The sequence below is a fragment of the Bufo gargarizans genome, chromosome 8 (assembly GCF_014858855.1).
Source record: "Bufo gargarizans isolate SCDJY-AF-19 chromosome 8, ASM1485885v1, whole genome shotgun sequence".
NCBI lineage: Eukaryota > Metazoa > Chordata > Amphibia > Anura > Bufonidae > Bufo > Bufo gargarizans.
The window spans coordinates 29,580,123-29,651,046 of NC_058087.1; the positions used below are offsets into that span (position 1 = coordinate 29,580,123).

Below are 70,924 nucleotides of genomic sequence, written 5' to 3' on the forward strand. Positions count from 1 at the left end.
TTACACAAAAGCACTTTAAAGGGGGGAGGGGGGGTGGTTCAGTCAGGTCTCCACAGGATGTCTTCTGTGCAGGTTCTGCATCGCTGTCCTCTCCTCTGTACAGGTATGGACGTGTATACCCCAAGGAGACCTGATCATTTATGTAACTGCTGCTCAGATGTGACTCAAATTTCTTATGTTACAGGTTTCAACATTTTTCAAAATCTCTGCTAGTTGTTAAGGAATATGGGACATTCATGTTTACATCTAGAGGCTGAGAACCAGACCTGGCCTTGTACTTCTGACAGCGTAGACTTTGTTACAGTTGGATCTGATCTAGACAATACCATGTGATACATGAAGGACACAAGTGTTGTGTCAGGGCTGGTTCACACAGTTTTTGATGCTGTTTTTCGCACCAAAAATGCCTCTAAACAGCCTCCCATTTATTTAAAAAAAGAAGCATCATGCTATGTTGGTGCGGAATCTGCACTGATTCTCCCTTTGAAATGAATGGAAAGCTGGAAAAAAACTAAACGCTCTGTATGTGTTTGTTTTCTTCGCATTCTGCCGCCAACTAGAAGCTGAAAATCCAGATCTGAATTGATGTAAACACCGAACATTTGTTAAAGAAAAAAAAAACATGCGGGTCCTGTGTAAAATTTTGGAGGCTGATTTCAAAATCCGTTGTGTGAACATACCCAGTAGCAACCATCATAAGGGTATCAGTGCATGTAAAATGTGTCTGCCTGGAGTCCAGAATGATACATTGTAACAAGTTATCAGGGCCTCGGACAGATTTTTGCTGTTGTTCTGGTTAACTCGCATTGTGCACAGTAGATACCATTTTAACACCCTTAGGCCTCTTTCACACTTGCGTTGTCCGGATCCGGCGTGTACTCCACTTGCTGGAATTACACGCCGGATCCGGAAAAACGCAAGTGTACTGAAAGCATTTGAAGACGGATCCGTCTTCAAAATGCTTTCAGTGTTACTATGGCAGCCAGGACGCTATTAAAGTCCTGGTTGCCATAGTAGGAGCGGTATACTTACAGTCCGTGCGGCTCCCGGGGCGCTCCAGAATGACGTCAGAGCGCCTCATGTGCATGGATGATGTGCCATGCGATCACGTGATCCATACGCTTGGGGCGCCCTGATGTCACTCTGGAGCGCCCCGGGAGCCGCAAGGACGGTAAGTATACTGCTCCCCGCTACACTTTACCATGGCTGCCAGGACTTTAGCGTCCCGGCAGCCATGATAACCACTCTAAAAAAGCTAAACGTCGTATCCGGCAATGCGCCGAAACGACGTTTAGCTTAAGGCCGGATCCGGATCAATGCCTTTTCAATGGGCATTAATTCCGGATCTGGCCTTGCGGCAAGTCTTCAGGATTTTTGGCCGGAGCAAAAAGCGCAGCATGCTGCAGGTATTTTCTCCGGCCAAAAAAAGTTCCGTTCCAGAACTGAAGACATCCTGAACGGATTTCTCTCCATTCAGAATGCATTAGGATAAAACTGATCAGGATTCTTCCGGCATAGAGCCCCGACGACGGAACTCTATGCCGGAAGAAAAGAACGCAGGTGTGAAAGAGCCCTTAGCTGTGAGAAGTATAAGGTTTGGGACAAGCTTTTCAGCTCTGGATGTAAACCTGAATGTTACCCTTCACTGACTGCATGCTGAAATTTTGAAAAATGAATTGAACGTGCATCCAGCCAAAAATCTTATTGCAAAATTGCATCAATTTGCAGTACGGTTTGGCCCGAGCAGCACACTACCTGCCTTTGTGGGTGCGCCCCAAGGGTGCTATTACGCCACCACAGTTAGACTGGTGGCGTCCACAGGTACACGGTTCTACAGCTATACTTACTATGGTTTTTGCAGTAAGTACAGAGCAATCAAAATGCCACTTACTGCAGCAACTGCAGCTCAGCCCCATGTGTAACGGCACCATCAGGGTACGGCAACAGATGGCACAAACGACAGCAGTTGTCTCAAATCTCATCCACGTGCAGCGGAACGTGTCCGCAGCAGAATTTGCACTTATCTTGCGCTGCAGGTGTTTTTACATCTTCAGCACATCAGTTGTATTGTGGATGTCTCAGTTTGCAGTACAGAGGGTGAATCTGCTGCAAATCCACAACAAAACACACACTATTTGGTGATTTTACCACTGTGACCAAATCGGCAGCAGACCCCCTACATGTGGCCATACCCTTAAAGGGGTTCGTCTCATCTCAAACATTGGCAGCATATTGCAAAGACCGGCACCTATCTCCAGAATAAAGGAGAGGGCATTGAGCAAGCGTGGTCACCCTCCATTCACTGCTATGGGAGATCTGAAATTAGCTGAGCGCTGGTTTGGCTATTTCCAGCAGTCTCATACAGGTGAATGGAGAGATGTACATGTGTAGTGCGCTTTCAACTCAATTCTATGGAGGGCGTGGTGCTTTATTTTCGGGGCCTTTTCCTCCAGGACCCGCTCGTATCTGACATTGGTGGTATATCCTGGTGATATGCCGCTAGTGTTGGAGGCGACACAACACCTTCAAGCTTGAGGGACAACCATTGCACCTCTTTGGAATATTTGCTAATTCCATGTGTCTAATGCCAGACATTTTAGAGCTGTTTATATGGCTACGACAGGGGTCTGCAACCTTCCTCCACTCCAGCTGTTGTGAAACTACACCTCCCAGCATGCTCAAATTCACTTCTATGGGAATTTTAAAAACAGCCAAACAAGTTGTAGTTTCACCACGGCTGGAATGACGCAAGTTGCTGATCTGTGGCCTTCCAGACCAGGTGAACACCACGACCTCCACCATGTGCTCCTGGCCACCTCGAGTTGCCTTACAATCGGAGTGGACAGGAAATCCTGACTTGCTGTGAACTCGTCCAATACAACCCGACTAGTGGATTGCGTTGCTCCCATGTATGGATGACTGCAGGACACTTTTTATGTTGCTTGTCTTAAGTTGATGTCTAGCTAATGCCAACTAGATAGTATAGACCTTGTGTGTGTGTGTGTGTATATATATATATATATATAAAATGCTCTTTATTGAAATACAGGCAATGGAAACGAAAACAGTCATGGTAAAGGCGAGGTCAGTATCTAGAAGGTTACCGTAAGTTCAAATAACTGTATTGTCAAAGAACGTGAAGGCGGCAGGTAGGGGGTTATGTGTCCTGAGAAGGTGAAATTGCTCTGTGTGACTTGGATACATCCCACGCTTCATCCAAGGGCTGGCCGTACACCTCCAGGAGCTGAATGCTCAGCCCCTCCATACACATGCATCCATGGCTCAGTAGAGCGAGGGGAGAAAGATGCTGGCAGATGCCTCCTCATTAGATCATTTGCTGGATAAATTGCAACCTGTGAAGCCACCTTGAAAGAATGTCTGTCTGTTTAGAAAATGTTTTCTCACTTACCTTCTGGGGGTCCTAAATAGAAGCCGGCCTCCCTGTATGCAGAGTAGCAGGTGAGATCACTTCTCAAGTAGTCATGGAGCGTGTCAGCTCATCCTTTTTAACCTCCCAGTCATGACCTTGGATGGACATTCAGAGGGAGCTGTTGTACCCCTCAAGAGGTGTCCCGGAGACTGAACCTCGTTCACCTCAATCTGTGGCCGTACTTAAAGGATATCCCTAGTTATATGCTGCACTGAGCACTTCTAATTTTGTCTATTTTACATCATTGTTGGATAGCTTTGGTCTTCTCATTTACTACTTTTTATACTTGCATGAGGTGAAACATAACATGTTCACGGTATTAACCACTTAAACGGATTTGGACTACTTCTAACCACAAATTATTTCTCACTTCTTTTTTTTTTTATTAAACAAAATTTCGGCTTCCATATGACACAATAAAAACAGAACTTGATCTCACACAGCTGCCCGACTCTTGTGTATTATTTAACTGAATGTTTATTACAGTAAAATATTAAATTACTATAAAACTGCTCCTATGTACAAGAATATAACTGCTATAATACTGCTCCTATGTACAAGAATATAACTACTATGATACTGCTCCTATATACAAGAATACAACTACTATAATACTGCCTCCTATGTACAGGAATATAACTACTATAATGCTGCTCCTATGTACAAGAATATAACTACTATAATACTGCTCCTATGTACAAGAATATAACCACTATAATACTGCTCCTGTGTACAAGAATATAACTACTATAATACTGCGCCTATGTACAAGAATATAACTACTATAATACTGCTCCTGTGTACAAGAATATAACTACTATAATACCGCTCCTATATACAAGAATATAACTACTATAATACCGCTCCTATGTACAAGAATATAACTACTATACTACTGCTCCTATGTACAAGAATATAACTACTATAATACTGCCTCCTATGTACAAGAATATAACTACTATAATACTGCTCCTATGTACAAGAATATACTATAATACTGCTCCTATGTACAAGAATATAACTACTATAATACTGCTCCTATGTACAAGAATATAGCTACTATAATACTGCTCCTATGTACAAGAATATAGCTACTATAATACTGCTCCTATGTACAAGAATATAACTACTATAGTACCGCTCCTATATACAAGAATATAACTACTATAATACTGCTCCTATGTACAAGAATACAACTACTATAATACTGCCTCCTATGTACAGGAATATACTATAATACTGCTCCTATGTACAAGAATATAACTACTATAATACTGCCTCATATGTACAAGAATATAACTACTATAATACTGCCTCATATGTACAAGAATATAACTACTATAATACTGCTCCTATAATATTTATTTTTACTTAATTTTACCAGTGTCATGAAGTACAATATGTGACGAAAAAACAATCTCAGAATGGCCTGGATTAGTCAAAGCGTTTTAAAGTTATCACCACTTAAAGTGACACTGGTCAGATTTGCAAAAAATGGCCTGGTCCTAAGATGAAATAAGGCTGTGTCCTAAAGGGGTTAACCACGGTAAACCCAGAACCACCGGGGCAGGGAGACCTTCCAATACAAAACACGAGAACTCCTTGATGAAAGTCATCTACTCTTAGGGCTCATTCAGACGGCCGTAAGCTGTCAGCAAAAATGCGGATCCGTTTTTTTGCTGGTCCATTCACTTCTATGGTGCCTTTTCTTCCATTGCACAGCTAATCAAAAGAAATGAAACATGTCCTGTACTTGTCAGTGAAAATCAGGACAGGTCCCCATTGAAGTCTATGGGTCAGCAAAAAAACTGAATGCAATCCGTTTTTTTTTTTTTGCGGACATGCTGAACTGTCCGCAAAAAAGCAGATCCGCATTTTTGTGGACCGCATACAGCTGTCTGAATGAGCCCTTAATCTGATATCATGCACCACTCGAGATGAACACTTCTGAGTTAGAGGTGCAGAACCAAAACCTAAGACGGAAATGTTTTTTTCTAATGCACTCGGTGACAACCCGTGCATACGGACAAACTGAGCATCAATCAGGTTCACCCCGGCCCCGCTGTCAATAAACACCTCAATCCCCACAGTTTTTTAATCTAGCGCCACCTCAGCAGTCAGGAGAAATCGGGTACTACCAGTCAAAGACAAATGCACATTTTCTGACTCTCACCCCTACAAGAGGCAGATGGGAATTATATGTCCCTATTTTTTCTTTTTGCTGTTGAGTGTATGGACATACTCTGATCAAATGTCCCTACTGTCCGCAAAAAAATCACACTCCCTTCCTATTACCAGGATGCTTAAAAGCAGATCCAAGAGTATCTCCCCCTAAATGCGTGGGTTTGTCCCCAGACATAAACTCAGGAGTATCTTCACCCAAAGTGTCAGGGGAGGACGATACAACATGTGACAGTACGTCACTACGTCCTGAGAGTGGGGGCCCCTACATCTCTCTCTCTCAGGCGTCTATCAATGGGTATAGCCAGAGACATAGCAGCCTCCAGAGACACTGGGGTTTCATGAAAGGCCAAAGCGTCCTTCAGCCTCTCTGATAACCCTTGACAAAACAGGCTACGGAGGGCAGGATCCTTCCACTCTGTATCTGTAGCCCGCCTCCTAAACTCACAGCAATAAATCTCAGCGGAACAATCACCCTGACGAAGGCCCCGCAGCTTGTTTTCAGCTAGAGAGGTCCCAACGGATCATCATAGATAAGACCCAAAGCTTTGAAATGTTCATCTACTGACCGGAGAGACTGCGATCCGGTAGGCAGAGAAAAAGCCCATGACTGCGCATCCCCCTTAAGCAAGGAAATAACCTCACCGACCGCTGTTTCTCATCCCCAGATGAGTGTGGACGTAGCTTAAAATACAGTTTGCACGCCTCTCTAAACAAAATGAAATTATCACATCCCCCAGAAAAATCTGTCCGGGAGGGCAACTTTAGGCTCCAGACAGGCCTGGTCTCCACCACCAGGACCAACGGCCTGTGATCTCTGCATCTGCGAGACGGTTGTGTGGAGGTCAGTTACCTCCAAAGATAGCCCCTGCAGCTGACCCGCCAGAGGAGCAATAGGATCCATGGCTGCACACAAACAATGACGGTTTTGCCAGTTTATAATGCCACGCTTCAGTGTGGGAGGGAAACTCCACACCGAGCATAGGAGGGAAGGGGGAAGGGGGAACAGGGAATCAGGACTGAGAACTAGGGAAGGAAGATGGACACCTCCTAGAGAAAACCCTAACAAAAATCCTGACTGACTACTAGTATGAACAGACCCCAGAGGTAGGTGAGTTCATACACAGGAATACCTAGAGTCTTATCTAGCCCTATAGGACCCTGGTGCTAATGGCAGGAACAAGACTACCTGTTCCTCCAAAAGGAAGGACGAACAGGAGTCTACTTCAGGCCTAATACAAACAAAAGGAAATGCAACACACAGAACCCAAACAAAATACAAAAGGGAAAAGAAAGACTTAACTTCAAAAGAGCAATGGAAGCACCAGGAACTCAGCCGAGATCCAACCACAATCTATCCAAAAGGTCCAAATAGAAGCTATAAACCGCACAGCATTGTGGGAGAAGATACTATAAATAGAGAAGGTTAAATTACCCTAATAGGGTCCGAAGTCGATTCGCTCATCCCTAATGAGGACCTGTCACCTCTCCTGATATGTCTGTTTTAATAGCTTCATGCATTCCCCATGTAATAACAATTCTGGAGCATCTATGTTGTTTTATTCCTCTATTATTGCTATTAAAAGTTATGAATGAATTGCTAGCAGTCTGCAATAAGGGTACAGAGGGGCGGTAACAAGTTAGGGGTGTCCCCCCCAACTTCGCAAAGTAATAACTTTGGCTTTTTGGACCCAATACATTTCAGTACTGTATAGAGCGCCCGCTCCATACAGTGTTAAAAGTACGTTTTATGTAAATCAACTTTGGATGAAGCATCTGAAGTCGATTCGCTCATCCCTCGTCCTTTTTAAACATGTTCTGCGGATAAATGTCCATTATTATGATTGCTGCCTGTTGCAATGAGAGGATGAGCACTGTCAGGTCTCTGAGCCCTGTCCACCCTGTGCTCATGTCCTTGAAGTCTGTGCAACTTTTATTATTGTCATATATACAGGCCCGGACTGACCCACAGGGGTATCCCCCGGTGGGCCCCTGAGCACGGTGGGCCCCTAGTCTCCCACCCCCTGCCCAAGTGGCACATAACACAGTAGATTTAGTACACTACATACATATATTCAATGTGCAGCACCTCCACCAGCCTGTGTTCATATAAAAAACTTGTTAGGTTATTTATTATATTTGAATGTATCCGTACAGTGGGCCCCCAAAATAAATTTTACTGGTGGTCCCTAGGTACCCCAGTCTGACACTGCATATACAGTACAGACCAAAAGTTTGGACACAGCTTCTCATTCAAAGAGTTTTCTTTATTTTCATGACTATGAAAATTGTAGATTCTCCTTGAAGGCATCAAAACTATGAATTAACACATGTGGAATTATATACATAACAAACAAGTGTGAAACAACTGAAAATATGTCATATTCTAGGTTCTTCAAAGTAGCCACCTTTTGCTTTGATTACTGCTTTGCACACTCTTGGCATTCTCTTGATGAGCTTCCAGAGGTAGTCACCTGAAATGGTCTTCCAACAGTCTTGAAGGAGTTCCCAGAGATGCTTAGCACTTGTTGGCCTTTAGCCCAAACAAGTCTCTTTTGCTTGTTGCCTGTCCTTAGCAGTGGTTTCCTAGCAGATATTCTACCATGAAGGCCCGATTCACACAGTCTCCTCTTAGCAGTTGTTCTAGAGATGTGTCTGCTGCTAGAACTCTGTGTGGCATTGACCTGGTCTCTAATCTGAGCTTCTGTTAACCTGCGATTTCTGAGGCTGGTGACTCGGATGAACTTATCCTCCGCAGCAGAGGTGACTCTTGGTCTTCCTTTCCTGGGGCGGTCCGCATGTGAGCCAGTTTCTTTGTAGTGCTTGATGGTTTTTGTGACTGCACTTGGGAACACTTTTAAAGTTTTCCCAATTTTTCGGACTGACTGACCTTCATTTCTTAAAGTAATGATGGCCACTCGTTTTTCTTTACTTAGCTGCTTTTTTCTTGCCATAATACAAATTCTAACAGTCTATTCAGTAGGACTATCAGCTGTGTATCCACCTGACTTCTCCACAACGCAACTGATGGTCCCAACCCCATTTATAAGGCAAGAAATCCCACTTATTACACCTGACAGGGCACACCTGTGAAGTGAAGACCATTTCAGGTGACTACCTCTTGAAGCTCAGCAAGAGAATGCCAAGAGTGTGCAAAGCAGTAATCAAAGCAAAAGGTGGCTACTTTGAAGAACCTAGAATATGACATATTCTCAGTTGTTTCACACTTTTTTGTTATGTATATAATTCCACATGTGTTAATTCATAGTTTTGATGCCTTCAGTGTGAATCTACAATTTTCATAGTCATGAAAATAAAGAACACTCTTTGAATGAGAAGGTGGTCCAAACTTTTGGTCTGTACTGTATATACAGGGTGCACCTAGCCTTTCTGCTGCCTGAGGCAAAAACTAAAACGGCGCCTCTTGCCGCTGAGGTGATCGCCTCACCTGGCCTCATTGGCGGTGTACCACGTGTGTGTATATATATATATATATATATATATAATGAAGAAAATCCGCAGCACTCCTTGAAGTGTAGAAAAAATGTGTAGTTTTATTCACACATGTCAAATAAGACAACGTTTCGGTTCTCTCACAGAACCTTTTTCAAGTCAAGTGAACATAAAGTGCATAAGTGCTAGTATAAATACATCATCACATTGTAATCAATTAGTCATCAACCAATACAAAATCAGTGCACTCCCATATTTAGGGCATGTTACAATTCATTCCTTCTCTCTCTGTGCCTAGATAGAGACTAATCACAGTGCTTCTCCATTCATGATTCACATTTACTACATACAAGTGCCAAAATTAAAGTGCAAAGTGCAATTTTGGCACTTGTATGTAGTAAATGTGAATCATGAATGGAGAAGCACTGTGATTAGTCTCTATCTAGGCACAGAGAGAGAAGGAATGAATTGTAACATGCCCTAAATATGGGAGTGCACTGATTTTGTATTGGTTGATGACTAATTGATTACAATGTGATGATGTATTTATACTAGCACTTATGCACTTTATGTTCACTTGACTTGAAAAAGGTTCTGTGAGAGAACCGAAACGTTGTCTTATTTGACATGTGTGAATAAAACTACACATTTTTTCTACACTTCAAGGAGTGCTGCGGATTTTCTTCATTGTTTTACGTCTCGAATCGAGGGACCACCGCCGGCACCACACAGCTACGGCTGAGTAAAACGACAGGAGTGCTGCCTGAAACTTCTTTTATGGATCTATATATATATATATATATATATATTATTATTATTATTATTATTTTTGTGACACCACAGAGCAGCAGGCTCTGCTATGTCTGACACTGTGTATTAATGACTCGGCTCACACATCACACGCAGGCAGAACGTGTCTTTCATGTGGCAGGCACCGCAAGCGAACGCTTCCGCCGACTTCATCCTCCATAAACGCGGAGTTAACGGGGAGTACCAACATGGCCGCTCTTCATGCAGAGCACAAAGATGGTCTCCAGATGGCGCCTCGTAAGTCATCGACCACGCCCAATCACATGACCTTGTTCGGATTCCATTGGCTACTGAGCGGCTGGAGCCGGAAATGACGTAGGGCGCTTTTTAAGCTCAAGTTGCGTGGTTGCTAGGAGAGGGGAGGCCGCCAAGCCCGGGATCGGCGGGTGGAGTGCAGAGTGTGAGGTTCCGGGCGGCGCGGGTCCTCGCTGCTCTGTGGTGTCGGTGAGTCATAGACGCGGGGTGACCCGGACAGTACAAGGGCTTTGCGTTCCGGCATTTTTCTTGGGGTCCCTGGGTTATAATGGCGGGGAATTGGGCCGCAGCAGAACCATGTTTCCAGTCATGTGACTGTGCTTACTGCCGCTCACCGCCTGTCATGTATATGTCAGTGCATGCTGGGCCTTGTAGTTGGGCAGCCTGTGTTATAAGGGTGACTTTGGCAGTGCTGACAGTTTTATTTGTTTTGGTGGGAGTTGTAGTACTTGAGGCACTTCAGGAAATGTTGCTGCAGAGGTGGATTCCAAATGACTAAGGGACTACGACTCCCAGCATGTTCAGCCACAATATGTTCTCGCAGCATGTCACACATCTGTTTGGGTTCGGGGCTCGGTGCACTGGGGCCGGTTAGTGCACATCGCAAGGCCGCGGTATTGGGTTGAACGTAGACCTGGGCAGGACTCGGAGCTAGAAGTTTGCTGATGTTGTTGTTGTGTTTTTATTTTTTATTTTATTTTTGTAATTTTGCCTGAATTATGGTGTATGGGGGTCCAGTTCAGTCTAACAGCCAATGCTCCCGTTGCCCCCCTCAGTAGGACTCTGTGCAGTCCGCTCCGCATCCGCAGAAACAAGTCTAATGAATAATCCTTTCGAGGTTCTTTAAACAAGTGTTCCTCCTCCAACTGCTGCAAAACGACAACTCCTAGCATTCAAAGGGTTTCAGGACAGATACGGATGGACCTAACGTTATCAGATGGGTCGCGTCTTGCATCCGCGGCAGAAACCCCTACAGTATACAGAAGGCTCCATCCACCGGCGTATGGCTGTGTGCAGAGCTGCAGTATGGCGGTAAAGCCACTGCGCGTTGTCTGGATTGCTGCGTCCGGTGACTGATCGGCAGGGGAGCCGGGTGTCAGACGGATCTGATATTGATGACCTGTCCCCAAGATAGGACATTGCTATCTGTGTACTAGGAAACCCCCTTGACTGTGCTTTACGCAAGTTTTTAAGGTGTTTTTTTTCTTGCAGTGTTTTTCACAGTAAAAACGCCAGCTCCAGGTGTTAGCGGAAATATGAAACTTGTTGGGACACACAAATAAAACAAATCATTTTTATTTTATTTTATTTTTTTTCTCCTGTTTGTTGTTTTGATCATTAGGTGGCATTTTTTGTCTTTGTGGTTTATTTTCAGAGACGTAGCGTTAGGGGCTCTTGGTATTTTTTGTGTTTTTCAGGCATTTTTCACATCACCTTTTTCTACAGGACGATATGCCAGTGGTGTGCTCCACAAAAACATGATCAAGGCTATGTTTCACACTATTGTTAAAACTGCCGGGACGGTCCGCTGGCGTTCATCGTATCCAGCATAGCCAGAAATGGCTGAAGGTTCTATTGACTATAAAAGAACTGGCAGGGATCCAGTCTGTTTCTGGCACAAGTGCGGAGGTTCCGCCAGGCCCCCCAAAACAAACATGCTGCCATTACAGTCGATGGGCTCTGGCTACACCTTTTTGATTATTCCACTGTTCCAGCACCCACGGCTTCTGTCTCCGCTGAATCGGAAGCGCTGATGTTATCCTTCTTGATCACATGACTACTGCAGCCAATCGCTGATTTATTTTACCCTCTGCTCTCTATTAGAGCAGTGTTTCCCAACCAGTGTGCCTCCAGCTGTTGCAAAACTACCACTCCCAGCATGCCTGGACAGCCTTTGGCTGTGCGGGCATGCTGGGAGTTGTAGTTTTGCAACAGCTGGAGGCACACTGGTTGGGAAACACTGCATTAGAGAATCACTAGGCAGATCTGCCGTTCGGGACTCTAGGAAAGCTGGGTGGACAGATACATCCTCGTCAGATATTATTAATCTTCTAGGAGGCAGTCAGTAAGGCCACGGTCTTACAATATTTGTATTATATCTTTTCTGTATGCGCCAACTTTATCCATAGCTTATATTGAGCGCGACTTATTCCAAAAGTGTACGCCTGGCTGGTATATGTTGGTGTAAAAATTTTTTTGTATAGAAAGGTGTTGTCGGCTCTGCTTTCATGCTTTTTTTTTTTTTTTTTTTTTTTTTTTTTTCCCCCCCAATGTAAATCAGCGAATGGCTTATGGCACACAGTTATTTATGTGGAGGTCGAGCATTTACTCTATACATCGGAAGCATTTCTTGGCGTAACGATGTTCTCAACTGCCCTTCGCCCTCTCCAAATACTCAAGCCTTTTTTTAAGTAAGGACTCAAACAGCGGAAACGCAAAATACGGATACCGGCCGTGTGCATCCTGCACTTTCTTTGGGCTCTATTGTAGACATACCTATTTTTGTCAGCAAAACAGACAAGAACAGGACGCTCAATAATTAGCAGAACAGCCGTACGGATGCGGCCAGCACGCTTATGACATCTGTGTGCTGTCCACATTTTTTATTAAATTTTTTTTTTCTGTCACACCGTGATGGTCTGTACTCTCTCTACAGGGCTGCGTTCTGTTCCCTGGGGCGTCACCCCCCCCCCCCCCCCCCCCCCGGGTGGGTTGTGGTTTTTGGGATCCTGTGAAAAGACCTTTTGTAGGGGATAGAACTGAGCCACCTTGTTCAGGTCGCTCTGGTCACGTTGTGGAGACGCATGTCAGTGTATGTTCTGACACCCTGCGCAAATACAGAACATGAGCCCGTTATCAGCCGTTGTCAGGAACACGGGAGATGGTTGTCAGTGGACACGGCCTATGTCCACATAAGATTATCACAAGGATTGCCTGGAGATCGTGGAGGAAGTAACGGAACCGCATGGTTAATGTCAGCGCAGCGCAGTAGGATTAGTGGAAGGCTTCAAGAGCTTCTCTTCTGGTGCTGCAGTCTGATGGGCTTGTGTTTTTCAATTTAACTCCTTCAGGGCCAGGTCATTTTTCATTTTTTTTTTTTTTTTTTTTTTTTTTTTTTTATGTATTATTTTTTTGGTTATTCCCAGCCTTCCCAGAGTTTGGTTATTCCCAGCCTTGTTTTTTGCAGGACTAGTTATCGTTACTAGCTCATGAGCACGGGCCCTATTTAAATACCGGACTTCCTCTGTAAATTTATGGTGGACGGTCAGTAAGGGGTTAAAGGTGTTGAAGGTATCCAAAAAGTTTTGCCACTGTCCTCTCCCCTGTGTGTGTATTGCTGCGAACAAGGAATACAGTTGTACCTGGATTTTACACCGATGCCGGATCGTATTTTCTTACGGTTATAGGTGGTGTCTGACTCGGTCATAGCCCTAGCAGCTCTTATGAAGGGGATAAAATATCAAAATAGTCGCCCCTTGCTTCCCGCTGCTGTTTGGTTTCCTTGGCTGCAGTGGTGACGCCCTGTATACTGCTGAGACCAATGATTGGCTGTATAGTGACCTCTCCCAACATCACCGTTGTAGCCAGGAAGAGGTTGTCAGCAGCGAGAAGGACCATAGTGCAGCGCTGGAAGCATCAGGGGAGAAAATAGGAGTCTGACTAGTTGTTTTATCACATTTACAGGGGCTGCCCGAGCTTATGGAACGGTCTACCCATGTAACAAGCTGTTTCTAGTAACAACCAGACTATTAGTGAGTGCAGCTCTGGAGTGTACAGGACATGGCTCAGGATTAGTAATGTATGTACACAGTGACTGCACCAGCAGAATAGTGAGTGCAGCTCTTGACTAGTTCAGACTGCTGTAATGTGGCACAGCTGTGAGTCTAGTGGCCAGGACTCACAGGACCAAGCGGCTGTCTTTTGAGGCCTAAGGATGAAGGACTTTAGGAACCAGTTGCACATATCCTGGAGACAAGTGGACTTTGTGTCGCACCAATCTAAAAAATGTAGGTGATTTTACAGTCCCATTGGCAAAGTGTCGTCTGGAATTTCCTCAGCTCTGTTCTATACTGAACCCTCTCCCAACAGTAGTAATAAAGCTGGCTTTTAGGCAAACATTGCAGAATTTGCAGATTTCTGAGGTTCCGGCCAAATTTGACAGCAGTTTGCTCATCTCTCCCTATTCAGAAAACACATTCTAGGCTGAGCCCCATATGTATGTGGGGGGGGGGGGGGAGATAATTGGCAGCTTTGTAAAGTGTACGGTCACCATGGGGCCACAGCCTTGTCGATCTGTATCCATGGAGTAATATGGCTCAGACAATGTCAGGCGCTGTCCCTTTAATGACGCAGTGCTGTATTAGGTCTCATGTTTGGTTAAACGAAACTCTCCGCTTTCCATTCTTTTCGTTTTCCTAATTGGCGCATTGCACGGATTCCTGCGGACATATCTCGGCAGCTCGCTGTGCGCGGGGGCAGGGAGGGCTCCCATTATAAGACTGACACTGGTTCAGCTGGACAGCCTAAGCTATTGTAAAGCTTTAATTCCAGCAAGGATCTGGTTTTGCCACTTCACACCCAGAGCCGTGTTCTGCTGGCGGCCGAGCTGGGTGGTTGCAGGAAGCTGCTGGAATACCAGTGAGGTCGCGTCAGGAGTAACAGCTGGATCTGAGCCGGTCAGCGGCCTGAACGGAACGTGCTGAGTCAGAGGAACGAGCAGCACTTAGTGCAGCGTCTACTGGGCTTATTTTTTTTGGGACGGACAACTTGAGTATTCTATCAATAGACACAGGCTTTATGCATGTGACCGTATTAGTCTAGCAGTTCACAAATCACGGATCCGCTAAATACGGATGAAGTCCATGTGCAGTTCGCGTTTATTTTTCGAGGACCCTTGACCCACATTCTGCGAACATATATCTTTTTTCGGAACGGGCTTACGGATGCAGAAAGCAGATGGATGAGCCATCTGCTTTCCGCGTTCATATCTGTTTTGCAAAAAGAATATGTACTAGGTTGCAAAATGAGGACCATGGACCCAAAAAATGCGGAGATGGCGCAGCCTACGGCCCTATTTTGCAGATCCACAATTGGAGGACTGCAAAAATACATACGGTCGTGTACATGAGGCCTTATCGAGTGTCCATTAGTAGTGTCTGATTGTGCCAATCAGATCAGTTTTTGTGAAATTTCCTGTAGACTATCGTTGAGAGTGGCGTTGTGTGCTCTACCCATCTCCTGGTGGACACACGTTCTCGTGATCATTAGATGTGGATAACGCTTTGTTCAGACATTGCAGTTATAGACTTGCAAAACCGTGAATACAGCCTGGAGACTTTTATTCTAGTAAGGCTACATGCACACGACCATATGTGTTTTGCAGCCTGTCCATGTCACATCCGTGTTGCATCGTGTGTGTTGTGTGGTGTTTTTTTTTTTTTTGTTTTTTTTTGTTTTTTTTTCGGCAAAACTGACACGGACATGCTCTATTTTTTGCGTGGCTACGGAACGGACATACCGATGTGGACAGCACACGATATGAAAGCAAAATACGTTTGTGTGAGTGAGGCCTAAAGCTTATGAATCCACTTCATGCCTTCACCCGCAAGGATTTTTTTAATATTGGATCCGATTTTGAGACGAGCGGGAAAGGGCGACGTGGGATCCCTGAGTGAACGGCAGTCAGACATTTAATCCGCCGAGTAGAAATCCACCCTCATTAATATGTTAGAAGCGGAGGAAAGAATTAATTAGTGTTCTGTTGAGCTGGGCTTTGTGTACTCTCACTAATTTCTGGGATAATTGTCCTCCGGTTTCCATGTTCACAGCCCTGTGACTTCATTACCTATCAGACTGAGCCTCACGTTTCACAGAGCGGCTTTTCTTTGTGCACCTATATCCAGTGTGTGTGTTTCTTACCTCTATTGGATATTCTTATGGAGCAATTTCCCGGTTGCTGTGGACACTTGCTAACTTAACACTTGCGGCAGAGTGAACCAGCAAGCAGTTGATCCGGCAAAAAGTATGCCAACTGATGGTATTTGTAAGACTGATCAGTTAGAAAAATGCATTGAAATGCCGTATCCGTCTTCCCGGTGTCATCCGGAAAAACGGATCCAGCATTCTGGTATTTTGAATGCCGGGCCCAGCACTAATACATTTCTATGAGGGGAAAAAAATGCTGGATCCAGCATTCGGGCAAGTATTTTTTTGGGCCGGAGATAAAACAGTAGCATGCTGCGGTTTTATCTTTTGCCTGATCAGTCAAAAAGACTGAACTGAAGACATCCTGAACGGATTACTCTCCATTCAGAATGCATGGGGATATTCCTGATCAGTTCTTTTTCGGGATAGAGCCCCTAGGACGGAACTCTATGCCGGAAAAGAAAAACGCAAGTGTGAAAGTACCCTAATTTGTCTGTTTCTTGAAAGTCTGTAACCAAGGGGCACATTTACTATAGTGTCGGCATGTTTGGTACCCGAACTTCTTCACAGAAGTTCGGGTTTGGGTTAGGTGTCATGTAGATTGTATTTTCCCTTATAACATGGTTATAAGGGAAAATAATAGCATTCTTAATACAGAATGCATAGTACAATAGGGCTGCAGGGGTTAAAAAAAAAGTAAAATAATTTAACTCGCCTTTAATCTACTTGTTCGCGCAGCCCGGCTTCTCTTCTGTCTTCATCTTTGCTGTGCAGTAGGAAAAGGACCTTTTAATGACGTCACTGCGCTCACCACATGGTCCATCATGATCTTTTACCACAGTGATGGATCATGTGACGGACCATGTGATGAGCGTAGTGATGTCACCACAGATCCTTTTCCTGTGCACAGAAAAAATGAAGACGGAAGAGAAGCCGGGCTGCGCGATCAAGTGGATGAGGTGAGTTAAAAAAATAAAAAATGTAACCCCCTCCAGCCCTATTGTACTATGCATTCTGTATTAAGAATGCTATTATTTTTCCTTATAACCATGTTATAAGGGAAAATAATGATGATCGGGTCCCCATCCCGATCGTCTCCTAGCAACCATGCGTGAAAATCGCACCGCATCCGCACTTGCTTGCAATTTTCACGCAGCCCCATTCACTTCTATGGGGCCTGCGTTGGGTGGAAAACGCACAAAGAGGAGCATGCTGCGATTTTCACGCAACGCACAAGTGACGCGTGAAAATCACCGCTCATCTGCACAGCCCCATAGAAATGAATGGGTCCGGATTCAGTGCGTGTGCAATGCGTTCACTTCACGCATTGCACTCATGCGGAAATCTCACCTGTGTGAGGGTCCTTGCACATGACCGTATGCCCTCTGAGATATACAGTCCGTGAGCTGGTCGTATGTCTCGGCGCAAAATTGATCGTGCGCAGGGGAGCGCACAGCGTCATAGGTTACTGTCCACATCGGGTTGCCTGTGGGACTGTTGTCCCGCACTCAAATGATCTTATGATTACAGGACAATAGTCCCGCGGGCAGCCCGATGCGCACAGCATCATTGTAATCTATGATGCTGTGTGCTCCCATGGGCACGATCAATGCCGCTACCGGACATATGGCCCGCTCACGGACTGTATATCTCGGAGGGCATACGATCGTGGGCAAGGGCCCTAATTCAGAAGTCTTAAAAGTTTTCCAACCCATTTATGTAGGTGCGCCTAATTTACTCATAAAAACATCTCTTATTTCTACTCCACCCCAGGGCTGGCGTACTTTAATGGAGACGTGCGCCTAATTTCAGCTCTCCTGCACCACAATTTAATGCGCACACTAGACCAGTCTTGGTGATTTATAAATCTGTCGTGCAAGAAAACAACCACTTAGGGGTCAGACTTAACCAAAAGACCAAACCTGATTTATGAAAGGATAATAAATGAGGCGCAAATAAAAGCAAATGTTGCCAATACACTTGTTTTTTGCACCCCAAAAAATAAATGAGCTTGATAAATGTGCCCCATAGTGTGTTCCTTCTTAGATTACAGTTGATTGCTGGGGATCGATGTGTAAACCTTCTATTTCTCTGCAGCGCCACCACAGGGGGGATAAAGGACACTGTTCTCATTCATATCAATGTTATACAGGACAGGTCATACAATGCTCTTTGTAACCTCTCTCCACCTTGGGCCAAGAGATGAGTGTCCTGAAGGAGGGCACCCCTTCTGTTTACTCAATTTCCCACTAGGATCTATGAAAATGGGTTTTATAAACTGTAGAACCCCCTAGGCCACCTGCACATGTTGCGGAATAGATGCATTCCCCCCCCCCCCCCTCCTCCCCACGCAGAACAGCAACGTAGTGCAGTACCAGCAAAGTGTACGAGAATTCCCAAATCATGTCTCGAAATTTAAGCGATCTTGTGTGCGCTCACCCGCATCCGTGTGCCTTTTTAAAGGTGGCAATCTTTTATTTTATTTTTTTATTATTGCATTGTACTCATTTTGTGCTAAAATCATTACTTCAGTTGGTCTTTATTAAAAACCTGTTGAGCCGTTGTCCCTGCACAGCTTTGAGTTTATTTAGTAGCTGGTTCTGAATTTTCTCTCCGTCAGTTGGGGAGCTGACGGGCTCCTTATCTCTGCTCTCTGACCTTTTTATAAACACTCATTATAGCTCAGTCCTTATGTTACTGATAAGAATGTGGCTTAAATAAGTGTTTGACCTTTTAGTAATGTATAGATAAGGTTTATTAGATGACAGCACAAAGTGAAAGTAAAATGTACCAGTCATGCAGCTAGACAAACAGTTAACCCTTTGTGACAGAACGGCTAAAAATTATTTTTTGGTGCAGATTTCATGTGAACTTTCTGCACATAAATCAACACCATCTGTAGGTACCTTTTTTAGGGCCTGTTCACACAGTGCTAAAATTCCACCGGTGGATATGTGGTGTTTGCAATGGGAGGAAGCGCTGCCAGTGGTTTAAAGGCACGACCATGTCAAGAAGAGACGGGTCACACGTTTGTTTGGTGCTTTTTCAGACATTATTTTTTATTTTTTTCTCTTTTGGACATGTCTGTGGGAAAGTGTCCGAATAAATGGCAATAAACTATATGATAAAACGCCAATGACGCAGTGTGACTCCAGCCTAAAAGTTTTCCTTGCTGGTTCAGCACGTGTACAGAGCGCACACCATTTAACAGTCCTACATAGTAAGGCTGAAAAAAGCCCTCTGTCCATCCAGTTCGGCCTGTTATCCTGCAAGTTGATCCAGAGGAAGGCAAAAAAAACTCCTGTGAGGCAGAAGCCAATTTTCTCCACTTAAAGGGGAAATAAATTCCTTCCTGACTCCAATCAGGCATCAGAATAACTCCCTGGATCCCCGACCCCTCTCTAGTAGCTATAGCCTGTATCATAATTGGGCCCCTTTCACACGAGTGAGTATTCCGCGCGGGTCCGATGCGTGAGTTGATCGCATTGCACCCGCACTGAATCCTGACCCATTCATTTCTATGGGGCTGTTCACATGAGCGGTGATTTTCACGCATCACTTATGCGTTGCGTGAAAATCGCAGCATGCTCCTCTTTGTGCGTTGCGGTGTGATAATCCACGCAACGCAGGCCCCATAGAAGTGAATGGGGTTGCGTGAAAATCGCAAGCAAGTGCGGATGCGGTGCGATTTTTCTTGCATGGGTTCTAGGTGACAGTCTATTCACTGTGTTTTCCCTTATAACATGGTTATAAGGGAAAATAATAGCATTCTGACTACAGAATGCATAGTATAATAGTGCTGGAAGGGTTAAAAAAATAAAAAAGTTAACACGCCTTCTCCTCTTGTCCACGTAGTTCCCGGTCTGTTCTTTGCTAGCTGTGGGCTTGGGCTAAAGGACCTGTGGTGATGTCAGATCACATGCTCCATCACCGTGGTGATGGACCATGTGATTGGAGCATGTGATCTGACGTCACCACAGGTCATTCAGCCCACAGCTAGCAAAGAACAGACCGGGAACTACGCGAACAAGAGGAGAAGGTGAGTTAACTTTTTATTTTAACCCTTCCAGCACTATTATACTATGCATTCTGTAGTCAGAATGCTATTATTTTCCCTTATAACCATGTTATAAGGGAAAATAATACAATCTTCAGAACATCAATCCGAAGCCCGAACTTCTGTTAAGAAGTTCGGGTTTGGGTACCAAACATGCACGATTTTTCTCACGCGAGTGCAAAACGCATGACAATGTTTTGCACTCGCGCGAAAAAAATCACGCTTTTTCCCCGCAACGCACCCGCCTCTTATCCGGGCAAAAAACATGACGCCCGTGTGAAAGAGGCCTTACACTCTAGAAATACATCCAGGCCCCTCTTGAACTCTTTTAAGCCCCCTTCACACGGGCATCACGGGTGAGGGCCAGGTGTGTTCAGGGAAAATTGTGCGAGTAGGCACGCAATTTCACTCAGTTTTGACTGCGATTGCGTTCCGTTCAGTTTTTTTTTTTCTACGCGAGTGCAATGCGTTTTGCACGCGCATGAGAAGAAAATGACTGGTACCAGACCCGAACCCAGATTTCTTCACTGAAGTTCGGTGTTCTGTAGATTTTATGATTTTCCATTATAACATGGTTATAAGGGATAATAGCATTCTTAATATAGAATGCGAAGTATAATGTCAATTGAGGGTTTAAAAATAATAAAAACATAACTCCCCTCATCCTCTTGATCGCGCAGCCAGCATAGTCTTCTTTCAGGACCTGCAAAAGGACCTTTCATGACGTAATTGCGCTCACCGCGTGGTGATGTTCAGCGCAGGTCCTGCTGAATGAAGATAGATTTCTTTTTTCAGCAGGATCTGCGCTGACGTCGCCACGTGGTGAGCGCGATTACGTCATCAAAGGTCCTTTTGCAGGTCCTTTAAAGAAGAAGAAAGCAGACTATGCCGGCTGCGCGATCAAGTAGATAAGGTGAGTCTATGGGGAAAGTTGTGTATTTGGGGTGCCTTCACACACAGTAGTTTTTGTTGTAGGAACTTCTCTGACTAAGTCATTTTCTTTCATCTCTGTGGTTGTTTTGGCAGCAAGAACATGAATTTCTGTAGGCCCCATTCTGATGAATGAAACTGATTTTCAGTCTCAGAAATTTCCACAACAAAATCTACCATGTGTGAAGGCCCCCTAATAGGCCGAACTGGATGGGCATGTCTTATTTCAGTCTTACTACTATGTTACTACCAACTGATGTTGAAACCTTTTAGATGTCTTCAGCAAACCTCAAGGCTTGTTGGCTACTTTGCTCCTGGGTCAGGTCTTTTGATTTTTATCTTTACAAATCTCGAGCATATTAAGTAACTATTTATTTTCTTGATCGTTGTAGATGACAGGTTCTACCACAGACAATGAAGCACTAAGGAGAGTGACTGTCACACTGTAGTAACATCTGGGCGATGGCCATTCATGGCCTCAGTTGAGGCACAGGTGTACATTGCTGAGCTTAGAGGTGAAGGTCGTCAGAGGCCAACTCCTGATCCAGACAAACCCAGAAGTAACTGCCCTGCTGCAAATCTCTGGAAGCTGAAGAGGGAGCATGCCCATTTGGCTCATGATCATCGATCTACTTACTACGTGTTCCCACGTCCTTACTGTTTGTTCTCCGGGCCCAGCAAAACCGCACCTTTAACACCGTCTCCTCCACCAACTGGAAGACGGTCGCTGCATGACACCCTTGAAAGGACGTTGGTTTTCCATAGAACTTCTAAAAAGCTAACAACTCCTTCCTTGGGGCCAAAGACAGAAAGCGAAAGGCTTATCTCCACCCGCTACAAGTATCCACCAATCAGGCCTTTCCTTAAATCTGCCAAAACTGAAAGTGCCATGACGTCTTTGTTGGTAGATCAGTTCCACCTGCCAAGTGCAGCTGGCGAGCTCCCTGAAGTTGCCATTAGAAGACCTTCCAGTGTTGCAGCCAAGCTGACCTCAGATCCGTCCAGGTCAGGCTTAATTACCAACTCTTTCCTACGACCCGGCAGTGCTAAAGTGCCTTTACATCCACATGTAGACAAGAAGAAGATGCCAAACCCACTGCAGGTTGGAGCAAAGTCTGCTTCCTGTCTTTCCAGCGAGAAAGGAGGCTTCGGCCAACCTAATGGTCTAGTTCCTTCACTTCATTACACTGGCGTTCGTGCACGGTCTACTTCTTCATCCAGCATCATGGAGGGAATGGCCAAAGTTGAGGAAGTTACGCGGCTTAATCTCGAAAGTAATAAAGTTGGCAGCTCTCCTCACAGAGGAGTCCAACTAACAGAGGCTGTGAGGCGCTTGACGGGGAGTCATTTGCCCACTGGCTATGAAGCACAACTTGAAATTTCTACTAAAGCTGTGTGCCAAAATGATGAGACCTGTGCCACAGCACACCCCTCATCACATTCAGGCCACCAAAAAGACATTGCACTGAGAAGCCTAGCATCAGAGGGTCCAAGCCTTAACGATGACATCAGTGTTTCCAGCATCTGCACCCAACAAGCCAGTGCCAGCCTTGATGCCTTGGGAGGTGACTCATACCTCCTTAACTCTGCTCACCTTCCATCCTTGAAAAGTGAACCCTTACTGTCAGTGACTGGCGAGACGACTCATGGAGGAAATGTTACTGTGATGGCTTCTCAGATCTCAACTATATATCTTAATAAACCATGTGAAGCTGTAGCAAGTAACCAAGAGTAAGTTGTGCTCCTTAAAGGGACCATGGGGGTTATTCTGTAGTGGTTGGCATTATTCAATTGTAATTAATGGAATTCTCTGAGCAGAGCCTGAGATCTCGTGTCCATTGATATAATTTTACCTTATACTTGTATTCGTTTTAAGTGCCATCAAGATGGTTTCAACTCTTAGCTGCCACATGAATAGTATTTGGGTATTTATTGAACTTCTCATACTAGTTTTCATACTTCCTCCATTCCATGGATCCTGATGGTTCAGTTTCCCTATGTGGCTTCCCTAGCCATAGTTTGAAAAGTATTACTGTGCAGTAGAGATGAGCGAATCAATTGTAATTAGTTTGTTAGAAAACGCCCTCCTGGAGCACTGAAAGGCTGGCCCTGCTGATCAAGCGACCCCGTCCCTCAAGTGACAGGGTCAGACATCTTGCCTGGCCCTGTCAATCTTATTTGCTTTGCTCTGAGTATAGGTTTAAGCAAAGTGGAGCTACTGCTTCTAACTGAGCAGCACAGATATCGACTGCTTGCGCCACGGACATCTGGGTACACCCAGGAGTGGAAGCCACTGCCTCCACTTCCGGGTGTACTCAGACTTCAGCGGCACATTCACAGATGGTATCTGCGCTGCTCAGGCAGCAATAGCAGATGACCTGCACCGATACTCGGAGCAACAGCACAGCTGCAAGTTTACTGGCCCGGTGGGCTAAGGGGGCAGGTCTCTTGAGCAGCGGGGCCAGCACCTTGGTGCTCTAGGAATGTGGTTTTTGAATTTAATTCATAAGACTCGACCGGCTCATCTCTACTATGCAATGAATGGGGCATTTCAAGTGAATTATTGTAATAATAATTTGGGGAGGCCTTACATTCCACATGTATCTCCTGGGGCTATATGTGAGGGACTATTATAGATGCAGGAAAGTGTTGGAATGCATCCTGGGAGGTGGAGGTGATTGATTGAGCTGCTGCCCACTCACAGAAACGGAAGAAAGTCCTTCAGATATGAGTGGAAAAAAAAATTTGTTTAATGTATAGATATTGTTTACTGCAGGGGCTATATGTGAAATCTACTGTAATATTTGTTCTTTATGTCCCTGGTATTGGATGTTCTGTGGAAGGACGTGGTTGGTCTTGACATGCATGACATATATTTGTTGCTCTTTTCTTCAACTTAGCATTACTGTGCCAAACTCTGATGCTGAAGAGGAGCTTCCTGAAGGCCTGGAAGACAGCCAGGATGAAGAGGAGGATGAAGAAGGTTTGTATTTGCCAGTTCCGTACTCTTCTAACCCATAACTGAACTTACTGATGCACTTTGAACAGTTCTTAGCAACTATATATATATTAATTGTCTTCTACAGATCCTTCCATTGTCCATTCAGCCTCCACTACACCATTAGCCGACATTTCCAGGTATGTACGTGTTATTTGTATTGTAACCTTTTATTGCTTGCTTTTCTCACATATTAGCCTCAACATTCATGGCGGTTCTCGGCATTTAGCTAAGACATGGGCTCCCAGTATATGAAATGGACATTATTGCAGTGGGATCCTCTGCCACTGCATGCTTGTTCTCTGTGGGGAGGGCACTACAATGACTGCTTCTTCTGTGCAAACTGGTGAGCAGCCGGTGTCGCTTTAATCAGACTTTCAGCAAACCCACCAATGCTTTAGCTTATTCTACTCATGAAATGACAGACCGGACCGGAAGCTACAATTTTTACTGCGCAATTATCCCTGCCATTCCATCCAACCCCTGGAATACACACACATGTTATGGGTTTACTACAGAAGTACAATTATTGGACCCTGGTGGTCAATTGAGAGATGAACCTTTGATGTCATAGGATTTAAAATCTGACATATATCTGTGTATGAGGGGGGAGGGGGGGGGGGCGATGTCCCTGATGATATCTGAATTGTTGGGTCAGGACCGCCGTAAGCTATTTGCAGTTAATATCTGACACGGGGGGGGGGGGGGTGTACGAAAACCTTTTCTGTGGATTCCAGGAGTGCTGTTCGTTTTTCTATTTATAAACCAAGGGGTAAGCAGCTCATTCCCCACATGCACCCAACCTTTCTAACCATTTTTTTTGTCAGTGCTGCCATTCTTCTATAATAGATATATATCTCCATTGTGATACTGTCCCCTGATGAGCTTGTGCCTGTTGGCACTGTGAAACGCGTTGTATACTATCCATGGATTTTGGTACATATATGTACACACACTTTCCCCCCCTATAACCAAGGTTAACTACATACTTTAACGTGACTACTGGACATTAACACTTTCCTTTTATACTATGGTGTTGGGATTCTTTTCTGTTTTAGGGACTCTGTAGTGTGACGGGGAGGTTCCTTGCACGGGATCGCCCCTATCGGGGTGCCCATTCCGTTTTTAGGTAGGGCCTAAATAGCAATAGGGAAAGAAATAGGGACATATTTTTTTCATAATCAACCCAGCGAGAATAAGCAGCAAAAGGAGGTAATTAGAAGGTATTTTGGGGAGTAATATTAAAAGCTATGTTTTAGTGGTTTCTGTGATGCTTGCTTCCTTCCTTCACTCCACTATTTGCATCTATCTGAGTTTTTGACGGTCGACTAGTCAGAGCTGTAACAGATTTTCAATAGGCAGTGGGTTTCTGTAGTATGATATACAACAGTTTAAAAAATATAACTTGGTAAACCTAGTACAGATCCTCTAAACTACACCGCGCAGGGGAGCTGACAGATCCTCTAAACTACACCGCGCAGGGGAGCTGACAGATCCTCTAAACTACACCGCGCAGGGGAGCTGACAGATCCTCTAAACTACACCGCGCAGGGGAGCTGACAGATCCTCTAAACTACACCGCGCAGGGGAGCTCCAGTGCTCATACCTGTTGGTCCAGTTTAGTAGGTGAAAAATTGTGAGAATAAATGTTTGTACGTTTCACTTTCTTCTCGTATGTCTTAAAGGGTTTCTACCACTTAGGCGTCACATATTTGGCTGTCGGACACTAGCGATCCGCTAGTGTCTGCTCTGGCCAACCATCCTAATATAATTGCTTTTGGGACGGTGGTTTTGCTAAAAAAACTACTTTTATTAATATGCTAATGAGCCTCTAGGTGCTATGGGGGCGTCATTAGCACCTAGAGGCTCCGTCTACCTTCCGAAACTGCCGCCGCCGAGCGCGTCCCTCCAGCCCGCCCATCTCCTCCTGAATGCGATCCTCGTATGTATTCTGCGCATGCGCAGTGAATGTCTGACAGCTTCCCTGCTCAGACATCTCCACTGCGCCTGTTCCTCGGAGCACTATGGCGTCATCGCGCAGGCGCAGTGGAGATGTCTGAGCAAGGAAGCGGTCAGACATTCACTGCGCATGCGCAGAATACATACGAGGATCGCATTCAGGAGGAGATGGGCGGGCTGGAGGGACGCGCTCGGCGGCGGCAGTTTCGGAAGGTAGACGGAGCCTCTAGGTGCTAATGACGCCCCCATAGCACCTAGAGGCTCATTAGCATATTAATAAAAGTAGTTTTTTTAGCCAAACCACCGTCCCAAAAGCAATTATATTAGGATGGTTGGCCAGAGCAGACACTAGCGGATCGCTAGTGTCTGACAGCCAAATATGTGACACCTAAGTGGTAGAGACCCTTTAATTTATAATGACTAACATGCAAATGTTCATTTCTAGGCAATGTGATCCTGGTATGGACCCAGTGCCCCCAGATGTGGATTTAATTGTGAGACCTGCCCTCACCCCAAGCCTGTTTCCCAACACTCCCTCAACTATTTATTTTGCCACTCAGGATGAAAAAGGTAAGAGACGACTGTCTTGTCCTGTTAGATAAATCCCAGCACCTCCGTATTCACATACATAAAACGTCATCACTTCTTTGAGTCTTTGCTTAACTGCAGTGTGCACGTCTGTTTATTGGTAGACGATATATTCTTTAAAAAAAAATGGCTTTCTAAATATTCTCCATATATATCTACCATTTTGGGGTATGCAGCTCCTATGCACATCTATGTTTCAACCCTGCATCCGTATTCTTTTCCATCTGCCCTCCCTCAGCTAGTCGTTACCCTGCAGGACAAGGATAGACAGATGTACGTAAGAGCGAGAGATTATATGCATATAAATTGTGTCTTCCATGTTCCTGCTTCTGTAGCTCAATGCTTATGTTATGTTGTCTTCTTGTGTGGTTGTAGTGGAGCTGATGCCTTGGGCACAAAGAAAACTGATGAAGTGGAAAATGAGCACAGTCACCCCAAATATAGTGAAACAGACAGTGGCAAGGTCCCACTTCCAGATCACAAAAAGTGAGTAACTGCCTGACGTAAAGTGATCGTGAACCAACCTAAGCAGCCATAATTATTAAGACTTAAAATCGCAGATCGAATTTTCATGGAATTTCTGTTTATACCCTGTAGGGGGAAAAAGGTTGCAGGAGGCTTGGACTTTGTGCGCCTAAAGCATAGTGCCCCTTAGTGCCTACCCTCACAGTAGTGTGCCCAATACAGTAAGAATGTCACCTTAGGGCCCCCACAGTGTAAGGATGCTTCCTTGGTGCCACTCTACACAGTAAGGGTGCCTCCTTAGATTACCCTATGTAGTATCATGCCCCCTTAGTGCCTCGTAAAGTAATGCTTGCCTAGCACTGTTCCCTGTCTGCAGCACACAGCAGGCACCATGACATCAATGGATCGCGCCTGCGCCTAGCGCTCACGGCAGTGGTCCAGGGTGAATGGTGGGGAAGGATGCTGATGGCTCCTTGATTCACTATAGTAAGTGTGGATATGTGGCAGCTTTCATGGGACAGTAACCAAACTCCAGGACTGTCCCACTGGATCCAGGATGGTTTGGAGACATATATATTTTTTGTTAGCCTAGTCCCTAGACCAGTGATGGCTAACCTCCAGCACGCCATCTGTGCTGAAACTACGACTTCCAGCATGCTCCATTAATTTCTGTGGAGTTTTGAGAACAGCCATCTTGGGAGTTGTAGTTTGCCAACCTCAGGCACTCCAGCTGTGGTAAATTGCAGCCCTAGACAATAAGTTGATCATTGGACATCTCGCTGACACGTAAGGAAAACCAACAGCAAGTGTTGCATTTCTCTGCAGCGCCACCACAAGTGAAGCGAAGTATTACACCATTCGCCTTTGAAATAAATGCTCCTACATACAGTTTACACATATTGGGTCCTCCGGAGCACGACACGTTTTGTAATTGCTGTCTACTCTGGATAATAGGGAGAATTCAGATCCCTCAGCTAACTCTGTACTTGAGGGTGTGTAAGATGGGAAATCGGACTTAAAGCCCCCCCGGTGACTGGCTCGTTGTTTTTGTCACTGTTTTGAATAACCTGTAAATCTTTCTTGCAGAGAATCACGATTGGTTGGGTTGCTGGGGTCATCACATGAAGTCCACAGGCTTCAAAGCTATCCGAGACTACCAGAAGGTAAATTTCCATAAATTCAGAAGTCAGATCAGATTTTCAATTAGCAGTTGCCACTTTCTGATCTTGTTGTTTTGTGTCCATTTAGTTGAACCATTTCCCAGGCACCTTTCAGATTGGAAGGAAAGATCGTCTGTGGAGAAACCTGTCCAAAATGCTGGCTCGCTATGGAAGGAAAGAATTCAACTTCTTCCCCCAGTCCTTTGTGCTTCCTCAAGACATCAAGCTGCTGAGAAAAGCCTGGGAGGAGGGTGGAACGCGGCAGAAATGGATTGTTAAGCCGGTACGGGATAGATTTAATCAATAGTTGATGGCTGCATCCAGAGGCTTTTGACTGGGTTCAGACGTAGTGATCATGCCCATGAAGGGCCATAGGGTGTGACCCCAGCCTAGACGGTAGACTCTATATCAGGCTTTCTGCATACATGTATTAGGGCTCAATACAACTTCTGAGATGGTATGGGGCCTTAGAGCACCATTAAACATAGGCCCCTATGTACTTTTATACTTTTTCATACTCCTTTTTATACTTGTTTCCTACATGTTTTTTTATTTTATTTTTTTGACCCCTTTATGCAGTAGAATGGTATAGCCTATGGATAAGTCCTGTGTAATGTATTCATGGCCTAACTCAAACATGGCATCAGTCATGTGACACTCTTCACATCATATAATCCCTGACATTCAGCCGCAGTGTTACGTGACATAAATGTGCTGGGTAAGCACTAGAGATCGACCAATTATCGGATTTACCGATGTTATTGGCCGATATTCATGATTTTCTTAGTTATTGGTATCGGCATCTAACCCTACCGATAATGCACTGCTGTCAGCACGCTCATGTTCCCTCAGCAGCACAGGGGAGAAGGAGTCACTCTCTCCATGCCCCTGTGCCGCGCTGCCAAGAAGGAGAGACTGGAGGAGGAGGGGTGGGCGCACTGCGCCACCAATAAAAGTTGACATCAAATACAGGAGGTGGTGCCCAGCCTATATGACAGGAAGCTGTGATCAGCAACAGTTAACCCCTGAGGGGTTAACTGCTGCCGCTGATCGCAGCTCACTGTCAGATTCTGCCGCCGACACACCCGCCTCCCGTATTAAATATTATCATTGGTGTCGCAGTGCGCACCCCCCCCCCCCCCAGCGGTATTAAAATCATTAAAAGGATCAAAGGAAAAATTTCAAAGGGAATTGATCCTAGAGGTGGACATATAAAACACCTCAAAAAGAGATCGCCTGAGTTTTCCAATCATTGTCGGTTAGGCGTGTACATATGATAATGACTGTGACGTTACTGTATTACCCAGAATGCATTTCAGCTGTTGGTGCAATGTTACCTATTCATACCTAGGTGGCACTATTGCATAAGCTACTAGCTTCATCACTGTTAAAGGGAATTTGTCACCTAGTTTGAGCATATTAAGCGCTCTGATTACGTCACTGGGCTCGGCACATGCCCAGTGACACTATTGAGGCTGTTGCCCTCAGGAGCTATTGGATCGGACAGGCGCAAGAAGGATGAAACAAGGTTCGTATGTTGAATAAATTATGACATAGCGGAGGGGGCGGCGCCGTTCAGCTCGGCTGTGGGAGGAAATTTATTTATGAGGAGGCGTGCTGGGCTTGAAATTAAGGCCGGCTGGGCACTGCAGGGGGACGTTACTGGGCTCTAGAGGAGAGGAATAACGCCCCTCTTGGCACCTTGAAGGTTCATTAGCATAACCGAAAAGCTTTTTTCAATCTAAATGACAATATGAATAAAAGAAAGAAGACCCTTGCTGGAAAGAAGGTTGTTTTATTTAACATTGCAATAGTAACAGCTTAATATGCTCAAACTAGGTGACAGATTCCCTTTTAAGGATTAACTGTCCAGGTATGATTTCTCTTACATTCTATACACATAATATAAGGAATCCTAAATCAGCGTAAAGGGATTATTTTTGACACTAAAACAGACATTTGGGCACCATTTGAGACGTTTCTCAAGCTACTAAATTTATGTACCGTTAAGAATATAACAGACCTTGTACTCTCACAGACGTGTCTCCTCTCTGTCCCTAAAGTCTACACTTTAAATTCATGCTTGTGTATGCGTTCCTAGTGAGAAATATATAAGATAATAGATGCATTGATGTCCTTTATAATATCCGATAATATAATGCCATGTATATGTAATACAATACATATGTCCTAGTGATTATCTTATACTAAAACTAATGTTCATTATATGTATACATATATCACAGATTTTCTGCTTCATCAATAGACCTTAAACCATAGGGGTAATTAGTACCAGATGCGTCTATCCTTCGTCAAATCTATAAGGAGACAAGAATGACTCTTCTCAGACTGGTACATCTACAGAGAAAGAAAACTACATGAACTGTGTCCTTCTACGTGAACCACTTTCGGCCTACTTTAAAATACATACAAAATAGTGAATATAACACAACATGGCCTATTATATATCAAATCCACTGTAATTAGGATATTTTGATATAAATGTTATACACCTATGAAAAGGCATAACAGTACTTACATGGGAGCCTGTCTCTAGATAATGTAAAATGGCTGCCTGTCTCTAAGTGATGTCTTGTTGACAAAGTGTAGTGTAAAATAAATAGGCAAAACGCACAGTTCTGTTTCTGGATACACTGACAGACACGATGAGATGCTGCTGCAGATAGTTATACTGAATATGTTCAGCGCCTCAATACTCTACTATTCATCTGTTAGATACCTGAGCAGTTAACCGAAAACCAGGTCACGTGATGGCTCACATGACCGACGCCATGTTTAGTTCTATCCGGCTCTCCTGTGGATGCATCTTGCAGGACTAAAATGGGTTGTACCATTTTTATATTTTTTCCTTTTAAGGAGAGGCTTACTGTATGGATATAATAAAGGTATTCAAGACAAATCTTAAATAAACATGTATTAGAAAATTGTTCAACATCCTATTCTATAAAGAAGTAAATGTAATCGTTAAAGCCGGAATACCTCTTTAACCGCCTCCGGACCGCCTAACGCAGATGTGCGGTCCGGAGGCGGCAGCCCTGCGCAGAGTGACGCATATACGCGTCATCTCGCGAGGGCCGAGATTTCCTGTGAACACGCGCACGCTCACAGGAACAGAAGGTAAGCGAGTGGATCTCCAGCCTGCCCCATTTCGGAAAGAAGACACCCCAAGGTATTCCGTGAGGGGCATATTGAGTCCATGAAAGATTGAAATTTTTGTCCCAAGTTAGCGGAAAGGGAGACTTTGTGAGAAGAAAAAAAAAATAAAAAATTTCCGCTAACTTGTGCCAAAAAAAAAAAATTATTCTATGAACTCGCCATGCCCCTCATTGAATACCTTGGGGTGTCTTCTTTACAAAATGGGGTCACATGTGGGGTATTTATACTGCCCTGGCTTTTTAGGGGCCCGAAAGCGTGAGAAGAAGTCTGGGATCCAAATGTCTAAAAATGCCCTCCTAAAAGGAATTTGGGCCCCTTTGCGCATCTAGGCTGCAAAAAAGTGTGACACATCTGGTATCGCCGTACTCGGGAGAAGTTGGGGAATGTGTTTTGGGGTGTCATTTTACATATACCCATGCTGGGTGAGAGAAATATCTTGGTCAAATGCCAACTTTGTATAAAAAAATAGATATTTCTCTCACCCAGCATGGGTATATGTAAAATGACACCCCAAAACACATTCCCCAACTTCTCCTGAGTACGGCGATACCAGATGTGTGACACTTTTTTGCAGCCTAGGTGGGCAAAGGGGCACATATTCCAAAGAGCACCTTTCAGATTTCACAGGTCATTTTTTACACATTTTGATTTCAAGCTACTTACCACACATTAGGGCCCCTAGAATGCCAGGGCAGTATAACTACCCCACAAGTGACCCCATTTTGGAAAGAAGACACCCCAAGGTATTCCGTGAGGGGCATGGCGAGTTCCTAGAATTTTTTTATTTTTGTCACAAGTTAGTGGAATATGAGACTTTTGTAAGAAAAAAAATTAAAATAAAAAAAAATCATTTTCTGCTAACTTGTGACAAAAAATAAAAAGTTCTATGAACTCACTATGCCCATCAGCGAATACCTTAGGGTGTCTACTTTCCGAAATGGGGTCATTTGTGGGGTTTTTCTACTGTTTGGGCATTGTAGAACCTCAGGAAACATGACAGGTGCTCAGAAAGTCAGAGCTGCTTCAAAAAGCGGAAATTCACATTTTTGTACCATAGTTTGTAAACGCTATAACTTTTACCTAAACCATTTTTTTTTATTATTTTTTTTGCCCAAACATTATTTTTTTTTATCAAAGACATGTAGAACAATAAATTTAGCGAAAAATTTATATATGAATGTCGTTTTTTTTTTTGCAAAATTTTACAGCTGAAAGTGAAAAATTGTCATTTTTTTGCAAAAAAATTGTTACATTTCAATTAATAACAAAAAAAGTAAAAATGTCAGCAGCAATGAAATACCACCAAATGAAAGCTCTATTAGTGAGAAGAAAAGGAGGTAAAATTCATTTGGGTGGTAAGTTGCATGACCGAGCGATAAATGGTGAAAGTAGTGTAGTGCCGAAGTGTAAAAAGTGGCCTGGTCATTAAGGGGGTTTCAGCTAGCGGGGTTGAAGTGGTTAAGGGTATGTTTACATTGGTTGGATCCATGTATAATCTAAACACCGTGCATGTGAATATGGTTTCCACATCTCCATTAAAATACATTAGAAAACTTTTGGTGCAGAATTTTGCTGTAGGAAAAAAATACTACTTATTTCTCGCCCAGTTTCCTTGGGGGACACAGAAGACCTTGGGTATAGCTCATCTCCATAGGAGGCGTGACACTAAGTGAAGACTGTTAAGCCCCTCCTCCACAGCTATACCCTCAGCCTGGAGAGAGAGACTGCCAGTTTTTGCTTAGTGTCCAAGGAGGCAAGACACTCCCTGCTCTGCAGGGCTCTTTTCTCCTTGTTTAAATTTTAGATTTTTACTTTTTTCTTTTCTTTTTGTTCCAGAACATCAGGGACAACAGAGACGCACTAGACCTCTCTGTTTCTCCCGGGGTTGAGCTGCGCCAGTGCCGGTCATCCGCACTGCTGCCTCCCCCACAGAAGGCAAGGTGGACCAGGGCAGCCCAGCTCCCCTGCATCCCGCCAGCGCAAGGGTCGCCCGCACGCCAAGTCCCTCTTCCAGCGTCCTGCCACTACGGTGCCAGTAGCTGAAGGGGCGACCCTGCTGGAGTGGACCGAGGGTGAAGACGGCTGTGGTAAGAGAGTGGCTTCTCCAGCCCTACGTCCCCCACCCCCCACCCAATGGTCTCCTGCGTGCCTGACCCCCCCCATACTGGGCCTCTGGATCCTTCCCCTGCTGGACCTAGGCTGGCCCCTGGGTGCCGCAGTGCGGCAATCTGCTCCCTGCCTTTTTTTCCTGGCCTTCATAGGACCAGGATACGGCGATGCAGCTAGTGGCTGTCGGCCGTCGCCTGCCTTCTCCTCACGGGCATCCCGTCTCTGGGTCACGTCCCCATCTCGCCTGATCACATTGGGCCTTACCGGAGTGTGCAGGACGCTGCAGTGGAGTAAGGCCTCGCCTCCGGCCAGCACTTATATTCCGGTGCGGCCGGGCGCCGCGAAAATTAGGCTCCGCGGCCAGCAAGCCGCCATTCCGGCCCCTGTCTCGTCCGGCGGCGGGGTGGGCTCCCGCGGCCGGCAAACGTCATTCCGGCCCCTGTCTCGTCCGGCGGCGGGGTGGGCTCCCGCGGCCGGAAAACGCCATTCCGGGTCCCTGTCTCGTCCGGCGGCGGGGTGGGCTCCCGCGGCCGGAAAACGCCATTCCGGGTCCCTGTCTCGTCCGGCGGCGGGGTGGGCTCCCGCGGCCGGCAAACCGCCATTCCGGGTCCCGGTCTCTTCCGGCCGGCGGGGTGGGCTCCCGCGGCCGGCATTGGGCTTGACTATGCCCCAGCGGGTGCCGGTCGGCGGGGCTCCGCAAATTTGGTCCCATGCTTCGCGGCCTGCTGGGCCGCATTTCCGACCAGCCCGCGGGGTGGGCTCCCGCGGCCGGTTTGTAGCGGCAGGTCCCGGCGGTATAACGGGCCGGGCGCCGCAATTTAGCCCCCGGCTTCGCGGCCTACTAGGCCGCAATATTCCGGTCTCTGGTGGAGGGGGCGGGAACTTCTCCAGGCGCGAATTTTTCCCGCCTGGAGGTTCCTCCGCCCCCAGGGGATCGCACGCCGCCCTCCAGGCCGGATTCCTGTTAACCCTTTGGGTACAGGCCGGCCCCCAAAAAATGGGTCTGTTTAGTTGGCCCCCTTTTTTCTCCTGCCTCTCAGGTGCCCCTATATGGTGGCTCCCCTTTAGCCTCAGAGGCTGTGTTTCAATAAATAAATAAATAAAAAAAAAAAAAAAAAAGAAGAATATATATGAATTCAATAATAATAGATCATGATTTCTATTAGACTGCGCAGGACGCTGCAGCCTCATCAGTAATGCTGCAAGTCTGCGTGACCTCTTTCCACGGGCGGCATGGTGTTGCGCTCCCAGCCTGCGTTGCTGCTAGGGCATTTCCCCTTTTAGGCGGTTTTCTTGCCTCTTCCAGGATACGGCGCTGGCCAAGTGCGTTCGGCCCTTCTGTAGGCAGCATTCATCGTCTCTCCAGTTATGGTGCCTGCCATGTGCATCCCCCCCCCCTCCTAGGCGGGCTACTGCACTATCCCTGGCTGGCCATGTGCATGACCCCCTTCTTAGGCGGAATACTGCATCTTCACCGGATACGGTGCTGGCCATGTGCACGACCCCCTTCCATAAGCGGAACGCTGCACTCTCTGGTTTTGCTGCCGGCCATGTGCGTGACCCCCTTCCGTGGGCGGAACGCTGCACTCTCTGGTTTTGCTGCCGGCCATGTGCGTGACCCCCTTCCGTGGGCGGAACGCAGCACTCACTGGATTCGCTGCCGGCCGTGTGCGTGAGCCGGCCATGTGCGTGACCCCCCTTCCTGGGCGGAACGCAGCACTCTCACTGGATCTGTTGCCGATCATGTGCATGACCCCCTTTTTTAGGCGGAATACTGCGCTCTCACCGGATACGGTACTGGCTATGTGCACGACCCCCTTCTATAGGCGGAATGCTGCACTCTCACTGATGTGCTATGTTGTACTTAGGTACTATGTTATTATGCTGCACTCTCACTGGTTTCGCTGCCGGCCATTTCTTAGGCGGTATGCTGCACTCTCAGTGGATTCCCTGCCGGCCTTGGGTATGCCTCCTTCCCTCAGGCAGCTTACATACATCCCTCTGTCTGTGGTTGTTTCCTCGCAGGTACGTCACTGACCATGTGCGTGTGCCCAATACATGGAAGGGTGCTTGCACTCTCGCTGGATCCGCTGTCGGCCATATGCATGACCCCTCTTCCGGGGCGGTGTACGCACTCTTGCTGGATTCGCTGCCAGCCAGGGGCTTGCCTTCCTTCCTCAGGCGACATGCACGCATTCTTAGTGACTGTGTTTGTCTCTCGCCAGTACGTTGCTGGCCATGTGTATGACTCCCATGCATGGCGGTGTGCTCGCACTCTCCCTGGATGAGATGCTGGCCATGTGCTTTACCCCCCTTTTTTTCTGGGCGGCATGCTACACTCTCACCGGATACATTGCTGGCCATGTGAATGGCCCTCTAACAGGGGTGGAACGCTTGCACTTCCATTGGCTACGGTGCTGGCCTTGTGCGTGACCACCTCATTTCAAGGGCAGAATTTGGCACGCTCATGAGATTCACGGCTGTCCTTATATGGCTGTGCTGGACTTGTACATGTCCCCCTTCGTTGGCAGAGTAGTTGCACTCTCGCTGAGTTCAGTGTTGGGTGCATTGTGGCACACTCACTTAATGCTGGGATACCCTGTGCATGTTCCCCTTTCGCTAGGTGGACCTCCTGCGTTCCTGCTGGTTTATAGGGTATGTCCTGCTTCTCTGAAGTAGGTACGGCCTTAGGCATCACTTCCTTTTGGGACGGGCCTTTGCACTCTTGCCGACTGCTGTTGACCTGGTACAATTCCCCCCTTTCGGGGTGGACTGGTTGCGTTCCATCGCATGCTATGCTAGGTTTGTGCATAACTCCCTTTCAGGTTGCACTTGCAATTCCGTACATGCTGTGGCACTCTGGGGCGGGCCCCCCTTTTTCTAGGTGGGTTGGCCTTCTCGCTGCTTACGGGGCTGCTCGTACGTATGCCTCACCTGCTTCCTGCGGCATACCTTTGTTTCTTGGGATGCGATGCTTGCCGCGAGCCTTGCACTCGTCCCTAAGGAGTTCATTCTGTCCTCCTGACCGAACAGGTTCTATTGCTCTCTGCTGCACCGAGCTGGGTGGTGCTCATTCATTTCGTTGGCTTTTCATTCCAGGGAGTGTTCGTGGGTCCTGGATGCATGCCCATTCGTCCTTCTGCGGCATTGCTTCCCTGCGCTGGTGGTCACATGGTCGAGAGTGCTGTTGTCTGCAGCGCCTCTCGAATTCTTCGTTGGCTCTGGCAGGACTGCGGTTCCCTTGCCTGCTGCAATTTCCTCCTCTTCGGATGCAGTGTGGTATGAGTCCTTCCTCTTGGCGCCTCTACGCTTCTGTCTGATCTGCTACCAGGTTCGGGCTGCTCTTCTCGGGAAGGTCACCCGACTTCTCTTGGGTGCTCGATTACCCGGGTCCGGAGGACCTCCGCCTTGGGTTCTTCACGGTATTTGCCTTCTGCGAGGCGGTGGACTGGGCGTCTCACAGTATAGTGGGTTCTGCTTTTGAGCTGTCCTATGGCTTCCCTGTTGCCCACTCCTCCTCCTTTTGGTGGGAGGATGTTATGCCGGCCTCTGTCTCGACTACCTTATCTCGCCGGCCTTGTTTGGTTCCCGCTCGGTACAGATCGCTCCAATGTGGCTTCCCGCCTGACTTCAGAGGCTGTTCTTCGTTGTCCTCCCTTCTGGGGAGAGCATGGTTGTTCATGTGGATGGTTCCGGTGTTCCTTTTGGCCTCGTACTGTCTCCCTTGTTCACACTGGCTGTATTAGCTGTGTGCCTATTTACCGAGTCTACCGCGTTCTGTTCTCCCGCTGAGTGCAGATTGCGTGGCCCATTCTAAGACGATGGTCCTGCTGTAGACTTACCTTCTCGATAACTTGGGGGGACTACCTTTTCATTCCAGATTCTCCTGATCTCCCACACCGGGACGGTACGACGTGGTTACGTCAGCATGGACTTTAGCCTGTCTTCTCCTGGCATCTGGCGGATCGTTTGGGTTCTTTCCATCTGTCCTTCTGCTTCCCCATTCGGGTGGATACGGGATAACGTTGTTCGAGGGCCGATGGGACTATTTTTGTCGACCCTTCTGCCTGTGCTGCTGGTCTGCGCCTGATCACATTGGGTTTTCGCCCGCTTGCCAGGCGACTCTAGCGGGTTCGCTACTGTCCACTCCAGTGTTTCGTCCAGGATCTGTCGTAGGGCTTAGGTTTTTTTGTCTGGGGTTCTGTGGGAAGCTGTGCATTCCCCACTCTGAATTTCTCTCCCCATGGTTCGGTCTTTTACTTGGTGTCAAGTGTCGGCGCTGTTCTTCCTCTTCCAGCGTTCTCGGCCCCCTGGGCCTGCCAAGACCTTCTTCCTCGGAGTGGCTCTTTGGTTCCTCTGTGCTGTCCTTCGGTACCGCCCTGGGGACTTTATACTGAGCTCTCGGTGCTCCAATCTTGTCCTTGGAGCCGTTACAGAAGTTCTCTCTACCCCTTCTGTCCTGTACGGTTGTGTTCCGTATCAGTCGTGTCTCTGACGGGTGCCGGAATGGTCCTTTTTTTGTTCCAAGCCTTCTGTCTTTTCCAGGACAGGGCTGTTCTACATCCCGTTTCTTCCTTCCTTCCTTCTGAAGGTGGTGTTTGCCTTTCGCTTCAACACCTCACCTGTTTGGGCCTTGCCGCTTTTACTTGGGGTTCTCCGACTCTTGTAGCCGTTCAGCCTCTTGGGTTTCCAGGAGGTCTGTGCATAGGGTTGACTGACTCCGGGGTGTTTTTCCTCCGCTTGATCAGTTTGGCTATTGCTGAGGTTACCGCACCGAGGGCAGGATTCTGTCTTTGGTGTCACCGTTCATTTCGCCAGAGCGGTTGGTGCCTCCTGGGCCGGAGGCATTGGGCTTCGGCCATGCATTTGGGCAAGGCGGCCACGGGTCTACCTTACGCGCCTTGCCGTGTTCTACAGGGTGCATACTCTGACTTTGGCAGATGCTGCATTGCCCCGCCTGGGGTTGCGGGCGGCGGTTCATTGATGCCTTTCGGGTGCTTCACCTTGGGCTGTGGTCCCTCCCCCTTTTGGACTGCTTTTGAACGTCCCAAGGTCTTCTGTGTCCCCCAAGGAAACTGGGCGAGAAAACGAGATTTTTGTATTACTTACCAGTAAAATCTCTTTCTCGCTCTTTCCTTGGGGGACACAGCACCCACCCATTCATTGTTTTTTCTCTGTACGGTTTCCGAGTTTTTTGTTACCCGTCGGGTTGTTGGCTTGTTGGTTCCTTGTTGGACTTTGCCTTTTCTCACTGCTTGGACACGCAACTGGCAGTCTCTCTCTCCAGGCTGAGGGTATAGCTGTGGAGGAGGGGCTTAACAGTCTTCACTTAGTGTCACGCCTCCTATGGAGATGAGCTATACCCAAGGTCTTCTGTGTCCCCCAAGGAAAGAGCGAGAAAGAGATTTTACTGGTAAGTAATACAAAAATCTCGTTTTCTAAGGATTCTGCTCAGAAAAGCAGAATGGAGTTGAAGATAATTCTGTGGCAGATCTGCGGTGGTAATCCACTGGAGGTATATCGTGTGGGCCAGTAGTGTGCTCTGCTGTGTACGTGAGGCTTGGAAGTGGTCAAAAATCTACAGATTATCATTAGTGATCCTAGAAATTGTTTTCTGATCGTTGGGTCTTTGGTACAGAAAAATTTGTTTTTAATGGCGGAAATATGGCTCATCAGTCACAAGGCAAAGAAGCGCGATTCCTCCATTTGCATACTATTTTCTAAGAAAATAACTCGCTGAGGTTAGGTTTACATATGTACTCAAATTCTAGTATTCTGTTCCAGCATACGAACCTAGTACCGGAATAATCACCAAACCTGTTATATGTCAGACACCATTGGGGTCCGACGGTTCCCCTTCACTATAACGGGCTACATTTTTGGTATCAATACCAGCACTCACATTACAAATGTGATGAATTGAAAATAAAAGCCACAAAAAACGCAATGGAAACACAAGCGAAACGCAGAAAAAGTGTGTGTGAAGGAAGCTTAATAAGGGTACTTTCACACTAGCGTTTTTCTTTTCCGTCACTGAGTTCCGTCCTAGGGGCTCAATACCGGAAAAGAACTGATCAGTTTTATCCCCATGCATTCTGAATGGAGAGAAATCCGTTCAGGATGTCTTCAGTTCAGTCACTGAACAGCGTTTTGGACAGGGGAAATACCGCAGCATGCTGCAGTATTATGTCCGTCCAAAATTCCGGAATGCCGGCATTAATTTACATTGAAGTGTATTAGTGCCGACCGGTAAAAATGTGAAAAAATATATATATATATATATATATACAACAGATCCGTTTCTCCGGATGACCTCCAGAGAGACTGATTCGTTCTTGCAATGCATTTGCGTCTACAAATGCTGTCCGTTTGCATGCAGATTGCCGGATCACTCTGCCGCAAGTGTTAAGTAGCCTAAAACTACTCTCCAGACTTTCAATCCTTTGAGAAGAAATAGAAATCTTGATAAATATTGCAGAATGACTCTAATTGGTAATGCTTTTGGTTCCGTTTTAGCCCGCATCAGCCAGAGGCATGGGGATCCAAGTTATACATAAATGGAGCCAGCTTCCGAAGAAGAGACCACTGCTGGTACAGAGGTAATAGTTCTGTGTGAACCTAAGGCTAGGGCTACACGGTGACACCTGTCGCAGCCAGGATCGCTGAGCAGCGATGATCCCATAGAAATTAATATGATCACCGCAGCAGTCGCCAGAAATCCAACATGGCAGGTGTCGCTCGACCAGTGTAACCCTAGCCAAAAGGCGTACACAGATTGGTCTCCTCCCCATGCTAGCCATTTGTGGCATTGTCCACATTGCGGGCACAGTGGTCCTGACCTCTTCTATGTTGTCTCTCTTCAGGTACCTGCACAAACCCTACCTCATCAGCGGCAGCAAGTTTGACTTGCGGATTTATGTTTACGTCACGTCATATGACCCCCTCCGAGTGTACTTGTTTACAGACGGCCTGGTGCGATTCGCCAGCTGCAAGTACGTTCTTCATTGTGAGGCTTTTATTTGCTACACTTATTTATGTGACCCCTTTAGAGCAGTGGGTCTGCTAGGGCATGCTGGGAGTTGTAGTTTTGCAACAGCTTGGAGCCATGTGTTAGAGACTATATATATATATATATATATATATATATATATATATATATATATATATATATATATATATATATATATATATATTTTTTTTTTTCCATGAATTTGAGTCCAAGTTCTTATTATCCTGAAAACCCATATTCAGACTGCAGATAGACTTGTGGCCTCATATCTCATGTAGTATTTTTGGATTTCTCCTGTACTGAATGACAGTAATTTCTAGAATATCAATTTAGCAGTGAATAATTATATAGGTAATTGTCTGATACATTTTACAAAGTAGTTTCCATATCGTAGCTATGCTTTTAAAAGGGTTTTCCGAGATATTTTTACTGATGTCCTATCCTCGGGAGATATTAATGAGATACTGATAGCCTATCTTTAGGATAGGTCGTCACTAGTGTTGAGCGAACTTGTGTTTTAAGTTCGGCGTCCAAAGTTCGGGTTATTGAAGAATCCCGTTATGGATTCCGTTACCACAGATCATAATGGAATTTGGAATCCATAACGGGATTCTTCGAGAACCCGAACTTTGGACGCCAAACTTAAACCACAAGTTCGCTCAACACTAGTTGTCACAAAAAAATATCTAGGCGAACCCCTTTATAGTTTACCACAGTGACCTCTACGGGGCTATCGGCATAGGTCCGTTATAAAGCTCTGCACAAGGTGATATGTCCATCCTATAAACTGTCTGTCATGTTGCTGCCATCACTATATGCTCAGTGGAGATCTGACCTCTCTGGGACCACAACTCTGGTTTAGTGCCATGTCCTCTAAGTTCTCCCTGCATGATGGTGCCCCTGGCAAGGAACTGCAGCCAGCCCCATTCACTTAAAGGGGTTTCCCATGACTAATGTAAAAAATGAAAATAAGACCTCATGCAGTACATGACCATTTCTAACCAGGCTAGAACCAGCCCTGATCCAGAGATCTCCCCATTCATTGCTCTGCTAGATTTATATCAAGCTGACATCTGAAGGGGAATGTCCTTTCTGCTGCAGCTCAGGAGGCGTGTCCATGCTCTCCCTATCACAGCTCAGGGGGCGTGTCCATGCTCTCCCTATCACAGCTCAGGAGGCAGTTGAAGGATAAAACTGAGCATGTGCAGCCATCTCAGTGAGCCAGACAAAGAAATAGGAAAAAAAAACTAACAGCAGGTGGCGCTCTACAGATACATTTTATTGAATAGCTCGGTGCCTATGCTATTAAAAAAAATATTCAGATCCAGGTGCTGGTTTGAAAACTGTAGAATATTTTTCATGGGGCTACCCCTTTAAATAGAGCTGGGCTGCAGTTTCCTGCACAGCAAGTGGTGAAACGTGCCGCTGTGCAGGACAATCGGTGAAGGTCAGACCCCCATTGATAAGGTGATGGCATATCCTTTTTAGAATATCTCTTTGATCTGTTTCTTGCTCCTCCTCATGGATTATTGTAGGCTGGATTCTGCACTGAATGTGGGGATAGAAGAATTACTACCCTAATGATATATGGCATCTTCTCTCTGCACGGTCTTAATGCTGCCAGTAATTTTGATGCCATTTCGCTTTTATTTTATTTTTAAAAAAATTTCAGGTATTCATCATCTATGAAAAGCCTTAGCAACAAATTCATGCACTTGACAAACTACTCTGTGAATAAAAAGAACGTGGAATACAAGGCGAACGCGGATGAGTCTGCCTGTCAGGGGCATAAGTGGTATGTCAGTCTGTCCTATGGTGGAGCTCATCTTGACACTGGAGATATAACTAGTAGTGGGAAGGTTACTCCGAACATGTCCAGCCATTCTCGTGGATGTTGCTTCATGTTCTGGTCCTTCCAAATATGAATCTAGTACAGACATGAACTCTGCCTGTGTGAAGGAGGCCTAAAGCTCATGTTTATTCCCCTATACTTGCTGATATAAAACCTATAGGGACATCTTGGAGATGATATGATTTAGGATTCTCACTGATCTCTTCCTGCAGGGCACTTAAGGCATTGTGGAGCTACCTCAACCAGAAAGGTTTCAGCAGTGACAAAATCTGGGAGAAGATCAAAGAGATGGTGATCAAGACAATTATTGCGTAAGTCCTGGTTGAAATTTATTTGCTAAAAATCTATCCCGTTTCAAGTCCACAGCTCATTTAGACTGGGTCTCCAGAGGGTGGCTGCAACCTAACCCACCGCTGGTGGCCAGTGGTTGCATGTATTTGCAGGTTATAGAGATGGGCGAGGTTGTGGCGGTCCTGTGAAATCCCTACATAATGCATGATCAGTTTTGACCATTGCCACCCAGGTATACAGCTTGTTACTTATACGAGAGCTAGCGAGCCGTGTGCCTGTGTGAGCAGCACATTATTGGGACAGATTTTCATCTTCTGGATGTAAACTAATCCATTCCCTGACAGCAGACAGAGGTCTTGAAAAGCTTGACTCGAAACAGAGTATATTAGAAAGTTGCGGGACTTTCCCTGATACTTTGGAGACACATTTACATTCGTCCTTTCTCCATGTCGGCCTTCCCTTTTGGCTGTAATTTAAGCCTATTTATGACTTTGGCAAATAACTACACATTTTTTTATGTTTCTCCATGCAAATAACTTCAGTTTAGCTTAAATGGTAAATCTACATGGAACAGAATTGCTGAGGATTTTACCTGCAGATTTGTGCTGGTCAATATCACAGCGAAACGCAGCAGCAAGCAAGTGGATGAGGCATTACAAATCTTATCCACATGCTGTGGGCTTTTTCTGTGAAGGAACTAAAGTGTAGATTGCAACATAACTGATATGCATCAGATTTTTAAAATCTGTTGATCATCATCACTTTCAATATAGCAGGGTTAATTTGAGGAAGAATCTGTGCAAAATATGCAGATATGGTGATTTTGCAGATTTTCAGTGAAATCGGCAGTGGAAAATTTTCCATTCTATGTCGGCTTACCCCCAACAGTGTTAGGCCTCATGCACGCGGCCGTTCCGTACATTGGGGACTGCAATTTGCGGTCCCCAATGCATGGACCCCATCCGTGCGGGAGCCGTGACTGATCCAGACCCATTCAACAAGTTCTATTTTCTTGCTGTGCAGAGGCACGGACAGAAAACCCACGGAAGCACTCTGTAGTGCACAGCATCTCCCGGATTGCGGACCCATTCAAGTTAATGGGTCCGCATCCGTGGTGCGGGGTGTATTGCGGACCCGCTGTATGCGGGCCGCAATACGGCTACGACTGGGCAACGGCCACGTGCATGAGGCCTTAAGCCTTATTGACCTGTCAGTGACATGAGGTATGACGGAAAAATCTGCACCTGTTCTGTGTTTAGAGCCACACCTGGTTTTGACTCAAAATCGCTGACCGAATACTGACTGTGTGAATAAGGCATTAAAGGGGTCGTCTCTCTTCAGGAAAAGGCATTTATCATGTAAACAAAGTTAATATAAAACACTAATGCATTGTGATTGTCCATATTGTCTCCTGCTGGTGTTATTCATTTTTTCCATCACATTATACAGTCTTTGTTTCTATGGTTACAACCACGCTGCAGTCCAGCAGCGGTGGTTGTGCTTGCACACTGTAGGAAAAAGCACCGCCTCTGGGGGCCATGGGAGTGCGCATAAGTTGGTGCTTTTTCCTATAGTGAGCAAGCACGACCACATCCTGCGTGATTGCAGATGGACAATCGCAATACATCAGACAGTGTCTTGTATTCACTTTCTCCACATGATAAATGCCATTCGCTGAAGTAAGACAACCCCTTTTAAGCTCCAGTATATTTTATATAAGCCAGTTTTAGTATTGCTGAATCTTACCCTTACCTAAGGTGGAAACGCTGGACACTACAGCTATAAGTCATCATTGTATGAAAGAGCTACTGGTTAGGCTGGGATTGCACATTGCGCTTGTTAATATTGTTTTCGTGCTTTATTTAGCTCTGAGCCCTATGTGAACAGCCTAATGAAAATGCACGTACAGAACCCATACAGCTGCCATGAACTTTTTGGTTTCGATATCATGCTGGATGAGAACCTGAAGCCGTGGGTCTTGGAAGTTAACATCTCTCCGAGGTAATGGATATACCTTATAGCAACCGCTGGTAATACTGGCAAAGTAACTGCATAAATCTTGTCACCAAAAAGTGTCTTTATGATTATTACTAGAAAGTTAATAAACAAATGTCACCTATCCACAGATGATAAATGTGTAATCACTGGGGCTCTGAGTGCTGGGAACCCCCCGGTCACAAGACAAGGGGCCTCTGAGTCTTTTGTGTGTATGGACCCCCATTCTCGTGCAGTTCCCAGTGGTCAGAACTAGCGTTGGACGATATACCGCAGTATTAAGAAACTGATATCCCGCCGCTATATCCCTCTACCCCCATTCCCCCAACCATAGAGCAGTGGGAGGTGGTCTAGAGCGACAGCAATCGTAGAGAGGCCAGGAGGTGATACAGCAATTATGTGGAAATGCGGGTGAAGCTGGAGAAGTGGCTGCTGGGGTTAAAATATGGGGGCAGGAGGGGGACAGAGCCCAGGAGCGGACAGTATACTGACCGTGTATACTGTGCTGTACTCCATCTGTGAACACTACAGCCATTTTGGGTGCAGGGTCATACACTGACTCTGCACAGCACTATACGGGGTACAGGGTCGGTGTGTGTATATAGGTTACAGCACAGTGTATACGGGGGCAGGGTCAGTGTATAGTTATATGGGGTACAAGCTAGGGTATGAGGTGTGTGTGTGTGTGTGTGTGTGTGTGTGTGTGTGTAAAAAAATAAAAAAAAAAAGACAAAAACACTGGAGGTTTCGAGAGCATGAGACGTGTGGCAGAAAGTAGAGGGCATGGCGCAGGGAGGTTTGTGGTCTTACCGTCAGCCTCTCCACAGTCTGAAATTGCTGATCATAGGGAATAAGGGCACCTTCACACGTGGCAGAAAATTCAGCAACTGAAAATAGGTTCCATTCATCTTAATGGGGCTTAAAGAAATCCATGTGCTCGCTGCCCCATTCAAATGAATGATTTTTCAGTCGCAGAATTTTCTTCCACGTGTGAAGGTGCTCTAATAGATATTTTAGGTTTGGTGTGCACTGTCTTTAATGTGTGATGCTGGCAGAGCCAGGCCTTCTGTCAGTACATGGAAATATTGTACCGCTGAGGTAATGAAAATATCTAGCAGCCTTCAACCCCAGAGGACTCCCAGATGTCCTCTATATACTCCCAGGAACTCGCCAGTACTGTTGTATAAGATTCACAGTTAAAGGGATATTGCTCATGTTTCTAAAATGCATCCAGGCGTTCGGTAGACCTACAATAGAAATTTCCGGATTGCCAACTTGTGCTGTGAACCACTGAATGCTACAAAGATGTGCAAAACTCTTTCGTTTTCTATCCATTTGTAGCTTTTGTGCACATAAACTGTCTCTTTCCCATAGTCTGCATTCTAATTCTCCACTGGATGTGAAGATCAAAGGTCAGATGATCCGAGACCTCCTGAATCTGGCCGGCTTCCTACTCCCCAGTAAAGAGGGCACGAGCTCCAGTAATGGAAATTCGAGCTCCAGGTGAGTGCAAGATTTTCCAACTGATAAATCTAAAGGAATTCCCTGATGTATGCCACTGTATAGACGTGCAGAGAACCGTGTTGCTCACTGGCTGCCATTGTAATAAATGTAATACTGAAAAAAATAAAAAAAAATAAAAAATATATATATATATATATACAGACGTGGACAAAATTGTTGGTACCCTTTGGTCAATGAAAGAAAAAGTCACAATGGTCACAGAAATAACTTTAATCTGACAAAAGTAATAATAAATTAAAATTCTATAAATGTTAACCAATGAAAGTCAGACATTGTTTTTCAACCATGCTTCAACAGAATTATGTAAAAAAATAAACTCATGAAACAGGCATGGACAAAAATGATGGTACCCCTAACTTAATATTTTGTTGCGCAACCTTTTGAGGCAATCACTGCAATCAAACGCTTCCTGTAACTGTCAATGAGACATCTGCACCTCTCAGCAGGTATTTTGGCCCACTCCTCATGAGCAAACTGCTCCAGTTGTGTCCGGTTTGAAGGGTGCCTTTTCCAGACTGCATGTTTCAGCTCCTTCCAAAGATGCTCAATAGGATTGAGGTCAGGGCTCATAGAAGGCCACTTTAGAATAGTCCAATTTTTTCCTCTTAGCCATTCTTGGGTGTTTTTAGCGGGGTGTTTTGGGTCATTGTCCTGTTGCAAGACCCATGACCTGCGACTGAGACCAAGCTTTCTGACACTGGCTAGTACATTTCTCTCTAGAATTCCTTGATAGTCTTGAGATTTCATTGTACCCTGCACAGATTCAAGACACCCTGTGCCAGACGCAGCAAAGCAGCCCCAGAACATAACAGAGCCTCCTCCATGTTTCACAGTAGGGACAGTGTTCTTTTCTTGATATGCTTCATTTTTTCGTCTGTGAACATACAGCTGATGTGCCTTGGCAAAAACTTCGATTTTTGTCTCATCTGTCCACAGGACATTCTCCCAGAAGCTTTGTGGCTTGTCAACATGTAGTTTGGCATATTCCAGTCTTGCTTTTTTATGATTCGTTTTCAACAATGGTGTCCTCCTTGGTCGTCTCCCATGTAGTCCACTTTGGCTCAAACAACGACGGATGGTGCGATCTGACACTGATGTTCCTTGAGCATGAAGTTCACCTTGAATCTCTTTAGAAGTCTTTCTAGGCTCTTTTGTTACCATTCGGATTATCCGTCTCTTAGATTTGTCATCAATTTTCCTCCTGCGGCCACGTCCAGGGAGGTTGGCTACAGTCCCATGGATCTTAAACTTATGAATAATATGTGCAACTGTACTCACAGGAACATCTAGTTGCTTGGAGATGGTCTTATAGCCTTTACCTTTAACATGCTTGTCTATAATTTTCTTTCTGATCTCTTGAGACAGCTCTTTCCTTTGCTTCCTCTGGTCCATGTCGAGTGTGGTACACACCATATCACCAAACAACACAGTGATTACCTGGAGCCATATATATAGGCCCAATGGCTGATTACAAGGTTGTAGACACCTGTGATGCTAATTAGTGGACACACCTTGAATTAACATGTCCCTTTGGTCACATTATGTTCTGTGTTTTCTAGGGGTACCATCATTTTTGTCCATGCCTGTTTCATGAGTTTATTTTTTTACATAATTCTGTTGAAGCATGGTTGAAAAACAATGTCTGACTTTCATTGGTTAACATTTATAGAATTTTAATTTATTATTACTTTTGTCAGATTAAAGTTATTTCTGTGACCATTGTGACTTTTTCTTTCATTGACCAAAGGGTACCAACAATTTTGTCCACGTCTGTATATATGTACAGACCAAAAGTTCGGACACACCTTCTCATTCAAAGCGTTTTCTATATTTTCATGACTATGAAAATTGTAGATTCACACTGAAGGCATCAAAACTATGAATTAACACATGTGGAATTATATACATAACAAAAAAGTGTGAAACAACTGAAAATATGTTATATTCTAGGTTCTTCAAAGTAGCCACCTTTTGCTTTGATTACTGCTTTGCACACTCTTGGCATTCTCTTGATGAGCTTCAAGAGGTAGTCACCTGAAATGGTCTTCCAACAGTCTTGAAGGAGTTCCCAGAGATGCTTAGCACTTGTTGGCCCTTTTGCCTTCACTCTGCGGTCCAGCTCACCCCAAACCATCTCGATTGGGTTCAGGTCCGGTGACTGTGGAGGAGAGGTCATCTGGCGCAGCACCCCATCACTCTCCTTCATGGTCAAATAGCCCTTACACAGCCTGGAGGTGTGTTTGGGGTCATTGTCTTGTTGAAAAATAAATGATGGTCCAACTAAACGCAAACCGGATGGAATAGCATGCCGCTGCGAGATGCTGTGGTAGCCATGCTGGTTCAGTATGCCTTCAATTTTGAATAAATCCCCAACAGTGTCACCAGCAAAGCCCCCCCACACCATCACTCCTCCTTCTCCATGCTTCACGGTGGGAACCAGGCATGTAGAGTCCATCCGTTCACCTTTTCTGCGTCGCACAAAGACACGGTGGTTGGAACCAAAGATCTCAAATTTGGACTCATCAGACCAAAGCACAGATTTCCACTGGTCTAATGTCCATTCCTTGTGTTCTTTAGCCCAAACAAGTCTCTTCTGCTTGTTGCCTGTCCTTAGCAGTGGTTTCCTAGCAGATCTTCTACCATGAAGGCCTGATTCACACAGTCTCCTCTTACCAGTTGTTGTAGAGATGTGTCTGCTGCTAGAACTCTGTGTGGCATTGACCTGGTCTCTAATCTGAGCTGCTGTTAACCTGCGATTTCTGAGGCTGGTGACTCGGATGAACGTATCCTCCGCAGCAGAGGTGACTCTTGGTCTTCCTTTCCTGGGGCGGTCCGTATGTGAGCCAGTTTCTTTGTAGCGCTTGATGGTTTTTGTGACTGCACTTGGGGACACTTTCAAAGTTTTCCCAATTTTTCGGACTGACTGACCTTCATTTCTTAAAGTAATGATGGCCACTCGTTTTTCTTTACTTGGCTGCTTTTTTTCTTGCCATAATACAAATTCTAACAGTCTATTCAGTAGGACTATCAGCTGTGTATCCACCTGACTTCTCCTCAACGCAACTGATGGTCCCAACCCCATTTATAAGGCAAGAAATCCCACTTATTACACCTGACAGGGCACACCTGTGAAGTGAAGACCATTTCAGGTGACTACCTCTTGAAGCTCATCAAGAGAATGCCAAGAGTGTGCAAAGCAGTAATCAAAGCAAAAGGTGGCTACTTTGAAGAACCTAGAATATGACATATTTTCAGTTGTTTCACACTTTTTTGTTATGTATATAATTCCACATGTGTTAATTAATAGTTTTTGATGCCTTCAGTATGAATCTACAAGGTGTGTCCAAACTTTTGGTCTGTACTGTGTGTGTGTGGATAGATATATCTATCTCGCGAAAATATATATATATCTATCACACACAGACACCACACCTATGGATACACTTAAAGAGGACCTTTCACCGCACTTACTATTATCCCCGGATGCCGCTCCGTTCTCCTGCTATGCCCTCCGGTATCTTCGGTCACAATGGTAGGCGGAGTCTGCCCTTGTTCTGCTGTAGCGCTGGCCAATCACAGCACAGAGCTCACAGCCTGGGAGGTTATTTTGTCCCAGGCTGTGAGCTCTGCGCTGCGATTGGCCAGCGCTACAGCAGAACAAGGGCAGACTCCGCCTACCATAACTTAGTGACTGAAATCTCCGCCTACTATAACTTCGTGAGCGAAGATACCGGAGGGCATAGCAGCAGAACGGAGCGGCCCCCAGGAATAATAGTAAGTGCAGTGAGATCCCCGGGCGCCGCTCTACATGTCTGTATACTTAGTTCACATTGTCATAATCGGTGAAAGGTCCTCTTTAACACATACGTGAGCTTTTCTAGACTCCTGATATTGATGAGCTAGCCTCATCAGAATCTGATCCATGAGGATCCATCAACCTGCACCGCCACCAATCAGCTGTACCTGCAGCCTCCGATGCCAGAACTAGCACTTTCAGTATAGGCACTAGCACAGTGTAGTGGGCATGTCTGGTTACTGTAGCTCAACATCCAATTACAGTTGTCCCTCAAGATACAATGGCCTCGGGATACAATATTTTCAACATAAAGGGGTATTTTCTCAGCCATAATGATTTGAAACCAGACTCTACATACAACAACTCGGATCCAACCAGTCCAGGGCACTTCTCTGGTAAAATAGCTGGATTAGTTGCTATTTAAGCAGCTATTCCTGACTGTTACATGTAAGGACCTGTTTTATATGTCTTGGTTTATATTGTAACTTGAGACAACTGTACTTTAATGAGAACTGAGCTGCAGTAACCTCTCTACATCTTAGTCTTCATTCAGGTAATGAGAGTTTTTGGAACCGCGCTGCTCTGGACTATAATCTCCGGTCAATAAGTGGATGGTGCCGGGCTCCAACACCTTTCCTTTCCACCCAAAAAAGGTCCAATCTTCCACAGATGGTTTCCTCTATAGGGTTCAAGGAAATTGATACAATAGTGAAGCACCCTTTGGCTTGATGTTATTAAAAGGTTTTATTATACTCACAAGAGTCGATCAACAAAAGGCATATATCAATAGATACAATCGTCTGGTTTCTGCCCGACCCGGGTTTCGCTGCCTCGCTTCTTCAGGGGCGACAACTGCGCATATGCGCAATGGGGCCCTTTAAATAGCCCAGCTTATTTCGATAAATGAGCCGGCGGTGATCCGGATCAAATCCCAACATTGCAGAAAAGTTTCCCATCATGCATTTTACAAGTATCTTCATATACCTTCCCATTCCGCATAAAAATTAACACATATACATATAAATAGATACAAAATTATAAAACTCTTGCTGTTATAAACAACTTGATCTCCAACACATTTATCTCTTATTCATCATTATTTTATACACCGCAATATTATTTAGTGGATATAGATCTTCATCCCACTTAATTCACCTACAACATTACATAAATCGTCCGATTTTCGATATGCTCTATACTTAAATATTCAAATATTCACAAAGCCGTCATTAATCCTCCACCCACTTTTGTGACGTCGCTTGGGTGCTCCGAACCCCGCCTCCTCCCTCCGACATCCGCGTCACACTCCGTCGCCATGACGTAGTTCGAAGGTCCTCAAGGAGCAGGGTCAGGAGAACCAAAGCAAAGCGACTGGTCAGGGTGTTCTACAGTTAGCATGGTTTCAAATCAAATTCAATATTTAACCCACCTGGCTGTAGGGTTCCTAACTGATAAATCCACTCTACCTCCTTTCTATTGATTTGCGCCAGTGAGTCCCCCCCTCGCCAGTGTGGCTTGACCATCTCTACACCCACAAATCTTAAACCCTTTGGGTTTTTTTCATGCGCGAATTTGAAATGGTTGACCCACAGTGTATCTGCCCATTTCAAATTCGCGCATGAAAAAAACCCAAAGGGTTTAAGATTTGTGGGTGTAGAGATGGTCAAGCCACACTGGCGAGGGGGGGACTCACTGGCGCAAATCAATAGAAAGGAGGTAGAGTGGATTTATCAGTTAGGAACCCTACAGCCAGGTGGGTTAAATATTGAATTTGATTTGAAACCATGCTAACTGTAGAACACCCTGACCAGTCGCTTTGCTTTGGTTCTCCTGACCCTGCTCCTTGAGGACCTTCGAACTACGTCATGGCGACGGAGTGTGACGCGGATGTCGGAGGGAGGAGGCGGGGTTCGGAGCACCCAAGCGACGTCACAAAAGTGGGTGGAGGATTAATGACGGCTTTGTGAATATTTGAATATTTAAGTATAGAGCATATCGAAAATCGGACGATTTATGTAATGTTGTAGGTGAATTAAGTGGGATGAAGATCTATATCCACTAAATAATATTGCGGTGTATAAAATAATGATGAATAAGAGATAAATGTGTTGGAGATCAAGTTGTTTATAACAGCAAGAGTTTTATAATTTTGTATCTATTTATATGTATATGTGTTAATTTTTATGCGGAATGGGAAGGTATATGAAGATACTTGTAAAATGCATGATGGGAAACTTTTCTGCAATGTTGGGATTTGATCCGGATCACCGCCGGCTCATTTATCGAAATAAGCTGGGCTATTTAAAGGGCCCCATTGCGCATATGCGCAGTTGTCGCCCCTGAAGAAGCGAGGCAGCGAAACCCGGGTCGGGCAGAAACCAGACGATTGTATCTATTGATATATGCCTTTTGTTGATCGACTCTTGTGAGTATAATAAAACCTTTTAATAACATCAAGCCAAAGGGTGCTTCACTATTGTATCAATTTCCTTGAACCCTATAGAGGAAACCATCTGTGGAAGATTGGACCTTTTTTGGGTGGAAAGGAAAGGTGTTGGAGCCCGGCACCATCCACTATTGACCGGAGATTATAGTCCAGAGCAGCGCGGTTCCAAAAACTCTCATTACCTGCATTTCCAGTGTGATACACCTACCACACTACTCCGGAACCAGCAGCAGCACAAGCAATCTGTCCGTGTGAGGATACAGGACTGACTCTTTTATTGTTGATTTAGTCTTCATTCAGACTGCTAGTTCTGGTGCCAGAGGCTGCAGGGAATGGATGATTTGGCGTGGTACTGAGATGTCTGACACCTACTGATCAGATGTTGATGTCCTATTCTTTATCCATATCAGGAGCCTGGAAACCCATTTAAACAAATAGCTCGGACATAGGCCTCTTGCACACGACCGTAGGGCTTTTTCAGTATTTTGCGGACCGCCCCAAAAAAAATAAACGGATTTGAAAAAAATATGGATGACGTCCATGTGCATTCTGTGTTTGTTTTTTGTTTACGGAACAGCTGGCCCCTGATAGAACAGTACTATCCTTGTCCGCATAACGGACAATAATAGAACATGTCCTATCTTTGAACAGAAATACGGAAACGGAAGGCATACGGCGTACCTTACGTTTTTTTTTTTTTTTTTTTTTCGGATCCATTGAAATGATTGGTTGCGTATACGAAAAGGAATGTAAACGGGAAAAGAAAAACCTTTGTGTCCATACAGTGAGAAAGGCAGTGAGAAAAGACTTTGTATGGACCTGTAATGTATTTGTGGGTACGAGAGTGCAGTGTGTATTGCAAATTGTATGTGCAAAACACCTTCTAGAACTACCAGTCCGGTTCCACTGATGTTGTAAAGTCACTTTATGTAACCGAAAATGCGGTCAAGTATATTACAAAGTTTGGGAAAATTTAAAAATACAATTTTTTTTTGTTTGTTTTTTGTTTACTGCTCCTATGCAAACCTTTGTTTCTAGGTCCTCTACTCTTCTCCCTCTATACAGCCCCCATTGGACAGACTATCAGTAGATTTGGCTTTCGATACCATCTCTATGCTGATGACATCCAACTACACACTTCGTCCCCTGACATCACCCCTGCTTTATTACAAAACCCCAGTACTTGTCTGGCAGCTGTCTCGAACATCATGTCCTCTTTGTATCCAAAACTGAACCTCCCAATAACAGACCTTCTTGTCTTTCCCCATCTACTAACTCACCTAAACTTGATACTTCAATTTCGGTCTGCAGCACTATCATAACTCCTGTGCAACATGCCTGCTGTCTTAGGGCCACGTTTGACTCCGCTCTCTCTTTTGTTCCCCATATTCAATCACTTACACGCTCTTGACGTCTGCACCTCAAGAATATCGCCAGAATACGCCCTTTTCTCACGGTGGAAACTGCAAAAACTCTTGTTGCCTTGATTAATTCTCGTCTTGACTGCTGCAACGCATTTACTAATCTGTCTCCCTCTCACTAAACTCTCCCCCCTTTCAGTCTGTCCTAAATGCTGCAGCCAGGCTCATCTATCCATCCAACCGCCCCGGAATATTAGGTCAATTCACAACTTCTCCACCTTCAAACGTGCCTTAAAAACACATCTTTTCAGGCAAGCTTATCGAGCTACCTAAACTGACTATTCCCCGACTAAACCTCCCCCCACCAACTCCTCTGGTCTAAACTCAATCCTCTAGCAGTCCCAAACCCGAAACAGATCAGCCGGCACCACTCCTGTCAGTTCAATGATGGCTCAAATCCTACTTATCACAACCTTATGTGTCACCCCCAATTCCTCATAGATTGTAAGCTCTTGCGAGCAGCGCCCTGACTCCGTGTTTCACTTGTGTATTAGCCAGTTACTTTTGTTTTGTACATGAACCCTATGATTTTGTAAAGCACTGCGGAATATGGTGGCGCTATATAAATACATTTTTATTATTTATTCTCTGTGGGAACAGACTATCAACAAATCTTGTCTGATTCTGCTTCCATCTAACCCCTACTACTACTGTATTGTCGTGAGGTAAGAAACAAGTAGGGGACAAATGGACGTGGAGTACGATGCTGGATCAGACTGCACAGGGCTTGATTGTAGCCTGTAACCAGGAGCAGGAAGAATGTATATACTGATTCCAAATGTGAGTATAACCTTTTTTAATTATAATATTTTTTTATTTTATTTTTTAGTCTTTATAGGAAGGATCTTGGGCATTCGCCAGAGACTCTGAATGAGGATAAGATGAAACGGGCACATTACCTCAGCCCTAAGGTGCCAGATAAGGTAATGCGAGCTCTGGTTAACGCTTGTCAGCCATGTTATATGTACTGTTCTACATTATCGCTTCATCTTTGTAACCAAGAAATCCCATCGTAACCCAAGACCTCCATTCCATGGTCTGTCTTGCAGGATCTCTATGCCACAGTGCTGGACCAGCTCACTCCAGAGGACGTGCGAGTCCTAGTGGAGACTGAAGATGAACTCTCACGCTGTGGACAGTTTGAACGAGTCTTCCCTTCCGCCATCTCCTCGCGATATTTGCGTTTCTTTGAACAACAACGTTATTTCAATATTCTCACCAACCAGTGGGAGCAGAAGTACTATGCCAACAGGGAGAAAGGTAAGCAGCCGACGGGGAAACCCTCACATGGGCTAAATTCAAAGGAGGCGTCCCTCAATGAAATATTACATTTATCTGTTAGATCATGTAAAGCGATGGTCTCCAATCAGTGACTTTCCGTATGTTACAAAACTGCAACTGAAGACATTCAGGGCACGCAGTTTATTGTAGTTTTTGTCTAGCATTTTGAGGAAACATATCAATGACCTTCGTTATATAATATTATTTTTTGGGGCTACCAAAATTCTGAGCTGTTGGATAACATCCCTAACTGGTGTATTGACTGTTTGCGAAGGTAAAATTGTGCTCTGTGTATATACGGTTACATACTTGTTATTACGCCCCCTGCTGTCCTTTTTAGTTTCCTCTTGTAACATCCACCAAATGTGTACAGTACCGGTGGACACACATGCCCAGTAGCTTGGTCCCTCCATATGTAGCTTTGGCTGCTTCTTCATCTGGTGTTGGGACCAAGCCACCCCAGAGCGCCTCCTTTCTTGGTGAGAAGTGGTTGGTCTTTATTAACGTGAACCACTTCCTCTGCTGAGTTATTCCTGTATATGTCTATCTGCGTTTTTATTGTTCATTAGGACGAGAACTACTGGGAAGCTTATGCTTGATGAATTATCACACTGGTTCTGCTCCACACTCCTCTCTGGTAAGTCAGGTCTTGGCATTGATTTGACCTTCTCATGTAGATACAAAGCGGGGTCCACATTGTGGAACTGAAATGATGTTGTTTCCCCACCATTAAATATCATATTGCTTGGGAAAATGAGGCATATTTGCCTTTTACATGCATCAGAAACTACCCAGTGAAAAGTTCTGACATTTGCTTATCGTGGTCTCCTCTGGTGTTCATTTACTTGCCATACATTTTGACCACCAGGTGGTGCTATATTATGCAAGTAGATCCGTCTACTGAACTTGGTGGTGGTGCACAACCGTGCTCAGTCATTCTCCCCACAGTCAGTCAGGTCTCTGCATACGGATCCTCTGTTCAGTACAGAGCAGCTAATGAAATGGCTTTTGTGCTTTGTTTGCTAGGAGAGGAGCAGAGCCTCTGCAGCGACATGGCAGCATCTCTGAGCAGACTCCTTTTGGGAGCAAGTATTGTCTGCTGCCAAAGGGGGAAGTAGACTGATTCTCAAGGGTCTGCCCCCTAGCAGTACAGATTAGCAGTAGCACCAAAGGGAGCACATGGAAGTACAGTGGCGGAAATAATTATTTGACCCCTCACTGATTTTGTAAGTTTGTCCAATGACAAAGAAATGAAAAGTCTCAGAACAGTATCATTTCAATGGTAGGTTTATTGTAACAGTGGCAGATAGCACATCAAAAGGAAAATCGAAAAAATAACTTTAAATAAAAGATAGCAACTGATTTGCATTTCATTGAGTGAAATAAGTATTTGAACCCCTACCAACCATTAAGAGTTCTGGCTCCCACAGAGTGGTTAGACACTTCTACTCAATTAGTCACCCTCATTAAGGACACCTGTCTTAACTAGTCACCTGTATAAAAGACACCTGTCCACAGAATCAATCAATCAAGCAGACTCCAAACTCTCCAACATGGGAAAGACCAAAGAGTTGTCCAAGGATGTCAGAGACAAAATTGTAGACCTGCACAAGGCTGGAATGGGCTACAAAACCATTAGCAAGAAGCTGGGAGAGAAGGTGACAACTGTTGGTGCGATTGTTCGAAAATGGAAGGAGCACAAAATGACCATCAATCGACCTCGCTCTGGGGCTCCACGCAAGATCTCACCTCGTGGGGTGTCAATGGTTCTGAGAAAGGTGAAAAAGCATCCTAGAACTACACGGGAGGAGTTAGTTAATGACCTCAAATTAGCAGGGACCACAGTCACCAAGAAAACCATTGGAAACACATTACACCGCAATGGATTAAAATCCTGCAGGGCTCGCAAGGTCCCCCTGCTCAGGAAGGCACATGTGCAGGCCCGTCTGAAGTTTGCCAATGAACACCTGAATGATTCAGAGAGTGACTGGGAGAAGGTGCTGTGGTCTGATGAGACCAAAATAGAGCTCTTTGGCATTAACTCAACTCGCTGTGTTTGGAGGAAGAAAAATGCTGCCTATGACCCCCAAAACACCGTCCCCACCGTCAAGCATGGGGGTGGAAACATTTTGCTTTGGGGGTGTTTTTCTGCTAAGGGCACAGGACAACTTATTCGCATAAACGGGAAAATGGACGGAGCCATGTATCGTGAAATCCTGAGCGACAACCTCCTTCCCTCTGCCAGGAAACTGAAAATGGGTCGTGGATGGGTGTTCCAGCACGACAATGACCCAAAACATACAGCAAAGGCAACAAAGGAGTGGCTCAAGAAGAAGCACATTAAGGTCATGGAGTGGCCTAGTCAGTCTCCGGACCTTAATCCAATCGAAAACCTATGGAGGGAGCTCAAGCTCAGAGTTGCACAGAGACAGCCTCGAAACCTTAGGGATTTAGAGATGATCTGCAAAGAGGAGTGGACCAACATTCCTCCTAAAATGTGCGCAAACTTGGTCATCAATTACAAGAAACGTTTGACCTCTGTGCTTGCAAACAAGGATTTTTCCACCAAGTATTAAGTCTTTTTTTGTTAGAGGGTTCAAATACTTATTTCACTCAATGAAATGCAAATCAGTTGCTATCTTTTATTTAAAGTTATTTTTTCGATTTTCCTTTTGATGTGCTATCTGCCACTGTTACAATAAACCTACCATTGAAATGATACTGTTCTGAGACTTTTCATTTCTTTGTCATTGGACAAACTTACAAAATCAGGGAGGGGTCAAATAATTATTTCCTCCACTGTATAAGCTGTACATTTATTTGGAAACTGCTATTGGCAGCTTTTCTGGACTTTTTGCATTAAAACGGGTCATGGCATGACTCCTTAAGGGTCTGGTATGTGTCCCACACAATAAAGGGCTACAGCTACACAGCAACATGCCGCAGAAAAGTCACATAACTTTTTTGTAATGATGGGCAATGGTGTCTCAATGCAACATGCTTGCGACTGTCTCATTGAAGCATGTTATTTTGCGGCACCATTGACTATCGTTACAAAAACAATTACATGACTTTTCTGCGACAAGAAGTCACGCAACATGTCGCCGTGTAGCTGAACCCTTAATCTGAGAAATATGCATGGATGGACCCATATAATATCTGGCTCCTTATGAAGCTCCTCCATAAGAGATTTTCGTTGTATTATCATTTTAAGGGCTTGTTCACAGAAACGTAAGGGCTCCGTGCCTGTGCTGCGGTTCCGCATACGGCGGTTCCGCAATGCACGGGTCACCAGGCGTGTGCACTCTGTATCACAGATGCAGACCTATTCACTTGAATAGGTCCGCAAATTCAGAGATGCACTACGGAGTAACTTGGTCTATCTTTTTACGGATGGATCGCAGACCTTATTCAAGTGAATGGGTCTGCGATCCCCATGCGGCTGCCCCGCGGCCATGCCGGTGCATTGCGGACCACAATTTGCGGCCCGCAGCACAGGCACGGAGCCCTTACGTTCGTGTGAACAAGCCCTAAGGTTGTGCTTTCTTCCTTTGATCACGACAGAGATCTCGCGGTCAGAGTGCAACGTGTCTGAATGGCTACCACAAAGGGGATGCTGCAAAATCCAGGTCAGTGTTTACCTGAGTCCCACCAGATGGCGGTGTTATTTCATTGCCTGTCTCACTGGGGGTGCAACATCTTCTTCTCACAGCTGTACTTTTGTAGGAATTTTCACTATTAACCCCTTGCCACCCTGTAGTATACCCAAGCCATCTGGGATTGGAACTGACTCCACCACCTTAGATGCCACAGCCAATGCCCATCGTGGCATCTAAGTGGTTTGATAGGAGTGTTTCCCTTGTCACCCCCATTACAATTCAGCCTCAAGGCAAACTGTCCCAGTATTCTACTTACAGGCCTTCTAATAGGCTGCCCATCCATACTGGTATAAATACACTGCATTACATAAATGTCACGGTTTGAGTGTGCGTAATATATATATTTTTTCTGTATCTGAAACAGATTGCCACCTTCTCCAGATGAACAACGGAAACAACTTAAGACTTCCCCTCTCCATCAGAGTCCCGTGGTCCATCAGCCGCAAGATCTCAGCCCCAGCCCCCTCCTATCTCATATTCTTTCCAATGTGCCAGAATCGGCATTGGTGATGTGATGCGCGTCGCTCCATGTCCTCTGCCCCACTTAAAATCTACCTCAGTGGATGATGAGTTCTGACCGTACACACCGACCAAAACATCTGTGACAAAGGTGCGGGGCAAGGAGGCAGACTGATCGCTGTGCTTCCAGCAGAAAATGCAATACAGCAAGGAGCAATCAAGACCGGATTTCATGTGTATTTTTATAACGTGTTAGTAAGTGCCTGGGATGAAAGTGTCCGCTGTGAGTTGTGCTCCTTTCTAATAATTTCCAGCAGCGGGATCATTTGCCTTGTTTTGGGTTCTTGGTCTCATGGGCTCCTTGAATTGTCTTATTCCACATTCATGGGGTACCTTAGTCCTATGCACAGCCAGATCCAGGCCTTAGAGTAGGGAAGATGTTGTGGCTGAGTGTGTGTTTCCTTTTTTTTTTTTTTTTTTTTCAAAAATAATATATTAATAATAAATAAAAATTATAAAAGTGACAACTGAACCGACATTTTCTTATGGAAGGTGAGGGGTTGTATTCAGCTGGAAAAATACAACCTGTAGGGGGAGATTCATCAAACTTGTGCAGAGTAGAACCGGCTTAGTTGCCCATAGCAACCAATCAGATCAATCCTTTCATTTTTCAAAGGAGCTGTGGAATCTGATTGGTTGCTATGGGCAACTAAGCCAGTTCTACCTTGATGCATCTCCCCCATAGTTTTTAGTTGGTGTTCATGGTTAGTGTTTTGAGCGAAGCGAGCTTCGGATGCTACATCCGAAGTCCCTTCGTTCAAAACTTCGGAATAATACTGTATGGAATGTATGGGCTCTGATGAGCCGCAGTTATTCACGAAGTCGCGTGTGACTTCGTTGAATAACTTCGGAAGTTTTAAACCACTTTAAAACTTGAAACCGAACTCCGCTTCACTTCCGAGGTACTAGTCGGAACCGAAGCAGAGTTCGGTTTCAAGTTTTAAAGTGTTTTTCCACTTAAATAACTTCACGTGCGACTTTGTGAACAACTGACTTCGACTCATCGGAGCCCATACATTTTAATACTGTACGGAGACGGATCTCCATACAGTATTATTCCGAAGTTTTGAACGAAGTGACTTCGGAAGTAGCATCCAAAGCTCACTTCGCTCAACACTATTCATGGTGGTCATCTGCTTTCCTCTGCTGCAGCTGAAGCCTGCGCACGCTTTCTGTAGGTCCATATAGCGGATTCAAGTGTAGTCTCCGTAGTGCCCATCACAACCAGTCAGATTTTCAGCTCCCAGTGGATCCAAAGTAGGATTGGCAGGAAGGAGAGATGTCCTTCATATGTAGTCTACATATCTGGCCCCAGGGGTGCAGCATCATTTTTTTTTTTTTTGGTAAAGGCAGTATAAATGAGTAAACCTTTTGGCTGAGCCAGTACCTCACTATGTTCAATATCTCTGCTTGCTGTTGGTGAATGAAACCTCTTCTGACCTAGTCCAGCTCACTTGGTTCTAGTTCGTATCCGTGTAGGGAAGAGTCTATCTGCTTGGAGTCCTGGACAGAAGGGAGATTTGCACTGCTGTTGTATGCAGCTTACTGAGGATTTTCAGCTCTGATACATTGTAACAAACCCTGAGCTATGCAATCAGGACTTGGACGCAGTGGATTGTCTTCAGAATGTATCTTATAGATTAATTCGCAGCATTGACTCCAGCTATAGCGTGGTATATAGCTCATGCATTGCCCTCAGCCTGGGATTCTTTGATCAGAAATGGTTGTTAGAGGACCCCGGACTAATGTGTTCACACATCATTACACAGATTCGGCCCGTCATAGGCTCCTGTCTACGCCCCCTCCCCCTGCTTAGTGGCAAATGCCTAATTTTGAAGTCTCTCTTAAAGGGAACCTGTCATCAACTTTATGCTGCCCATACTAACGGCAGCATAAGAAGAGGCAGGGGAGTTGATTTTGGCGGTCGGTCATTTAGAAGTTACAAGTAAGTGGTTGCCGAGAACCAACATCACAATCATTGCAGACTGGGCCACCGGAGAAGAGTCACGGCCACCTGAGAAGAGTCACGGCCCCCCCCCCACCACCTGCATATGACTGACCGGCTAATACTGAGTTTTCTCCCTTTCGGACAATCCTCAGCAGATGGGGAGAGCAGGAGATTAGGATTAACCAGGACTCTTCTCAGGTAGATGTGACTCTTTATTGCCTGGGCTGCAATGGTTATGATGCTGGTTCTCAGCAACCGCTTACTTTTAGCTCATGAGTGACACACCGCTGACATCAGCATTTGTCACTAATTTATGCTGCCCTCGGTGAGGTCAACATAAAGGTGATGTCGGGTTCCCTTTAAGGTAGTGAATAGGGTTAAGTTACCGCTCTTACACTGACAATATTTAGCAAGTACCAAAATAAGCCGGAGCAGTGACACCCCCCTCCCCCCTCGCTCCTCCACAGCTGGGGTGTCATATAGTGAGCCCTCAGGACGCCAAGTCCTCCCAGGGAAAGCTGAACTCTGGCATTCTGCAGCTGTCACAGAGCAGGGACTGGATTCCTGGGAACGAAGTCTCGCGCTCTGTACCGCGGATGTGCCCTAGTGGAGCACTCACTTGGTCCTTCTGAGGTCTCAGCATGGAAGACGACCTGGGTAATTCTGAGGCCCACACAATGTACTGAAGAGCAGTACTCCCAAATTAGAACTGGTCCTCTGGTGTGAAGTCTTGTTCTATTCAGCCATTTCTGGGTCCTCTATAAGGAGATGTTCATGAAATTCCATACATCTGAATGGGGCTGTTTCTGCAGCTTGTGGTTGAATTTCTGCAAGACCAGTTCAGAATGATGAATGAAATTTCTAGGTCAGGTCTGAGTGGGAAAGATACTGCATAGTGGCAGCCATGATGGCTTCTAAAGAGTTGCAAAATTCTCTGACATGTGGAAAACGTATGTATCGTCAGTTAAAGGGGTAGTCTGGTCTTGGTGATGGATTTTTGCTAGTATATGCATTCCTTTTATAATCCTGGGAGTCTAACCTCCTGGGAATTAATGGACCTTTGCACTGATTTAGTGCTGTTCCGTTTCTAGGTTATAGTTCAAAAGCTGTGATGGGGATGAAATGCTGAATCGGCACTGGAATAACCACAGTGGAGGTAGGAATAACCTTTTGAAGGCTTGTGCACACGAAACTGCAAAACGCTGATACCGGCTAGAATAGAACAGTCCTATCCTTGTTCGTAAAACGGACAAGAATAGGACGTGTTCTATAATTTTGGGGACGCCACAGGGTGTGCCGATTGGTGTGGACGAAACATGCTTTTGTGTGAATGAGCCCTAAAGGTGTTATTCTGAAATTTGATATTGATGGCCTATCCTCAATATTCATCAATATTAGATTGTCGGGGGGCCAATCTGCTGTGCACACTGGAGCGCTGCGGATTCTTCACAGCTTACCGAGACCAGTGTCATCCATTGGATAGTGGCTTTTGCTTGGTATCACTTGGATATTATCTGCACATAGGCCACACGACTGATGTACAGTGATGTCATTGGCCTACAAAGAGGGCTGGGGGGTTCTTATTTCCACACCGCCAAAAAGTAGTGCATGTGCTGCTTTTTTGTGCTGTGAACTGTCTAATGCAGGTTGCGGACCCCATTCAAGTGAATTGATCCACAGACTGTGTCACCCAAGTTTTGGTGAAAAAAAAATAAAAATAGCAGCTCCGGAGGCTAGCTGAAAGTCTACGGGGGGAATTATGAAGAGGAGGACACAAGATTTTTTTTTTTTGCTACTGACACTTTTTTTTTATTTGGTGACTTTTTTTGTGTGCGATATCAGCTTATCAATAGGAACACCATCAGCACATTTGGTTTTTTTTTTTTAGGGGGGGGGGGGGGGGAGAAGCAAGGGCAGTCTATGGCGTGTTTAGTAGGGAAAACATTTTTTTTTTGTAGGGCCCCAAAAGAGCTGGATTTTTTATTTTTTTTTTTTTTTTTTTATACGGACTCCAGGTGTGTATCACTTTAATTTGTACCGAGCAGGTGAATAAATCTTGCATCCTTTATACGCATCATTACACTGTTTACACCGATCATCTCCTCCATCTGAAAATTTGAGAGGCGTCTGCTGTACAGATAGATGTCACGGTGTTCGGCACTTAGCGGCCTCTCCCGGCCATCTGCACACTTCATCCAGTGCCTGGTGTCCACGGCTACAGCACACGTGTTGACAGCTGCACCTGTTGTCTGTACGCGGAGGAGCAGCCTTATAACCCTCCAGCTTCTATTCGCACAAAACATCTTCTAAATCTGCAGTGAATTCCCCTTTTACATGCTGATTTCATGCGGTTTCAGCTGCAGATTTCATAAAATCCGCTTGGAAGCCTCTCTGCCAATTCCACAACAGACGGGGCACGCAGTGGATTTGAAAATATGCCTTCAGTCCGTAGCGTGTTGTCTTCTGATTAATTAGCATATCAGATCTAGTGTGTTATTTGCTGCTGTATGGGGTTTAGTAAAATATTTCTGTAGTGCCAGGCAATGCCCTGAGAGTGCCGCTACATAGTCGTACTACTCCATAGCCGTACTTTGTAGAAGTGCAAGGCCTGCATTTATTTATTTTATTTTGTATACACTGGAACTGTGCCACTCTTGTCCACGGTGCTTTTCCAAGGCTTCCTGCACAGGGGTGCGGGCTGTGTAACAAATGCCACTCTAGTTTTCATTAATATTTCTGTGCTTTTCTGCACCAAAAGCTGTGGTTTTTTTTTAATTCCACTTTTTGGTGCAGATCTCACCCTTGCATTGAAAAGGCTAAAATCCTCACAAACTATCAACATGCTGCAGATTTTAACATCTGCACCGCAGATCTTTTTCCACACTGAAGAAAAAAGTGTACATGAGATTTGTGAAAGCCGTGTACGTTCCACATTTCTGCGGAGCGGTACACGCGGCCCTCTTTAGAACTGCCTAGTCTTGTCTGCAAAACGGTCAAGATTTGGACATGATTGATTTATTTTTTTGCGGGACCGCAGAGCGGACTGTGTGCTGTCCGCATCTGATCCTCAAAAAATGCAGACCAAAACCACGGTCTTGTGCACGAGCCCTTACACTGTGTGGTTTCTCAGCAGGAGAATCCAGACATAGAAAACGCACGTCATCCGCCATGTGTACAGGTAGCTTTACACAGTTGTAGTGAGAGCCCTTCACGAGATCGCACGATGCTGAATCTGCACCACAACATAAGGTGAGCGCATGCACACCTGGTTCTTGCTTCACCATATGCACATTGGATATCACTACCCTCGCCGCCCTTGTGTTATCGCTCCCCTTTTTTCTGCAGTTCGCGATCCTGCTGTTCTGATTTTGTTGCCATCAGTTCCAGTATAGAGTAAACCTCCTCCACCCCCAGCAGTAGCAAAGGGCGTTATTTTGTGACACCAAATACAATTGTACAAAATTATAATTAGCGACACAACGTCCAGTTTTGTGACAACTTATAATTTTAGGGGCAGTTGACTGTTTTGTAGCGTAGCTTTCTATTTTGTAAGGTCCTTGCAGGTTTTCTTTGTTCCGTATCATACAGTTTTGTGACATTTGCATCTCATGCCGTCTGTGTAAATCACACCAGTAGAAATTATTTGTTCCAATAGCGTTTGTCCCTCTGTGTAGCCCCGGTATCTTAGCAGAACCGCACACAACTGCACTATAATATACTATCTATTTTAGAAAGTATATTATAAGGCTCCATTCACACGTCCGCAACGTGTTTTGTGGATCCGCAGAACACTGACAGCGGCAATGTGCCTTCTGCATTTTGCTGGCACTAATAGAATATGCCCGGTCTTGTCCGCAATTGCGGACAAGAATAGGAAATGTTCTATTTTTTGGCGGAACGGAAGTGTGAGTCCGCAATTCCGTGTCCGGGCAGCACATCGTGCTGCCCCATAGAAATGAATGGGTCCGCAATTCCATTCCGCGGAATGAAATTGCAGACGTGTGAATGGAGCCTAAGTGTATTACACCCGTCAGTATTTTACACCTATTGATAGCACACCTATACTAGTACATAAAGGGACTTTTGTGGCCCTATTAGCTAGCGTTTGGTGTCCCTAACAGCCTGTCCCTGCTCCACACAGCAACCTCTCCCTACACTGGCAAAACACTGAATGTAAAATGGCGGCCAGATCAGGTTCTGTTATAAGGTAGGGGGTGTGTCCATGTGCGGAAACGTCTCAATTGGCTGTCCTGTACCACCTGATGGATGTGTCATGGGTCAAAGTTCTTCACAATGTAAAATAATATGGCGCCGGCGGACATCACCATATGTTCGCCCGTTTGGCAAACTGCGAACGAGCAAATTTTGCCGTGAACCGCAAGGCCATCTCTATTCTTCTTATTCTGTTGTTCATCTCCTTTAAGGTCAAGCAAGTAATTTTATAGATTTACATTTAAAGTGATACTGCCGCGGAGGAATGCGGTCAGCAGATGACAATAACTGGTCACTCTCTTTAGGGTTTTAATAAAATATAGACATGGCGCCTCTGTGCTCTGTGTCAGGTACCGCGGGGACAGCATAGATCCGGAGGCCTGGCGCTCTCCTGGAACAAGAGGACGTGAAGCCTGGAGTTATAAGGCCTAGCGTCTGGTTCACATGACACCATGTATTCTTGTGGGAAGTGATGGGGCATGTGAGCAATGAGGAGTCATGGAGGTTGCGACACATGGTGACCTGGAAGGGGGGGGTTCACACATTTTATTCTGTGTTTATTTGCAGTTCTTTTGTTCTGCCAACTTTATAAAAAAAAAAAAAAGACTCAAGATCCACATAATTGTCAAATTCTTGAAGTTTAACCCAATAAAGCTTAATGAAAAGTACTGTAACTTTCTAATTCTTTGTGTTTCAATTCTTCACCTCATTTCAGAATTCTGCTTGCTGTCAATGAATGGCGTCATCTTGGTTTACATCCAGATGAAACCCTACACAGAACTAATGTTTCTCACAGCTGAGGGTTTGCTGCAGTTGTTTGCATTCTAGACCATTTTCAGTGTGTTAAAACACATCAGCAAAGCAACTCTCCTGTCCTAGATTGCTACAATGTGTCACTGCAGGCCCACAGAGGATACAATTGTATCAAACCCTCAGCTGTGAGAAGTGTAAGACCAGGATGTGCTTTCAGCCTCTAGATGTCAACAAGACTTCACTGACAGCAAGCAGAGATTAAGAAAATGGTGAGAACTGAAAAATCATATTAGAGAGTTGCAGAACTTTCTACAATAGACTCCAATAGAATGATTATTTCGGTGGATGGATCCTCCATTTCTAATATCTCAGAAAGTCATGAGCCTTGAAGTGGTGCTGGGCAAAAGCCCTGGTGCCCGGGTCTCAGTAATGCTATGACATACTTTGGTGCCACTTGGGTTCCACAGTGCTGAGCTAGGCGCCTCAAGGAGCACATAGGACAGTCTTCCCGTAGGATACTAGTCGCTGCTCCAACTTTTTACCTGTCCCGTATCATCCATTTGGGAGTGTGCCCCTCCGTTCCCTGCAATGTTGACCTCTCGCATCAAATGGGTGACGTCAACAAACACCTGGGGTGACAGCCATCATTGTGTCAGCGCTACCTGTCAATCACACAGCACATTCCGCCACGTTGCCTGCGGTGACCCCTAGAAACGTGTTCATTTGACAGGACACACAGGCATCTGGTCAGCGCTAAATCACAAGCCAAGGAGAAAAGAACTGCGAGCCGAGCCTTACTGACTGGGCAGCAACAGGTCTGACAGTGTCCATAGGAGCTGACATCCCACTTTCCACAGACCGTGAATGACATTATCAGTATATATGCATATATAGAGTTGCACATCGCCTGCTTCCGCTGCTATTCCTTTGTGTCAATTCTTACTGCAGTTCTGGCATTCTATTCTTGAACAAAAAGAAGATCAGGATAAATAGAACTATAGGTCAGTCACAGATAGAAACATACTGCATGGATGGAATTGTGGAACAACACGTAAAATAAGTAGTAAAATAATAGTATTTAAAGGGGTTTTCTGTGACACTTTTTTTATTTTTACTGTTGACCTACCCTCTACATAGGACAGCAGTATCTGATCGGCGGTGGTCCGAACCCCCGACGATCAGTTTAAGAAACTTGCAGGAGCCCCACAGCCTTCTCTCACAGCGCCGTCCATTGTATAGTGGCTGTGCTTGGTATTGCAGCTCAGCCCTATTCACTTCTATGGGGATGAGCACTGCCTAGGCCACGTGACCGAAGAACGTGAAGTCACATGGCAAAGGTGCGAGAAGGCCGCAGCGCTACTGTGAGTGTCTGTGCCTTCACAAACAGCTGATCCGTGGGAGTCCTGGGTGTCGCACCCCCACAAATTAGATACTGATGACCTATCCTGAAGTGTCAGAAAACAATAGGTTATTATACCCTGCGTAACAATGCTGCAATATATTTGACTATACAAGCTCTTAAAGATACAGTACCTAAACTAACACACAAGGATTCTCCGATTCCTTAGAATCTCCATGTTTTATCCTCATGCCATTTTTAGGTCGGAAAATCTGTGCTGATTCATTTGTCAAAATATCTTTATGGTGGTTGGAGCTCCATTTTTCTACTACAGAACTCTAAATCCCCTGCACAGAATTAGAGTTGGTGGAATTCTGAAGCCACCACTAGGGGGAGCTCTGGAGATTACTGCATACTGTGATTTTGTGTTTAATGTATGTAATGTAAGTTCATCAGCTCCCCTAGTGGTGGCTGCGGGGACACAGAATGTTATCATGTAACTCTAGGCCTAGTCCTAGGATTTGGAGCACGGTATTGGAAAAATGGTGGCCTGACCACAATAAAGATATATCCGGAAATGAATCAGAACTTATTTTATTCAATCAGCATTCACTTTAAACTGGATGAATATATTAAAACTATGACTCCCTATTTTAACTTTCTGACCCCCACCCAGATACAATCTGTCTAGGGATCACCTGTCAGGGAAGGCGTCACTCCTCTGCTGGAATGTGCAGTAACTTGTTTGGGGATTTCAGCAGCTTGTGTGGTGCCAGAACGGTTAGAGATAGCCGTGCAGACCCCTGTGTCTGGTTTACTGACCCTGCGTCGGCCCATGCTCGATTGCAGAGATGAAATAAGTAGATGTTGACATCCTGATATCCTCAACCCACAAGTTAATTTCCAGCCACAGACGCTCGCATTGCATTTACCCTGTGTGTTACAATCCTGACAGATTCTGTATGAAAGAGCAAATCTGTCATCAACATGTTACAGTAAAATATGTATGATAAATATTATATTGTAATCTCCCTCCCATCCAGACTGACAGTACAGATTAGGCTACTTTCACGCTGGCGTTTTCGCTTTCCGTTTGTGAGATCCATTCAGGGCTCTCACAAGCGGGCCATAACAGATCAGTTTTGCCCTAATGTATTCTGAGTGGAAAAGGATCCGCTCAGAAAACATCAGTTCAGTCTCCATTCCGCTTTGGAGGCGGAAACCAAAACGCTGCCTGGCGAAACTGAGCCAAACAGATCCGCCCTAGCGCACAATGTAAGTCAATAGGGGACGGATCCGTTTTCTATGACACAATTTGGCACAATAGAAAACTGATCCGTCCTCCATTGACTTACAATGGTGTTCAATACGGATCCGTCTTGGCTATGTTAAAGATAATACAAACTGATCCTATCTGAACGGATCCGCACCAAACGTGAGTGTGAAAGTAGCCTTAAAGACTTAAGACCTTTAGAGAGTAAAGCAGAGATTACATATTATTTTTGACCTTACAGGAACTTTTGCTTCTGCTCATTATCACCCCCTGCTGAATAATATACATTCTATGCACTGACAAAGGGAGTAAGAAATAGGAAATGAAAAATGCTGTAAGCAAATTTGTACCTCACAAAACTTTATCACTTGCAAACCACGTCAGCTAATGTCCTAATACTAATTCCTATGTAATTACTATAATACTGCTCCTATGTACAAGAATATAACTAATATAATACCACCTCTTATGTACAAGAATATAACTACTATAATACTGCTCCTATGTACAAGAATATAACTACTATAATACTGCCCCTATGTACAAGAATATAACTACTATAATACTGCTCCTATGTACAAGAATATAACTACTATAATACTGCTCCTATGTACAAGAATATAACTACTATAATACTGCTCCTATGTACTAGAATATAACTACTATAATACTGCTCCTATGTACAAGAATATAACTACTATAATACTGCTCCTATGTACAAGAATATAACTACTATAATACTGCTCCTATGTACAAGAATATAACTACTATAATACTGTTCCTATGTACTAGAATATAACTACTATAATACTGCTCCTATGTACAAGAATATAACTACTATAATACTGCTCCTATGTACAAGAATATAACTACTATAATACTGCCTCCTATGTACAGGAATATAACTACTATAATGTTGCCTCCTATGTACAAGAATATAATACTATAATACTGTCTCCTATGTACAAGAATATAACTACTATAATACTGCTCCTATGTACAAGAATATAGCTACTATAGTACTGCTCCTATGTACAAGAATATAACTACTATAATACTGCTCCTATGTACTAGAATATAACTACTATAATACTGCTCCTATGTACAAGAATATAACTACTATAATACTGCTCCTATGTACAAGAATATAACTACTATAATACTGCTCCTATGTACAAGAATATAACTACTATAATACTGTTCCTATGTACTAGAATATAACTACTATAATACTGCTCCTATGTACAAGAATATAACTACTATAATACTGCTCCTATGTACAAGAATATAACTACTATAATACTGCTCCTATGTACAAGAATATAACTACTATAATGCTGCTCCTATGTAAAATAATATAGCTACTATAGTACTGTATCCTATGTACAAGAATATAACTACTATAATACTGCCTCCTATGTACAGGAATATAACTACTATAATGTTGCCTCCTATGTACAAGAATATAACTACTATAATACTGCCTCCTATGTACAAGAATATAACTACTATAATACTGCCTCCTATGTACAAGAATATAACTACTATAATACTGCCCCTACAAGAATTTGATTAGTTTAGCATCAGAAATGACAGGAATGATAGGAGTTGTTTTTCCTTCGAGCACTGGCAGGATTCGGCTGAGCCTTTAGTAACATTTGGCCGTCATCCCGTTCTCTGCAGGATCCAGTACTTGGCGCTTTTATTCCTTCCTCATTGTTGTGCTGTCTGTTGACTGATGATACCTGACACGGCGGAGAATGACTTTCGTACATGGAGTAAGAGAGTCTCCATATAAGGATTCCCAGATGCCTCTTACACAAGGACCAAGTGTCTGCTGATGTCCCGGCAGGAAGCTGCAGGACCGGAGGATGTTATTGACCCTGTTATAGGGTTATCCCCACAGCACTGGAGCCCAGTAATGCCACAGTTTTGGGGATTTGCTATTTAAGCGTTTTTCTAATACTTTCTGTAGTTAACATTGAAGGGTGGTTGTGCTTTTATTGTGATTTTTTTCGGATCTGTGAGCAGATAATGCAGAGACGTATACTTGAGAAAGAAGATATCCAGCACCTCGATTTTTCGTGCTTAAACGATGTTTATTCCATA

General features: G+C 45.0%; 2 protein-coding genes across 4 annotated transcripts in view; both read left to right on the forward strand.

Moving 5' to 3' along the window:
• The window catches only part of CNPPD1 (cyclin Pas1/PHO80 domain containing 1), a 6,808-nt gene extending 5,936 nt beyond the window's left edge, over positions 1–872 (forward strand). Inside the window, exon 8 of the mRNA XM_044304195.1 lies at positions 1–872. This exon is cut by the window's left edge and continues 805 nt beyond it. The gene's annotated coding sequence lies outside the window, so the exon portion shown is untranslated.
• A 9,323-nt stretch (positions 873–10,195) lies between these two features.
• On the forward strand, positions 10,196–59,681 carry TTLL4 (tubulin tyrosine ligase like 4). 3 transcript variants are annotated; one of them, XM_044303575.1, is made up of 19 exons: positions 10,196–10,318; positions 21,434–22,772; positions 23,942–24,024; positions 24,128–24,179; positions 26,444–26,568; positions 26,962–27,072; positions 28,138–28,214; positions 28,300–28,494; positions 40,014–40,096; positions 40,361–40,489; positions 42,179–42,301; positions 42,571–42,669; positions 44,516–44,650; positions 46,019–46,147; positions 54,661–54,754; positions 54,881–55,091; positions 55,682–55,749; positions 58,677–58,741; positions 59,136–59,681. In XM_044303575.1, the coding sequence occupies exons 2-19, from the start codon at positions 21,514–21,516 to the stop codon at positions 59,284–59,286; spliced, it is 3,189 nt and encodes a 1,062-aa protein (XP_044159510.1). In that variant the 5' UTR covers positions 10,196–10,318; positions 21,434–21,513; the 3' UTR covers positions 59,287–59,681. The 3 variants fall into 3 exon arrangements, with proteins under 3 accessions (XP_044159510.1, XP_044159512.1, XP_044159511.1); XM_044303577.1 differs by having other exon boundaries at positions 54,670–54,754; XM_044303576.1 differs by having other exon boundaries at positions 23,942–24,019; positions 24,126–24,179.
• The last annotated feature ends 11,243 nt before the right edge of the window (positions 59,682–70,924 follow it).

Bases quoted from the DNA above. Each gene is read 5' to 3' on its own strand.
- TTLL4 (XM_044303575.1), top strand. From the start codon at position 21,514: ATGGCCTCAGTTGAGGCACAGGTGTACATTGCTGAGCTTAGAGGTGAA. The intron at 55,092-55,681 runs GTAAGCAGCCGA...ATTGTTCATTAG, and splicing joins CTATGCCAACAGGGAGAAAG to GACGAGAACTACTGGGAAGC. The intron at 55,750-58,676 runs GTAAGTCAGGTC...TGATCACGACAG, and splicing joins CTGCTCCACACTCCTCTCTG to AGATCTCGCGGTCAGAGTGC.